Source organism: Castanea sativa, chromosome 11 (genome assembly GCF_040712315.1).
Source record: "Castanea sativa cultivar Marrone di Chiusa Pesio chromosome 11, ASM4071231v1".
Taxonomy (NCBI): Eukaryota; Viridiplantae; Streptophyta; class Magnoliopsida; order Fagales; family Fagaceae; genus Castanea; species Castanea sativa.
This window is the reverse complement of record NC_134023.1, coordinates 61,486,793-61,558,607: the sequence shown is the minus strand read 5'-3', so window position 1 is coordinate 61,558,607 and position 71,815 is coordinate 61,486,793. Positions and strand designations below refer to the sequence as shown.

At 35.0% G+C, this 71,815-nt stretch overlaps 6 protein-coding genes and 1 non-coding gene across 9 annotated transcripts in view; 4 read left to right on the top strand and 3 right to left on the bottom strand.

Moving 5' to 3' along the window:
- The first annotated feature begins 20,148 nt into the window (after window positions 1-20,148).
- On the top strand, window positions 20,149-24,064 carry LOC142614843 (putative wall-associated receptor kinase-like 16). 2 transcript variants are annotated; one of them, XM_075787485.1, is made up of 3 exons: window positions 20,151-20,637; window positions 20,758-21,162; window positions 21,611-24,064. In XM_075787485.1, exons 1-3 carry the CDS (start codon window positions 20,340-20,342, stop codon window positions 22,807-22,809), a joined length of 1,902 nt encoding a protein of 633 aa, XP_075643600.1. In that variant the 5' UTR covers window positions 20,151-20,339; the 3' UTR covers window positions 22,810-24,064. The 2 variants fall into 2 exon arrangements, with proteins under 2 accessions (XP_075643599.1, XP_075643600.1); XM_075787484.1 differs by having other exon boundaries at window positions 20,149-21,162.
- A 2,837-nt stretch (window positions 24,065-26,901) lies between these two features.
- LOC142614841 (wall-associated receptor kinase-like 2) lies at window positions 26,902-29,737 on the top strand. Its single transcript, XM_075787483.1, has 2 exons — window positions 26,902-27,847; window positions 28,359-29,737. The coding sequence occupies exons 1-2, from the start codon at window positions 27,025-27,027 to the stop codon at window positions 29,555-29,557; spliced, it is 2,022 nt and encodes a 673-aa protein (XP_075643598.1). The 5' UTR covers window positions 26,902-27,024; the 3' UTR covers window positions 29,558-29,737.
- Window positions 29,738-30,764: 1,027 nt separating this feature from the next.
- Window positions 30,765-35,347, bottom strand: LOC142614840 (F-box protein SKIP5). The gene is made up of 5 exons (XM_075787482.1): window positions 34,980-35,347; window positions 32,809-32,953; window positions 32,657-32,735; window positions 31,565-31,623; window positions 30,765-31,214 (listed from the first exon to the last, which is right to left on the bottom strand). Exons 1-5 carry the CDS (start codon window positions 35,128-35,130, stop codon window positions 30,863-30,865), a joined length of 786 nt encoding a protein of 261 aa, XP_075643597.1. The 5' UTR covers window positions 35,131-35,347; the 3' UTR covers window positions 30,765-30,862.
- Window positions 35,348-42,788: 7,441 nt separating this feature from the next.
- LOC142614719 (DNA-directed RNA polymerase V subunit 5A-like) lies at window positions 42,789-47,634 on the top strand. The gene is made up of 4 exons (XM_075787270.1): window positions 42,789-43,073; window positions 45,277-45,453; window positions 46,590-46,703; window positions 47,340-47,634. The coding sequence occupies exons 1-4, from the start codon at window positions 42,789-42,791 to the stop codon at window positions 47,463-47,465; spliced, it is 702 nt and encodes a 233-aa protein (XP_075643385.1). The 3' UTR covers window positions 47,466-47,634.
- Window positions 47,635-48,661: 1,027 nt separating this feature from the next.
- Window positions 48,662-58,513, bottom strand: LOC142615815 (protein LNK2). 2 transcript variants are annotated; one of them, XM_075788661.1, is made up of 9 exons: window positions 58,216-58,513; window positions 54,215-54,554; window positions 53,944-54,070; window positions 52,976-53,294; window positions 52,784-52,873; window positions 50,636-51,358; window positions 50,394-50,551; window positions 49,077-49,473; window positions 48,662-48,996 (listed from the first exon to the last, which is right to left on the bottom strand). In XM_075788661.1, the coding sequence occupies exons 1-8, from the start codon at window positions 58,237-58,239 to the stop codon at window positions 49,110-49,112; spliced, it is 2,145 nt and encodes a 714-aa protein (XP_075644776.1). In that variant the 5' UTR covers window positions 58,240-58,513; the 3' UTR covers window positions 48,662-48,996; window positions 49,077-49,109. The 2 variants fall into 2 exon arrangements, with proteins under 2 accessions (XP_075644776.1, XP_075644775.1); XM_075788660.1 differs by having other exon boundaries at window positions 48,662-48,978.
- Window positions 58,514-61,401: 2,888 nt separating this feature from the next.
- Window positions 61,402-61,474, bottom strand: TRNAR-ACG (transfer RNA arginine (anticodon ACG)). Its single transcript has one exon. It is a non-coding gene; the product is annotated as a tRNA-Arg (tRNA).
- Window positions 61,475-68,698: 7,224 nt separating this feature from the next.
- The window catches only part of LOC142617419 (annexin-like protein RJ4), an 8,605-nt gene continuing 5,488 nt past the window's right edge, over window positions 68,699-71,815 (top strand). The window contains exon 1 of the mRNA XM_075790292.1: window positions 68,699-68,812. Coding sequence (XP_075646407.1) covers window positions 68,740-68,812 — 73 coding nt within the window. The 5' untranslated portion in view covers window positions 68,699-68,739. The remainder of the gene's footprint in view (window positions 68,813-71,815) is intronic.

Here is a 71,815-nt window from a genome sequence, read left to right as displayed (position 1 = left end):
AATTTTTCACTTAAATACAGGGCATCTAATTGCTAAATTACAAGCAAATTTGGTATGGAATAAAGCCAACACATAATTAAATAAATTCAACCTTACATAATCCAATGGTAGATTCGTCGAAATTCGCATCCAATTAAAAAAATTGAGTGGTGTAACATTGCTTAAAATTACACCAGGTGTAACTTGAACCTTACCCTATATATATATATATATATATATATATATATATATATATATATATATATATATATATGTAGAGAGAGAGAGAGAGAAACACACATTATCTTTATATATGACTAGTAATGGGCCCGCACGATGCGTTGATAATGTTGTAAACTCCTATATGAGATGGTTACATAGAATATTCAAAATATTTTAAAGTAATAACATCAATTAATGTTGCAATAACATGAAGAGGTTTTTGTTAAATTAATGATGTATGTAATACAAAATTAAGGGAATGAAGAATTTACACTATAGAGTAAATTATAATTAGTTATTATGTGGTGTAATAAATTGATTGTTTATTTAATCATAATTTCTTATGTGATGTAGCACCTCTCTCTTTCCTTTTTATTTTATTTTTTCTTTTGTGATTCATGGTTTCGTATTTTGCAACAATTTAGGAATACATCAGTCGTTTACTTCGGGTCATACACTTAAAATAGAATATTGATAAGTTCCCTCTTTTATCTGATTCATTTTAGGGAAAAGAAAATCTCATTCATATTTAATAAATAAAATTACTGGCATGCTTTAATTTGTTTATAACATGGTATAACTTAAGATCAATTTTTTGACATGGTGGAAAAGAAGACATTTTTACTGATATGTTATTAGTTTGTTTAATACATAAAAGCATAATGTTATTTTAATTTGTGAGTATTTTAACAACTAATTTTCAATAATAATACCAAAAATTAATATTTTTCCCCTTCTTTTTTCTTTCTTTTCGGTGTTTTAACTGAAATCTTCTCTCTCTCTCTCTCTCTCTCTCTCTCTCTCTCTCTCTTCCAGGTTATCTTATTCACAATATTTTTGTTGGATTGCATAAAAGCCAATTTGGAAGACTTCGGTGAGAGACACTAATACTTAACTGTATGACTTCGAGAACAACTTGAAGTGATTATTATTTATGTATTTTACTTCATTGTATGACTGGGAAGAAAATTTAAAGTGATTTTCATTAATGTATTTGTTGCTAAAAAAGTAGCTCAATAAAAGAAAGACCCTAATTATGTTTGTATCTAACAATACATGTAATATTTATATTCTCTTAATAATTGCCATATTGGTATTAAATTTCTTTCAAGATATAACTTTCTACATTTAAAAAAGAAAAAAGAAAAAAAAAAAAGAAGATAGATCTTGCAAAATGAATCGACTGAAAAAAGAAAAGAATTATTTACACCTTAAAAGATATATTTTGCAAGGTAAAATAAAACAAAGAAAGAAAGTTATTCTACGAAAAATAAAATAAAATAAAATAAAATTGACCCCATGCATTGCCATTGAAAAATGCAAACACAGTTTAAAAAAAACGTGTAATTATTAAAACAAATTAGCTATATCTTGAACTATATGTCACATTGTTGTTCCTAATGGCTACACAATAATTAGTTATGGTTTGATGTAAATAGTGATCTAAATATCAAATAATCACAACTCAAAGACCTTTCCTTCTTTTTCCGTGTGTGTTAAAAATATTTAGTTTTTTTTTTTTTTTTAAGTTAGCTTGAGTATATGCCTTGCTAGTGGTCAATGAATAAAACAAAAATAATAAATATTTATATATCATAAAATTAACCTAATATTTAATCTGTGTAATTGCTTAAATATTGGCCATATTGATTAATACTTTATAACTAAAAATCTAAAATATCTGTTCCAAACATCTAACAAAAATAATAATTAAATAATTAATCATAAAAAACGCCAACAACCATGACTTGCAAGCTGCGTCGTTTGCCATATACATATAACTTATAAAGAAAGAGTTTCTTGGCAAAACTAACGAGTTTTACACGTAATTTTCACCTAAAAATTAGCTTAAGGTCTTACATTTTAATTATGCCCTCTTTCTTATTAGGGAATGTGCTCTGTGCTTGCTCTATATGCATCTCCAACTAGCACTTCAAATTTTATCTATTTTTATGTAGGAATGAGTTCTAAACATACACTGGCACATCATATCAATGAGATCGAACACCAATGAGAATGATCGAGAAATTATGAATGGCTTAGAGCCCATTTGTTTGCTATAATGTATAATAATTGACTTCAATGTGATATTTTTATTTGGTCTTTGTTTTATAGTAAGTGTTATTCGTTTTCATCAAAGAGAAATTGTTATTGTTCTCTTTTTCTAGTTGTCTTATATGCTGAACTAAATTTTATTTTTATCTTTGTTTCGTTTGTCAATTTCTCGACAGATGTCAATGATCAAGAGTCAAGACTCACAATCACTGGAGACCTTTTAATCTATTGAAGGTCATACTAAATTACTAATCAATTGGTAACCATTCTTTTCTTAGAACCTTTTGAAGAAAAGAGGAATAAATCTGTTGCTTTTCTTGGGTGGTGCTTGATAATTTTCTTTTTATGGTTCTATACACATCAACTATATTAGATTTTCATTTCCTTATACTAATAATTTGTGGTTTACTGTTTAATTTGATTGTTTATTGTCCCGGAAATTGTGGGAAAATGGAAGAGAAAAGAGAGTAGAGTTTGAATATTAAATTTTTTTTGTGTATGGAACTTGGGATGTAACAGTTTAAATTTTTTTTTTTATCTTAATTTTTAAAAGGAAACTCTAATTCTTCAAAGTACATTAGCTTAAGTAGATTGTTGTGTTGTGGCTAGAATTTTGTGTTTGGGACTTTAGTTGGCCTGTTTGGTTGACGAATAACTTTGGAATTGTTTAGCTTATGAAAAAGTTTTTGGTATTTTAGAAGTGAGAAAATTCAAAGAATTATTTTTAAATTCCATTAGTACCTAGCTTTATGCTAATTGTTGTGTGGATAGAAAAACTAATTGGTTCTTGATTTTTGAATACCTATCTATAATACTGTGTACATGAACAATAATTGGGTTTTTAATTTTAGATTTTGAACTAGTCGCAGACCCATGCGATGCATGGGAATAGAAAAGTATTTTGTAATTATGATATAATATATAATTTGTTCTCCTAAATTTGTTGAAGATAATTTTTTCTCCCTAAAAATTAAACAATTTTTAAAAATATTTCCCATCTTTCTATCTCTACAAATAAATCATTCTATTATTTTTGGGTTTATTCAATTGATATTTATCCATTTTTTAAGTTGTTCGTATTCTTCTAAATTATGTTATAGTGCATTATGTTTTCCCAATTTTTTTTATTTACAACTAAACTTTTTAAGTTTCAAATATATTATTCTAATTTCTCATTCTCTTAAAGGATATTAATATTGTGGGGGGTAAAAGTGCTTGAATATGCGTTTGGGCTTTGGGTCTGATTAGTTGGTACAAATCTGTTCAATCAGGGTCTCTAGGCCCACAGGTCAGTCCGCACTATAGTGATCCGAAGAGGTGTCCGAGGAGGAGTATCTCCTCGGACGGGCCCAGCAAAGGCCTTGGAACTTGCTAAACGGTTTAAAGGCAGAGTTCTGGAAGATCTATTGGGTAAAGGTGTGATCCAAGCACTCTTTAGAAGCAAGAACGTATGAGAAATATCTGAGGAAAAAGCTGCTACCACCGCATTAAAGGCCCTGCATCTACCTCCCTGGCCGCATTAATGGAGAAATGACCTCTGAACAGTAAAATTCAGTCTTCCAACTATTACTTGAAGACTTTAAAAAGGTGGTGGATGGGACAAGTATCTGGGAGAAAGATTGGTGTTACACGTGGATGAAACAAGGAAGAAGAAGAAGGATATAAGAAGACAAGAGAGGAAAGAAGTGGGGGATCTCTTCTTGGTTAAAACCAAAAAGTTGTAATCTTTTGCTTAAGAAAAAGAAATACTATACAAATTGTCCTCGGCTTACGTCTGAGGAGGTTTTTTTCGTTACGTCCAACTATTACTTGCATAGACAGCGGCATTTTAGCCTGTTGATCAACCTTCCAACATCCCAAACCTAGGTTTCAAACTCACACTCTACAAATTTCATTGTATAAGGCTCTTTGGGCCTAAGCCCATCACTTGATTTTGGGTCCGGGTACAAATTGTGCACTTACAATTGGCGCCATCTGTGGGAATCTAGCGTTGAAGGAATTGGAACATCATGGCAGGCTTAGGTTCGCATCATGCAGAATCTCAGGGATTCCAACGCGAAGATCTTTTTGAGCGTCGGAGGGATCGAGAGGGAAGTGTGCATACCGTATATCCTAACGCAAGCCATTCGCGTGGTGGAAGCAGTACCACCCATGAGGATGATGCCAAGGCCATGCAGAGGGAGATTGACCACCTCAAGAAAAAGTCACGCCATGTCAGACGAAGGCGGGCTTCACCCCCATCTAATCCTTCCTCAGGGGGGTCCCGAGGAAGCAGTTACAGTCCAAGGTCCAAGACTCCCCCTAGCGAAACCTTCTCTTATGAAGGGGATGAACTACCAAGTCGTAAGCATAGGAAGCTTCCCTCCAGGGGCTTGGGGAACGATGCTATGAGCCGAGCGTTACACCAACTCTCTGAATCGCCCTTCTCACGCAGGATCGAGAAGGAAAGGCTCCCTAAACGGTTCACCCAGCCCACCTTCACCATTTATAATGGCAGGGCAGACCCGGTTGAACATGTGAGCCATTTTAATCAGAGGATGGTGGTGCATTCTCAGAACGAAACCTTGATGTGCAAAGTCCTTCCTTCAAGCCTGTGACCTGTTGCTATGAGATGGTTTAATGGACTAAAGTCGGGGTCTGTCGATTCTTTCATGGAACTTACCAGGGCATTCGCGTCTCGATTCATTACATGCAGTAGAGTCCCTCGACCTTTGGACTCACTATTATCTATGGCCATGAGGGAGGGTGAGACATTAAAAGCATACTCCGACAGGTACTAGGAGATGTTTAATGAGATCAATGGAGATTTTGACAAAGTGGCGATTAATACTTTCAAAGTGGGCCTCCCCACTGATCATGATTTAAGGAAATCCCTGACCAAAAAGCCCGTATGGAGTGTACGTCACCTCATGGACCGCATCGATGAGAACAAAAGGGTTGAGGAAGATCAACAACAAGGTAAGGGTAAGGCAAAGGTTATCCCGCAGGAGAGAAGGGATTTCAGGTCGGACAGGTACCATAAAAATAAGCCAATGAGAGATTACTCTGGGCAATCTGGCTCAGCCACTCCTCAAGTAGTTAATACTGTATTCCGAGAACCAGTGCACCAATTGCTGGAGAAAGTCCGTAAGGAACCCTACTTCAAGTGGCCCAGTAAGATGGTGGGGGACCCTACGAAACAGAATTAGAACCTTTTTTGTCAGTACCATCAGGATGTGGGTCATACCACCGAGAATTGTCGGACCCTTTGGAACCACTTAGAGCAGCTCGTTAGCGAGGGAAAATTGAAGCAGCACTTGTATCAACCCAACGGACAAGGAAATCGTTTTGGTTCAAATAATTAGAAGAACAACTCATCTTGGCTGCCCTTGTGGACGATTAATGTCATCTTCACTGCACCTGGCAGGACCGGTTCCTATCCTACCAGGGTGATGGCAGTGTCACATTCCCAGGCCGAGGAGTCAGGCTCGAGGCTGAAGAGGATCAAGGGGACTACGCCTATTTTAGGATTCTCTGATGAAGATAAGGTTGGGACCATTCAACCCCATGACGACGCCTTAATGGTCACATTGAGGATAGGAAATTATGACGTAAAGAAGGTGATGGTCGATCAAGGCAGCGGTGCGGATATTATGTACCCTGACTTATTCAAGGGTCTTAAGTTAAGGCTGGACGATCTCACTCCTTATGACTCGCCGTTAATAAGTTTTGAAGGGAAGGTTGTTATACCAAAGGGACAGATCCGATTACCCGTACAGTCCAGCTCGGAAACAGTCGATGTGGATTTCATTGTGGTTGACGCATATTCTCCATACACGGCCATCCTCGACAGGCCTTGGCTGCATGCTTTGGGTGCTGTCTCCTCAACTTTGCATGTTAAAGTAAAATTTCCTTCGGGTGAAATCATTGAAGAAATTCTTGGTAACCAAACAGTTGCAAGGCAATGCATATCGGCAGCAGTACTGCATCAGGCCAAGACAGAGTCCTCGGCCTTGGCTGTGGCGGACTTATAGCAATTAACGACTCTGGATGCGCCCGGTGCGGTGACAATAGAGGATGCCATGTGTGAAGATTTGGAGAGATTTCTCATAACCGATGATCCCAAAAGGTTCTTCCAAGTTGGGATACGGTTACCACACCAAGAGAAGATGGAATTGGTGAAGTTTTTGAAAAACAATATCGATGTCTTTGCTTGGGATCCCTATGAGGCTCCGGGGGTTGACCCAAGCTTCATTTGCCATCATTTGAACGTCAACCCTGCCATTGTTCCTAGGAGGCAACCACTTCGGCGTTCGTCGAAAAAGCATTCCGAGACTGTCAAGGAAGAAGTGCTCAAGCTCAAAAGGGCTGAGGTTATTAAAGAAGTTTTCTACCCGAAATGGTTGGCGCACACAGTCGTAGTGAAAAAGAAAAGTGAAAAGTGGAGAGTATGTGTGGACTTTAGACCTGAACAAAGCTTGCCCAAAGAACTCGTTTCCAATGCCTCGCATCGATCAACTTGTGGATGCTACGGTCGGGCATCCTCGGATGAGTTTTTAGATGCCTTCCAAGGTTATCACCAAATACCATTGGCGTTGGGTGATCAAGAGAAGACTGCCTTCATTACTCCTACGGGGAATTATCACTATAAAGTAATGTCGTTCGGGTTGAAAAATGCAGGGGCTACTTACCAAAGGATGATGACCAGGATGTTTGAATCGCAACTTGGAAAGACCATTGAGGTATATGTGGATGATATGGTAGTGAAGAGTAAGACAGTACCTATGCATGTGAAAGATCTGGACGACACCTTTCAAATACTTAGGAAGTACAAGCTGCGCCTTAACGCCTCAAAGTGTTCTTTTGGGGTGGGTTCTGAAAAGTTCCTAGGCTACATGGTGACTCATAGAGGAATAGAGGTGAACCCGGCATAGGTCAGAGCCATTCAGGGCCTGCGACCACCTCGGAATCCAAAGGAAGTTCAGAAATTGACCGGGATGACTGCTGCTCTCAGCAGATTTATCTTTCGGTCCGCAGACAGGTGTAGACCTTTTTCCAACTGTTAAATAAATGGAAAGGATTCCAATGGTCAGAAGAGTGTACTTTAGCCTTCCAGCAACTTAAGGAATATCTTTCCTGACCACCCATCATGTCCCGGCCGGAGGTCGATGAAATCCTGTTTGCATACCTAGCTGTAGCTATCCATGCAGTCAGCCTGGTTCTTATAAGGGATGACGACTAGGTACAAAGACCGGTTTATTTTGTCAGCAAATCTTTGAATGAAGCTGAGGTACGTTATTTGCCTTTAGAGAAGGCAATTCTGGCTGTAGTCCATGCCATACAGAAGCTTCCTCACTATTTCCAGTCCCACACCGTCGTGGTTTTGACTCAACTGCCTCTCAAGTCAGTGTTACGAAGTGCTGACTACTTGAGGAAGGTAGCCAAGTGGGGAACTATTCTGGGAGCTTTTGATATCAAATATATGCCACGCACCTCGGTGAAGGGCCAGGTTCTCGCGGATTTGGTGGCAGAATTCGCCGAACCATCGTTAGAAGAAACTACGAAGGAATCACACATGAATGAAAAATCAGTTGGCATGATCATGGGCAAAGGACCTCCGATTTGGAAAGTGTATGTTGATGGGGCGGCCAACCAGAGGGGGTCTGGCGTTGGACTTGTTTTGGTATCTCCTAAGGGAATTATCTTTAAGAAATCATTGAGATTGGCGTTCTCAGCCACTAATAACGAGACTGAGTATGAAGCTGTCTTGGTCGGTATGAATATGGTACAGAGAATAGGGGGAAATGCAATTCATATGTCCTCAGATTCTCAATTAGTTGTGGGCCAAGTGACGGGGACCATGGAGGCTAGGGATCCAAGAATGCAAGAGTATCTGACCCAGGTCAAATGTTCACAATCCGAGTTTGATTTTTTCATTCTTTCGCACGTTTCTAGAAGTGGAAACATGCATGCGGACTCGTTGGCCACTTTGGCGACGTCCTCGGCTCAGTGTTTGCCAAGGATTATCCTCGTCGAAGACTTGTTGAAACCAACTCTAGCCACTGCAAGTGTCGTCTATATCCATCTGATAAGGCCTGGACCTAGCTAGATTGACCCTGTGGTTTCTTTTCTAAAAAACGATATTCTGCCTGAGGAGAAGTCTGAAGCAGATAAGATTCGTCGAAAGGCGCCTCGGTTCTGGTTGTCAAAGGATCAGAAGTTGTATAAACGCTCCTTTTTCGGACCATACCTGCTGTGTGTACATCTTGAAGCAACGAAGGCACTTTTGGAAGAATTGCATGAGGGAATTTGTGGAAGTCATACTGGGGGAAGATCCTTAACCTATAGGGCTCTAACTCAGGGATATTGGTGGCCCAATATGCAGAGGGAAGCTTCAGACTACGCAAGAAAGTGTAACCAATGCCAAAGGTTTGCTCCCAATATTCATCAGCCTGGGGGAGTCCTTAATCCTTTGTCTAGTCCTTGGTCATTCGCTCAATGGGGACTGGATATAGTTGGGCCTTTTTTGAGGGCTGTGGGAAACAAAAAGTGGCTGCTCGTGGGAACCGATTACTTCACCAAGTGGGTCGAAGCCGAGCCTTTATCAAATATTAGGGATGTCGACTCCAAGAAATTTATCTGGAAGAATATTATCACTAGATTTGGGGTACCTCACACACTTATCTCAAATAATGGAGTGCAATTTGATAGAAAGCTTTCAGGCAATATTGTAATGACTTAGGCATCACAAATAGATACTCCACCCCAGCTAATCCTCAGGGAAATGGGCAGGCCGAGGCCATTAACAAAGTTATAGTCAGTGGACTTAAGAAGAGGTTGGATGATGCGAAGGGTAGATGGGTAGAGGAGTTGCCACATGTTCTGTGGACGTATCGGACTACGCCACGAAGATCCACTGGAGAAACACCTTTCTCCATGACTTACGGGGCCGAGGCAGTGATACCTTTAGAATCTGGGTTTCCCACATTAAGGACGAGTTCCTTCGACTCGGGGAATAATGATGGCCTCCTAGGAAAAAGCCTGGATCTGGTCGAGGAACGACGAGAGGCCGCCATGGTCCAAATGGCTTATTATCAGCAGAAGCTTAAACGAGGATATGATGCTCATGTGAAGTTGAGGCCACTAGCGCCTGGGGATTTGGTGTTGAGGAAAGTCGTGGGTACTGCCAAAAATCCAGCATGAGGAAAGCTAGCACCAAATTGGGAAGAACCATATCGGATCATCTCCGTAGCGGGTATAGGGTCATATCGATTAGCTGATCTAGATGAAAAAATTGTAAAATGCCCTTGGAATGTAAACAACCTACAAAGGTATTATTATTAATAAAAAGTATTTTTGTCATTCGTTGTTCAAATTATCATTATGCAGTTTGGTTTATTTATCGCTGCTCATAAGTATCAAACAGAAACTTGGTCATGCATGGTCCTCGGACCACATGCCTTGTGAAAATTGATATCTTATTGTTTGTTAAACAGAACCTTAGTTATGTCGAGTCTTCAGACCTTCTACTTTGGGGAAATTAACATTTTAAGTTACTACTTCTAAGTATCAAACAGAAATTTGGTCATGCATGGTCCTCGGGCCACATGCCTTGTGGAAATTGATATCTTATTGTTTGTTAAACAGAACCTTAGTTATGTCGAGTCCTCAGACCTTCTGCTTTGGGGAAATTAACATTTCAAGTTACTACTTCTAAGTATCAAACAGAAACTTGGTCATGCATGGTCCTCGGACCACATGCCTTGTGAAAATTGATATCTTATTGTTCGTTAAACAGAACCTTAGTTATGTCGGGTCCTTAGACCTTCTACTTTGGGAAAATTAACATTTCAAGTTACTACTTCTAAGTATCAAACAAAAACTTGGTCATACATGGTCCTCGGACCACATGCCTTGTGGAAATTGATATCTTATTGTTTGTTAAACGGAACCTTAGTTATGTCAGGTCCTCAGACTTTCTTCTACTTTGGAAAAATTAACATTTCAAGTTACTACTTCTAATGTACATTTCAAGTTACTACTTTTAATGTACATTCAAAGCAAAAACCTTAATATAGAATTTGTTACATAACAAAAAGGGAAGAAGTCCTAACTAGCCTAAGCCTTAAGCCTTAGAAGAGGGGTCCTGCTCGGAAGTGCTGGCAGCCTCTGTTCGTTTCAGCTCTGCTTCAAATGAGGTCTGGACTTGTTTCCCTTTATCTCTTACAACCGGTGGAGGGACATTGGGCTGGGCATTTTGGCTCGTAGGCTTTTCGGCGACATCGCCCTGTTCCTTCTCTTTGTTAGAACCCTCAGGTTCTTTAGGAGTTGAAATGGGCTCTGGAATCATGGATGGGAGCGTGGAAGACGCCGTCTCGGAGGCAGGTGCGACAGGGGGAAGTTCTTCGAGCACCTGGATGTCTTGGGGGAGCCAAATGTTTTCAGGCTTCCTCAACTCAGAGGTTGTGGGACTCCCTGCCACATTTAAAGCTTCCTCCCACACTTGTTGACAATATTCCTGGCACAGCTCGACGAACTCCTCAGTCAGTTGGTTTTCTGTCGCCTCCACCCCTTCCTTGTAAGCGGTCTTCTTCGCGGCCTCCATGGAGTCCTTGAAGGTACGAGCCTCATCCCTCATCTTAGCAAGCTCCTTCTTCAGGTCGGAGTTTTCTTGTTGAGCTCTAGATAAGTCTTCATCCTTCTGACGAAGAAGCTTGCGTTGCCCCTCCACCTGGGTCCTCATTGTCTTCAGGCTAGCCTCGGCACCGTCCCTCTCCCTTTTCTGCTCTGCCAGCTATGTGGTTAGTTTCTCGTTCTGCGCAAGAGCTTGGCCTAGGGACTTCTTGGTCTCCTGCCTAATCTCCAGTTCAGCTGCAGCTTTCTTCCGAGAGTCTTCCACCCACTTCTCGGCAACAAAGACTTCCTAAATGACCTGTGGTGAAATATTAAAATAAATGCATTATTAGTAACGCAAATTTAAAGTACATAAGAATGGTTCTTTCGTTAAGGTGTAACGAAAGCAATAAAGTGAGGATAAGACTTAGATACTCACCAAAGCTAAGTCCCTTTTTAGCGAGAGGAACAGATGCGGTTGGTTCATCTTGTCCAGGGCGTCCATGTCCTTGGGCAGAAGAAGAGGACATTCCAAAGCATTGGCCAGGTGGTGAGCGTGACCTTGTTGGAACGCCCTAATGCTGGATTGGAAAGAGATTGGTGCCCCGTCCAGTTTCAGCTCGGGAGACCAGTTAGCCGGTGTACGGCGTACCTCGGCAAGGTCCCGGTTCTCCCTACTTTCCACTGAAGAGGCACGTCCCTTGCCTTTGCTAGTTTTCTGTTGTTGTTGTTATTGTTGTTTTAGCTTCTTCTGCCTCTCTGCATCTGCCACCTCGGCCTCGTTCTTCCTCTTCTTCTTAGGCTCTGGAACGGGAGGCTTAGGATCGGAGGGAGGAGGGGGTGGTGGCAAGGACGGAGGGACCTAGAACCCACCCATTTCCTTGTTAAAGACTTTCGAGCCCCTCTTATTCATCAGCCTCCGTAGAGTGGCCATATCTTCTTCTTCGGAGCTGGAATCAGGCTGTGCAATTACTAGACCTTGTATGCCCGAAGTTTTGGCGGGCGCGTGCTCTTCGTTCGAGAGAATGACGAGTGGATCTTCTCGAGGTCTCTCAGCTTCCTTGAGTCGAAACTAGGGATGGCAATTTAAATCCGACCCGCGGATACCCGGTCTAGCCCGACCCTAATGGGCCGGGTTTTACCCAGTCCGATAAAGAATAGGGTCGAGTATGGATTTTAAAAAAAAAAACCCGAAGCGGGTCCGGGTTTTATCAAAAAAAATCCAGACCCGACCCAGAACCCGACCCGGATAAATACCCGAAACCCGACCCGGATAAATACCCGGTATATGAAATTACTAAAATACCCCTTATATATATATTTTCTGATTTTGTATGGGAAACCCTAATCTCTACTCTCTACTCTCTACTCTCTCACACTCACACCAGCCGCCTCTCACACTCAGCCCTGCGCCCCTGCCCTCTCGCCTCTCTCACACTCACAGCCAGCCGCCCTCTTGCCTCAGCACACAGCCCTCTCGCCTCAGCCTGCAGCCCTCGCCTCGCGGCCTCGCGTCGCCCCGCTTCGCCTCGCGGCCTCGCGTGGCCTCGCTTCACCTCGCGGCCTCGCCTCGCCTCGCCTCGCCTCACCTCAGCACAGATTTGAGGCAATGATTGTTTTTGCCTTTTGAAAAGCTCAGCTGGGTTTGATTTGGTTTTGTTCAATTTTGTCATGTTTTGGTTTGTGATTATTGTTTATGATCTGGGTTGTGGTTGTTGAGGAAATTTTTTCAGAACAAGGAAAAAAGATTGGTTGGGCTAAATTTGGTTGGCCTCGCGGCTTTTTTTTTTTTTTTTTTGGTTGGGCTAAATTTGGGCCCAATAAGTTAAACGGGGCCCGCTGGGCGGGTCTGGGCCCCGAGAAAAAAACCCGATTATTATTCGGGCCGGGTCCGGGTTTCGGGTATTGGCCCGCGGGTCGGGTTCGGGTATGCAAAAACACGGCCCGAACCCGACCCGTTGCCATTCCTAGTCGAAACTGGTCCATCTCCTCGTCTAACGTTTGTTGCGAGGATGCTGGCTCTTCTCGGACGGCGGTTGTTTGGGAATGTGCCGAAAGAGGAATCGCGCGATAGGGCGGGAGTATAGTATGATGGAGAGGTCGTCTGGGAGTTCGCGGTTAGAAAGGAAGCATGGTCGTGACACGTCTATCCTTTTATGTCGTTTGTCTCCTACAGTGATCGCGTTGTCAATTTCTTGAAAATCCACAAATAAAGGATCGTATCCTAGTATCAGGTGGGCAGCTCTCACTTGTAGGTCTTCACTGACAAAGACTTCGGAGCGAAGGACGCGATTCAAGTCTGCGACGTTGCAAAGGCTTAGATGCGGATGTACGTGTTGTTTATCTGTGAAAAGAAACATCCGAGAAGACGAGCATGGTTGGATTAGTGATAAATATCAAGGGAAAAGGCAATAAATGTGCAATATAATTAAAAATGGCAAAAGCAACGGGATTGAGTCATGGGTTAGGAAATCTAACTCCTATGGAGTCACACTTGGCTCTCCCCATTTGACTGGGCAGTAAGGACCGTCAAACCAGTTTCCCGAGGCGATGAGATAGTCGTCCTTCATGCCTTTGTTGGATTTAGGAAGACAGGATATCAGCCTAACGATGCTAGACCTGGATTTAATGTAGTATCCTACACTTTTGAGTTTATGGCACTCATACATATAGGCAACATCGTGCCATGTGACGTTCAGACCCATTTGCTCGTTTAAAGCATCGACACAACCTAAGACCCTAAATACGTTTGGTGTGCACTGGTCTGGGCATAACCTATGGTTACGTAGGTATTCGCTGGTTACATTTTTCATGGGGAGGGTCATCCCACCTTCTATGAAGGCAATCATGGGAATGATAACTTCTCCCTCTCTCCTAGTGCCACCTATGGCTTCTACTGGGCAATATTTCAAGCCTACGTCGTGAGGAATATGATATTTGGCCCTAAAACCCTCCATACTGGCGTCGGTATCTACTAGACACTTAAATCTACCATTTGGTGGGAATGAAAACGAAAGTTTAAAGAAGGAAAGGGATCTAGATGGTGGCCGAGGATAGAAGCTGAGAAGGAATGAGTAAAGAAACTGGAGAACTTACGGGAGTTGATTAGGCGATTCTTCACAAGCTTCTTGAGAGCAAAGATGATGATTAGCACTTAGATGTGATTGATTTTTGAAAGAATGGATGGAGATACAGGTTCCCAGGCGTTTTGACGTTTGGGAGGCGGCTTCGAATCAAAATTATCCTGCCTAATTTTTTAGAACAAACTTGGGCCGTTGGATGCGTATCTCACCGTTGAACGTGGGGAACAGGATGTAACTTGCAGTCATAAATGCGCGCGTTCCGGGTTTCGAAGCGTCAAAGACGTTTTAAGGGAACGAAAGGACCCCTACACGTGTGGCGGTTTGCAAAGTGTGTGGAGGGTGCTCTATTTGGTTCAAAACTCTATTTCTCTCCTCGGATGGGAGGGAAAAATAAAGTTTTGAGGGGCTATTGTGGGGGGTAAAAGTGCTTGAATATGCGTTTGGGCTTTGGGCCTGATTAGTTGGTACAAATCTGTTCAATCAGGGTCTCTAGGCCCACAGGTCAGTTCGCACTATAGTGATCCGATGAGGTGTCCGAGGAGGAGTATCTCCTCAGACGGGCCCAGCAAAGGTCCTGGGACTTGCTAAACAGTTTAAAGGCAGAGTTCTGGAAGATCTATTGGGTAAAGGTGTGATCCAAGCACCCTTTAGAAGCAGGAACGTGTGAGAAATATATGAGGAAAAAGCTGCTACCACCACATTAAAGGCCCTGCATCTACCTCCCTGGCCGCATTAATGGAGAAATGACCTCTAAACAGTAAAATTCAGCCTTCCAACTATTACTTGAAGACTCTAAGAAGGTGGTGGATGGGATAAGTATCTGGGAGAAAGATTGGTGTTACACGTGGATGAAACAGGGAAGAAGAAGAAGGATATAAGAAGACGAGAGAGAAAAGAAATGGGGGATCTCTTCTTGGTTAAAACCAAAAAGTTATAATCTTTTGCTTAAGAAAAAGGAATACTATACAAATTGTCATCGGCTTACGTTCGAGGAGGTTTTTTTCATTACGTCCATCTATTACTTGCATAGATACCGGCATTCTAGCCTGTTGATCAACCTTCCAACATCCCAAACCTAGGTTTCAAACCCATACTCTACAAATTTCATTGTATAAGGCTCTTTGGGCCTGTGCCCATCACTTGTTTTTGCGTCCGGGTACAAATTGTGCACTTACAAACATTATCATGCTAATTAAAACTCATCATAAAATTACACTTGATACTCCTCAAATAACCAATAGACACATTCAAATACATAGCCAAGATTGTATTTTGATATAAATTCAAATTCTCACTTTCAAAATGACTAAGTAGTAACTCAAACAAAAATTAAATCACACTACAACAAAATGTATTTTCAATGAGGAAAAAATTCGTCACTCAAAGTCCAGTTTTTCGTCACTAAGAACCTTTAGCGACGAAATCAGACTTTTAGCGACGAAACTCATTTTGTTGCTGAAACCCCGTCGCTAAAAGTCCTAGCGACAAAAAATTTCGTTACTAAAAGTCTGATTTGTTTTAAAAAGAAAAAACTTTTAGCAACGAAAACATTTCGTCGCTAAAAACACTATTCAGTGACGAAAATATTTCGTCACTAAAAATACTTCAGTTTATTAAATCAAATTTAGTGACGAAAACATTCGTCACTAAAACTATTTTCGGGTACATATAGTGACGAAAAAAGTCGTCACTAAAACTATTTTTAAGAAAATCCAGGCACATATAATAATGAAAATTTTCGTCACTAAAACCATTTTTTACAAAATTTTGCTACATTTAGCTACAAAATATTTCGTCACTAAAACAATTTTTTGTTGCTACATTTGTGACAAAAAAATTCGTCGCTAAAACTTATTTTCTGTTTTTATTTTTTTTCATGGCTTTGATATTAACATGTAACCTGTCATTACATTATTAAAACCTCACATTTGAATAACACATTTATTTCAACAACACATTTATAAATAATCGATCCATACATTCCACAAGTAAAAATTAAAACAAGTATCCAATTCAAACTCCTTCCAATATAATAATTGTTTGCAACACATACAATAACTCAAGATGTTTTATAACAATATAAAAAATGTAGCATAATATAATTAGAACCAACGAAAGATGTCCTCATATATCTTCAAGTAATGCCAAAAGTAAATCTCCTAAAAGCCACCAATAAGAAATCTGCACAAATATAAAAACAATACTACATTAAAATCGTAAAATAAAAACATTAACTATGTTATAAGAAACAATTCTAACAATGCATTAAGAGTAGCTACACCAATGAATTAAAATCACAACTCCTAATGTATAAGTTGCAGAAAGCAAATATAGATTTTCAAGTGTAATATAATAAAATTAGTTTTAAATAATACAACAAAAAAAAAGTAGTCACACCATGTAGTGCGGGTCAATTGCTAAAATAAAGTACTAACCAATAAGTGTTTTAACTTAAAGATGAACCACCCCATAGGTAAGAACATCATCATAACCCTTACTCCTCAAAAAGTTAAGAATATTCTTTTGAACCTCTTTTGGATCTGTTCTTGCTAAAATAAAGTACTACAATTGCAAGGTGAATGTTAATTTAGCAAAATAAGGACAACTCATGCATAATGTATTCTAACATCTAAGTCTATAAGCTACTTAGATCAAGTTCTATCCCATTCAGGAATGCACAAGTCTATATTAATACTTAAACAAATATACATTACATAATCAAACACTCCCAATATGAATTTAGACCACCTTATAACACCATGCAAGCCACCCGCTTGCTCCAACACATTAACTCACCACAAAACCAATCACAAACATCACAAGTATAGAGTGTTTACAAGTATTAAAATCAAATAAAGCATTATTCATCACATCTAATCAACAAGATCCATTGACATTTGCAAGAAATTAAAAACACTCCAATATGAATTTAAAGTACCTTATAACACCATGCAAGCCACCCACTTACTCCAACACAACAACCCACCACAAAACCAATCACAAACATCACAAGTACAATGCTTACAAGTATTGAAATCGAATAATCTAATTGGTTCTTTACCTAACTATAATACTTTAAGCTTTTGATAATCTTAATTTTTTTATTATTAAAGAAAGATAATCTAATTGGTTCCAAGAACTATCACTTCATTCAAAGTGACCTTTATTTAGGCCCCACTTGGGATAATATGTGTTTATTTTTGCCCCAAAGTCCACACCATATAACGTGATTATACATGCCAGCCCGGACAATGTTGCAGGGTAATTATACATGCTAGTTCAGCTATAAAAAAAAAATAAAAAAAATAAAAAATAAAAAAGGACAATGTTTTAGTTCAGCCACTGAACAACAAAAGGAAAGTCAGTGATACTATGATACTCAAAAGCCAGGACAGTGTTGCTGGGTAATAGTGTTCTTACTTAAACTTTTAGCGATGAATTATTTCGTCGCTGTAGATGAATTTAGTCCAGCACCAACATTTTTCACTTGGCACCTTGGTTCAGCACAACATATATTTATGATTTTATTTTTAGTGACGATTTATTTTTGTCACTATTTGTCACATTCAGCGATGAAATGGTTTTCTGCACTGTAGATGAATTTAGTTTGGCACCAACATTTTTCGCTTGGCGCCTTGGTTCAACACAACATATATTTATGATTTTATTTTAGCGACGACTTATTTTCGTCACTATTTGTCACATTCAGCGACGAAATGGTTTTCGTCACTAATAGTGTTCTTACTAACACCTTTAGCGACGAAATTTTTTGTCACAAAAAACTTAAACTTTTAGCGGCGAATTATTTCGTCACTGTAGATGAATTTTGTTTGGTGCCAACATTTTTTGCATGGTGCCTTGGTTCAGCACAACATATAGCGACAAAATCTAATTTTCGTCGCTAAATATTACTAATTTTTTTTATAAATAGCGACGAAATTTATATTTCGTCGCTATATAGTACTTTTTTGTGAGGAAAAAATTTTCCTCACTAAAATTCGTCACTAAAAATACATTTTGTTGTAGTGTCAAAACAATAAGTGGGAGAGAGAGGATTTATGATAGGGAACTCAATTCAATTCAATTGGTCTTCTTCATATTTTATCCAAATTCAATTTCTTCAGATAGCTAGCCAAGCATACATCTTCTTGGATTTTCTCAAATCCAATTGATCTTCATGGATTTTGAGGCAAAGTCTTCCAACAAAGGCATCCCGTACTAATATCTAAATTTGTTACAATACAAAACCAAAAAAAGAGTAACATATTTTGTATCAAGTTATGCATCAATATTCATGTTACAACTAATATGTATGTACAGAAAAACTGGTTTATGCTATGCATATGCAAAGGGAATACTTTATCCATAATGGTGAATACATCTACAATTTACTCGAAAATTGAATATACATTTCTATCTAAGCCACAACTTTCTAAACATTGGTTAACGACCACATAAACTATATAGTAGTCAAGCCCCACTGCAATTCTTCTACTATATATTTCACCATAGCTTTGAGATTTTTTTTTGGTTGGTCTATGGGAACCAATGTTATTGGCACTTGAGATCTTCGATGGCACATCACAAACAAAATCGGGAAAACCTAAAGAATATGGGGGAGAAAAAAAAAACTCACTTTAGAGGGACTTCTCAAATTTGTAGAAGTAGGCTAGAGTAATTGCAATATATATATATATATATATATATATATATATATATATATATATATTCACACACAACAAATCAATAGTTTTTTTTTTAATACTAATTAGGTGGCAATTGAACGGTTTTCATAGTTGCTTGATTGGGGAGAAGGAGAGTCATAGACTTGAAGGGAGTTTGAACTATTATCAGATTCGTTTTGATGGAATAGTAAATGGAAAGTTGAAAAGTTAGGAAACGTTAACTGAGTGAGAGAGAGAGAGAGAGAGTGAGAGAGAGAGAGAATAGAAAATTGAAATAGATTTAGCTTGATGGAGTAAAAAGATGGGAAGTTGAAAAATTGTATAAAAAAAGTATGTACTAAGAAACTATCAATAGGACATTTATCCCTACAAAATCACTTTTACCATCAGATGTGGAGCTATCCATAGCAGATACAAAGGTTGCACCTCAAAATTTAGAAGAATTAAAATATGATACAATCTCATTATGGGAAGAAAAATAAGAAATCGAATGTTGTGTTGGCTTGTCCCTCCATTATTGGGCTACAAATATCATATCTAAAAAAAAATACTCAGAATAATATAATGATATATTTGTAGAGATAGAGAGTTTGAAAATACTTTTAGAAATAGTTCAATTTTTTAGGAGAAAACTATCTTCAATAAATTTTAGAAAATAAATTATAGATTATATCATATTACAAAATAATTATATATTCCCACGCATTACATGAGTTTGCGACTAGTTCAAATAATTAGCTTGAGCATATGCGCTTTGCCAGTGGTCAATGAATAAAACAAAAATAATAAATATTTATATTTCATAAAATTGACCTAATATTTAACCTGTGGAATTGCTTAAATATTTGCCCATATTGATTAATACTTTACAACCTAAAATCTAAAATATCTTTTCCAAACATCTAACAAAAATAATAATTAAATAATCATTAAAGAAAACGTCAACAACCATGACTTTTTTTTTTTTTTTTGAAGGGGTCAACAACCATGACTTGCAAGCTACATTGTTTGCCATATACATAACTTATAAAGAAAGAGTATCTTGACAAAACTAACGAATTTTACACGTGATCTGCAAGTGGTTTGCGCCTAAAAATTAGCTTAAGTTCTTACATTTTAATTATGCCCTCTATCTTATTAGGGAATGTGCTCTGTGCTTACTCTATATCTCTAATTAACACTTTAATAGTCCATTTAGATTGAGGAGAAGTAGAATAGAGTAAAATTAGTTAATTTTTAGTCAAATTCACGACGAGAAGACAGTGCAACTAGAGAAGCTCGCTTCGCAAGACAAGATGAAGGCAACGAATTTTGTCTGGTGAAAACAATTTAGATCAACATGTTTTTAATACATTCTCCCAGTAAGCTCCCACACAAGGTCTCTGCTCTCCCATTAAGTCACCTCATCATGTGTTGAAATACACATTATTTGACATGATTGTAAAAATATATATATATATATATATATATATATATATATATATATATGTATGTATGTATGTATATATTATGTTTATATATGATCGGTTACAACTCACCTAATGTGTTGAAACAGAAATACACATGTCTTGCTTTATAAAAAAATAAGTAAAAAAGAAATACACGTCTCTAACATTGACTTATAATCGCAAAGAAATCTTGAAAACTGCTCTATGGACACCTCGCAAAGAAATAAGAAAAGCAAGCCAAACTCATTTGAACTGTCTGGAAACTCAAATGATCAATGGAGAGCTTTTCATTCTACACCCTCTCAATAGTCCTGTTTCTATGTTTGTCTTGTGAAACAACACATTGCCAACAAGCTTACCTGAACAATTTACAGCTCAACTGCACTGGCAACCCTTCTATATCAAAAGGGTACCTATGCAATGGTCCTCTGCAGTCATGCAAATCCTATGTAACTTTCAGGTCCCAACCACCCTATGACACTGCCAAAAGCATTGCCGATTTGCTTGGATCCGAAGCCTCCTTCATTGCTTCAATAAACAATGTCTCAAATATTTTTGACAGCATTCCAGCTGGTAAGTTGACTACAGTTCCAATTACATGCTCATGTTCTGGCTCTATCTACCAGTACTATGCTCATTACACAGCCAAAAAATCAGATACATATTTTCATATAGCGAATGATACTTTCCAAGGCCTTTCCACTTGCCAGGCACTGATTGGTCAAAACTACTATAATAGTGAAGATATTCCGGTGGGCACAGAGCTGACGGTTCCAGTGAGATGTGCATGCCCAACTGAGAATCAGACGGTGAATGGAGTCATCTCCTTGCTCGATTATATGGTGACAATAAATGATACGGTTTCATCAATTGCAAAGGCTTTTGGGGTGAGTGTGCAGAGCATATTAGAGGCAAACATGTTGTCACAGGAAAGCATTATCTATCCATTTACACCTATTCTGGTTCCTCTACAAAGCAAAACTTGCACTACAAATCCGAGTAGTTTCTTTTGCGACTGTCCTAATGGCTATGCCGCAGATGGTGTCAGCTGCAAGACTGATCCTAGAAAGTTTCCTGTCAAATGGATTGCTCTATTAGGTATCTCTCTCACTCTCTCTCCCTCTCTCTCTCTCTCTCTCTCTCTTGTGTTTGAGCTAGCCGTTGTCTTGAAGGAACAAAATCGTTTGGTTGGAGTAATTAAGTAGTCAAATCCCATATCGAGTATTAGCAACCAATAATGAGTGATTAATATCCTTGTATCTAGTATCAAAATCTCACAGAAAGAAAGGAAAATTGAGTTCTCTGTATGTCTGAGCATGCACACATAATCCTGAAATTGTCTTCGACATAGGTTTTTAATTAAAATAAAATTTGGCTATCTGAAAATTCTCCCTGGACAACCAGAATCACAAACACATTTACTAGTTAAATTTTATAGATATGAGCGATGAAGGTCTAATTTAGGTTAATCTGTCAACTAAAGCACTAATAAAAGAATTGCCACTGATTTCATATAGTTTGATCAATTTTTTATTCTTTACTTCAGGTATTGGCATTGGCATCGGATTCTTGGGTCTATTTCTTTTAGGCTACAAGTTATATCAGTACCTAAAGAAAAGAAAACAAAGAATTCATAAGGAAAAATTGTTCAAGCAAAATGGTGGCTTCTTGTTACAAGAAAAATTCTCATCTTATGGAAGTAGTGAGAAAGCAAAGATATTCACTGCAGAGGAACTGCAAAGGGCAACAGACAACTACAACAGAAGCAGATTTCTTGGTCAAGGAGGCTATGGCACAGTTTATAAAGGAATGTTACCTGATGGCAACATAGTTGCAGTCAAGAAGTCGAAAGGAATCGATAAAAGCCAAATTGAGCAATTCATTAATGAAGTTGTCATTCTTTCCCAAATCAATCATAGAAACATAGTCAAATTATTGGGTTGTTGTTTGGAGACCGACTATCCATTACTTGTTTATGAATTCATTCCTAATGGAACCCTTTCCCAACATATCCATCGGCGAGACCTTGAATTATCACTTTCATGGGAGAACCGCATTAGAATTGCATGTGAAGTTGCTGGAGCAGTAGCATATATGCATTGTGCAGCTTCAATCCCCATCCTTCATCGAGACATCAAATCTTCCAACATTCTCTTGGATGATAAGTATGCTGCCAAAGTGTCAGACTTTGGTACATCAAGAGCAGTCCCGGATGATAAAACTCACTTCACCACAGAAGTAAAAGGAACTTTGGGGTACTTGGACCCAGAGTACTTCCAATCAAGTCAATTCACAGAAAAAAGTGATGTATATAGCTTTGGAGTTGTGCTTGTAGAGCTTCTAACTGGGGAAAAACCAATTTCTTTTGCGAGAGATGAAGAAGAAAGAAATCTTGTTTCGCACTTCATTGCATTGACAAAGGAGGATAGACTGCATCAGATTTTACAACCTCGAGTTGCTAGAGAAGCAAGTAGAGAGGATACTCATGCTATTGCAAACCTGGCAATGAGATGTTTGAGATTGAATGGAAAAAAGCGGCCTACAATGAAAGAGGTTTCAATGGAGCTGGAAGCTTTGAGAAAATCTCAAAAATGCTTAGAGAATTTCCAAGAGCCTCATTTATTGAGAGATGAAGTATCATCCATATCCATAGAAAGCACAAGGGAGAGCCAAGAATATACGGAGGAAACGATCATCTCTTCCCTAGAAATGGAGTTTGCATCATCAATCTTGAAATCAGATTGATAAAGGAACTTTTTTCTTTCTTTTGTAGTCTTAACATAGAGTTTGCATTGATCTTGAAATCTGCTTGATAGAGGAACATTTTTCTTTCTTCTGTAGTCTTAACAGAGTTTGCATCAATCTTGAAAACTTTTTGTGATGAAAGTAGTCGAGATGCAGCAACAATTTCAATTTCTGGTCCTCCGAGAAGCTTCTGCACTACTCTGTGGAAGCTTTGAGTCCCAGCCAAAGTGAAGACCTTTTTATGAAGAGCATGTACTGATTCCCTCCCTACTAAAACCAACCTGTGTAAGAAAAAAATCCTTCAAGATCCTACCTGCAGTTTATGCTCTAAGGAACCCGAATCCATTGTCCATGCTTTGTGGGGCTGTGAAGAACTTCGGATTGTGTGGCAAAAAAATTTCCAGGGCCTGCATGATGCTGGTTTCCCTCTGAACTCGTTTTACGACCTGGTTGTTCTTATCCAGGAGAAGCATCGTAACATCTGTTTGTTTGCTATGACCTGTTTGGCGGTGTGGTGTTGCCGCTGGAGAAGCTATACGATCACGCATCCTCTTTGCTAAGTGAATTTCAGACAGCTCGGCAACTTCCTCCAAAAACTGTTTGGGCAACTCGAACTGCGTGGAAACCTCCAGACCATGATAATTTGAAGACGAACTTCGATGGGGCTGTGTTTGAGAATCTGAAGGAAGCATATATTAGTGTAGTAGTGCGAAACTCTCAAGAGGAAGTTATGGCGGCTTTGTCTGAAAAGATCCCCATGCCATCTTCAGTAGCTTTATTGGAGACGTTGGCAGCTAGAAGAGATGTACTATTTGTTCATGAACTTGGCTTTCGCAGGTCCAGTTTTGAGGGTGACTCGGAAACCTCCATCAATGCTTTACAGCATCATAATTGGCTGCAGGCCTTGTTTGGTCATATTATTAAAGACACCTCATGCCTTAGCCTAGAGAGCGAGAAATTCTTTTCTTATTTTGGTTTGGATGAAGTCTGTTCCTTCTAACCTTACTAACTGTGTTTCTAAAGATATTATTGCTATGAAATAAAAGCAGTGAATCAGTTTTTCTTCCTAAAAAAAAAATCAGAGGTATTCACCCGTCAAAGAATTGTGAAGTGTAATGATTTTTAAAGTAGATGAACTTATAAGTTCATTTCCTCCTAAGCATCAACTTTCACATCCCAAACCCAAAAAGGTCCAAAGCATAAGTCAAAGCTCTTTAACATATTTACAACGATACAACAACAAATCATATGCCTCCAAAAAACATAAAGTCACGGTGTTCTCTAGAATATGCAACCCCAGCAACAAATCTTGGTCTAACAAACCCAAGGCTAACAAACCTCAAGAGCCTAGCCTCCATTAAAATTAATTTTTCTTCTCTCTCTCTCATTATTTCATTTTAGTCTCTCTCTCTTCTTTCTCTCTTTTGTTCTGCACTCTCCCTTTCAAACCCAAAACCCATGGTGGAACACCATCACCAAGCCACCATGGTCAGACCACTGTCACAGGCCACTACAGCCCACCACCATCACACGCCAAACCTCCGTTTTCTCTACGTGGGTGGATCTGTCGTTGGTCTCTCAACTCCGGCTCTCTTCTCTAACTTGTGGGTCTCTCAAGTCCGCTTGGTAGGGGCAGAACTACCCCTGGACCAGGGCCAATGCCCCCTAAATTTTTTATAAAAAAAATATTATTATATATATGTGTATTAATTTTAGCAATTTTGTTCTATAAAATTATATTTTATTTTCCTTTAACAATATAATTGATTTTTTTAAAAGTAATGTTATACTCATAAACTTTTTTATAACTTTTTTAAAAACCTTTTTGGCAGCAAATTCTTGTTGATTCGCATATGGACACACCACTCACATCATATTTTTACTTATCAATAACCACTCATTTTAGTGACCATAAAAAAATTCATAGACCTAAAATCTAAAACAAAATATACAAGTCCTAAAAAAAAAATCAACAACAAAAATTACGAGTAAAATTAAAAACAAAATTAAGCTCAATTAACTAATTTTATCTAAAATAAATAACCCTGCCCTTTAAAAAAAGTTCTAAAAAAAAATAATTTTGTTCTTACCTACAAAAAAAATATCTCAACAGCCAAGTATCCATTTGGATTGCAGCCATGTCCAGCATTTTTGCACATCTAGCATTTTTTGTGGGTCCTGTGCACTGTTCACGAGACCTGCAAACTACTTTTTTTAAAAAAAACAACTTTAAAACTGGGTCTTAAGGCACTATTCACACATTTAAAAATTATTTTACTATAGTGTTTTCAGTTTTTAGCAATAAGCGGTATCCAAACACACCCTAAGTAGCAAAATCAGAGGTTGAATCATTACACACAACCAACAGTAAAACCGTCCCCTCTAATCCAAAGTTCTGGCTCCATCCTTGCTGCTTAGTTCGGTTATGGTTCATGGGTTGTGACTCTCTCAGTGATGGATTTTGGCTGTGGGTTTTGGTGATGTTTTAGCCATGAATTTTGCCGATGTTTGGTTTTTTTTTTTTTCCTAGTAGTGGTGGGTTTGATGAGTGTGGGTGTGGTTGGGTTTGTGACTAATGTGGTGGTGGTGGGGGGGGGGGTTGCCGTGGTGGTGGAGGTGGTGATTGATATTGGTGGTGATGGGTTTGATGAGTGTCGGTATGGTTGGATTTGTGACTGATGTGGTGGGGGTTGTCGTGGTTGGAGCTGGGTCTGTGGCGGCATGAGAGGTCTGAAAGTTGTGAGAGAGAGTTGAGAGATTGTGAGAGTTTTGAAAATAAAAGAAAAATAATAATATTTTAATCATGGCTATGAATTTTTTTTTTTTTAAACTCTCAGCTACAATACACATTTTTCTATAGATGTGCAATGTAGCAATGAAGGTAAAAAAAAAATACCTTTAGCGCGTTTTGGTGGAGCTAAAATAACTATATAGCTATTTAGCTCCACTATTGTGAGTGCTCTTATAACCTATAGAACAAAAGTAGTTTATAATCAATAACAAATTTAAAAGTAAAATTAAATATATATGAAAAAACTTTATTTTATATATATATATATATATATATATATAATGAATTAACTACATAAACAAGACCTTGTGAAATAAGGGATTAGGAATTCAAATGCTTGAGTCCCTATCAGGTAAGGTGGAAATGGCTAAATAGCCTTAACTTTTAACTATGTAGTCAAATAACTCTCTTCTTAGACTATTTAGTAAAATAGGACTAGTTTGGAACTCGACATCGTTAATGTCAAATTCGAACTAAAACTCAACATTAGCAATATTGAGTTCTATACATATTTTTAAGTGGAACTCAGCATTTATAATGTATATATAGGTGAAGCATGGCATGTCAAGTGTTCCAACAGAAGAGAACCTTGCAAGATTTCTATCAAAGAAGTCAATATATTCGGCCATGAGTCATTGTAACATTAAGGTGCGGTTTGGATGCAGCGTCCACGTTTTGCGTCCAAGTTTTGCCTTTTTTTTTTTTTTTTTTTTTTTTTTCCTCCAGCCGCAAGTGTTGACCCAATCTTCTGTGAACAGTGCATTCGTGCACTGTTCACGGACCCACAAATTTCACTTTTCAGCAACTTTTTCATTAAAAATGGGTCCCGCGGTACTATTCACATATTTTAAAATTATTTTGCTACAGTATTTTCAGTTTTCAATTTTCAATTTTCAGCAATAAGTTCTATCCAAACGGACCCTAAATGCAACTTCTTGCATTTCTTCACGCATGAAATACTTCCTGATGTATTGGCTAATGCATTTAATGATTTGTTGGCTAATGTCAAGCCACCAAATTTGACAATTCAAGCCATTCTAACAGGTGACATCTCACCTCATGTGTTGTAACAGATACACTAGTCTCTAGCATGAGTACATGACTGATTCGCAAAGAAAATTTTGAAAACTGCTCTATGGACACCTCACAAAGATAAGCAACGTTTGACCCAATCAACTACAAACTATAAGCCAACTGAAACACGCAAGTCATCCCATTATACAATTCCTCAACGTCATCAATTAGCATTTGAAAATTGGCACTTGTTTGACTATATATGTCCCTTGAAATCCATACCAAGCAATTCAAAGAAGTTATCTAACCTATAATGAGTCTTACAATTAGACAAATTGATTCCGCATTGTAATAAGAAATAGGCAAAGCAAGCCAAACTCATTTGAACTGTCTGGAAACTCAAATAATCAATGGAGAGCTTGTCATTCTATACTCTCTCAATAGTCCTGTTTCTATGTTTGTTTTGTGATACTACATATTGCCAACAAGCTTACCTGAACAATTCACAGCTCAACTGCACTGGCAACCCATCTATATCAAAAGGGTACCTATGCAATCGTCCTCTGCAGTCATGCAAATCCTATGTAACTTTCAGGTCCCAACCACCCTATGACACTGCCAAAAGCATCGCCGATTTGCTTGGATCCGAAGCCTCCCTCATTGCTTCAATAAACAATGTCTCAAATATTTTCGACAGCATTCCAGCTGATAAGTTGACTATAGTTCCAATTACATGCTCATGTTCTGGCACTATCTACCAGTACTATGCTCATTACACAGCCAAAAAATCAGATACATATTTTCATATAGCGAATGATACTTTCCAAGGCCTTACCACTTGCCAGGCACTGATTGGTCAAAACTACTATAATAGTGAAGATATTCCGGTGGGCACAGAGCTGACAATTCCAGTGAGATGTGCATGCCCAACTGAGAATCAGACGGTGAATGGAGTCATCTCCTTGCTCAATTATATGGTGACAATAAATGATACGGTTTCATCAATTGCAAAGGCTTTTGGGGTGAGTGTGCAGAGCATATTAGAGGCAAACATGTTGTCACAGGAAAGCATTATCTATCCATTTACACCTATTCTGGTTCCTCTACAAAGCAAAACTTGCACTACAAATCCGAGTAGTTTCTTTTGCGACTGTCCTAATGGCTATGCTGCAGATGGCGTCAGCTGCAAGACTGATCCTAGAAAGTTTCCTGTCAAATGGATTGCTCTATTAGGTATCTCTCTCTCTCTCTCTCTCTCTCTCTCTCTCTCTGTATGTATGTGTTTGTTTGTGTGTGTGTGTGTGTGTGTGTGTGAGCTAGCCGTTGTCTTGAAGAACAAACTTTTGGTTGGAATAATTAAGTAGCCACATCCCAAATCTCCTAGTAGTAACCAACAATTAGTAATTAATATCCTTATATCAAGTATCAAAACCTCACAGAAAGAAAGGAAAATTGAGTTCTCTGTATGTCGTCTGAGCATGCACACAGAATCTAGCAATTTTGCACTCATTGGAATCAAGACATACAATCCCAAAATTGTCTTGGAGATAGGATTTTAATCAAAATCAAATTAGGCTATCTGCAAATTCTCCCTGGACAACCAGAATCACACACACATTAACTTGTTAAATTTCTAGATATGATCAATGAAGGTCTAATTTAGATTAGTCTGTCAACTAAAGTACTAATGAAAGAATTACACAGATTTCATATAGTTTGATCAATTTTTTATTCTTTACTTCAGGTATTGGCATTGGCATGGTATTCTTGTGTCTATTTCTTTTAGGCTACAAGTTATATCAGTTCCTAAAGAAAAGAAAACACAGAATTCATAAGGAAAAATTGTTCAAGCAAAACGGTGGCTTCTTGTTACAAGAAAAATTATCAACTTATGGAAGTAGTGAGAAAGCAAAGATATTCACTGCAGAGGAAATGCAAAGGGCAACAGACAACTACAACAAAAGCAGATTTCTTGGTCAAGGAGGCTATGGTACAGTTTATAAAGGAATGTTACCTGATGGCAACATAGTTGCAGTTAAAAAGTCGAAAGGAATCAATAAAAGCCAAATTGAGCAATTCATTAATGAAGTTGTCATTCTCTCCCAAATCAATCATAGAAACATAGTCAAATTATTGGGTTGTTGTTTGGACACCGACTATCCGTTACTTGTTTATGAATTTATTCCTAGTGGAACCCTTTCCCAACATATCCATCGGCGAGACCTTGAATTATCACTTTCATGGGAGAACCGCATTAGAATTGCATGTGAAGTTGCTGGAGCAGTAGCATATATGCATTGTGCAGCTTCAATCCCCATCCTTCATCGAGACATCAAATCTTCCAACATTCTCTTGGATGATAAGTTTGCTGCCAAAGTGTCTGACTTTGGTACATCAAGAGCAGTCCCGGATGATAAAACTCACTTCACCACAGAAGTGAAAGGAACTTTGGGATACTTGGATCCAGAGTACTTCCAATCAAGTCAATTCACAGAAAAAAGTGATGTATATAGCTTTGGAGTTGTGCTTGTAGAGCTTCTAACTGGGGAAAAACCAATTTCTTTTGCGAGAGATGAAGAAGAGAGAAATCTTGTTTCACACTTCATTGCATTGACAAAGGAGGATAGACTGCATCAGATTTTACAACCTCGAGTTGCTAGAGAAGCAAGTAGAGAGGATATTCATGCTATTGCAAACCTGGCAGTGAGATGTTTGAGATTGAATGGAAAAAAGCGGCCTACAATGAAAGAGGTTTCCATGGAGCTGGAAGCTATGAGAAAATCTCAAAAATGCTTAGAGAATTTCCAAGAGCCTCATTTATTGAGAGATGAAGTATCATTCATACCCATAGACAGCACAAGGGAAAGCCAAGAATCTACAGAGGAAACGATCATCTCCTCCCTGGAAATGGAGTCTGCATCAATAATCTTGAAATCAGCTTGATAGAGGAACTTTTTTCTTTCTTTCGTAGTCTTAACACAGAGTGTGCATCAATCTTGTAATCAGCTTGAAAAAGGAACTTTTTTCTTTCTTCTGTAGTCTTTAACAGAGGTATTTACCCATCAAAGAATTGTGAAAGGTAATGGTTTTTTTAAGTAAATGACCTTATTAAGTTCATGTCCTCCTAAGCATCAATTGTCAAGCCCCAAACCTAAAAAGGTCCAAGGCATGAGAAAATGAACCATCGAAAGATAAAGAGTTTTTTTTTTTTTTTTTTTTCCTTTCCCGAATAAGTAATATATCTATATGACAAAATATTCACAAGCCAAAATCTCCACAACACAAGTCAGAGCTCTATAACATATTTACGATGACACAACTACAAATCATATGCCTTGTAAATACATGAATATAATCCAAACACCAAATGGTTTAACATAAAGTCACAGTGCTCTCTAGAATATGCAACCCCAACAAAAAATCTTGGTCTAACAAACCCAAGGCTGACAAACCTCAAGAGCCCAACCTCCAATAAAATTAACTATTGCCTCCAAAATTTAGCAAGACTAGATTACCAACAATTTATAATGTGAATCTCCCAGAAAGCATAGTAGTCCAATCACAATCAGTAAAGGAGTACCCAGAAAGCATAGTAGTCCAATCACAATCAGTAAAGGATAGTACTCCGTTCCCGTATAATAGGGGTGTTACTACTCACAAGCCCATAATCTTTAGGGGATTAGCATACTGTTTCCAAGAAAATGCCATCATGAGTAACATAACCCGGCTGGTCTCCATACATTTATCATAAAGTAAATTTATCAAAATTTCAAGATCAATATTCCTAGGACAAAAAAAAAATGGTTCCAACTCACACACAAGCACAAATCACCACAAAAAAAATAAAAATAAAAAACTCAAACAAAATTCAAACTTATATATATTCTCATGAACTAGGTGAAGGAATACATTTTCCAGGTATTCAAGGCCACCAAATTCTGCCAATCTCAACATTCTAGTAATGAAAAATAATGGATCATGTTTAACATGCCAATTAATTTACTGCACATAACAGATTCAGGTGTCCCTCACGCCAAGGTAGTGATAGATTTCAGTTTCCAGAGCCTCTAGGTAATGTAAAATGACCTCAAACCCAAGTACCAGGTAAAATGTGAATTGGTCAAGTCTAAGTAAATTTCAGACAGAAATCTAAAAAATCACAAATTGATAATTGATTGAATGCTAAAATAAATAGCATACATGTTTAAACAGTTGAATAATGTTACAGACAATACAGGATGATAATGATCATCGCTGATGCTCTATGTCAAACCAGAATAAGAGAGATGTTCGAGCATAAATGACTCGTACTCGCTGCAATTCCAGGTCCCCACTTGTTAAAACAGCCTTTGCACCTCCTTCAATGCGAGTTTGAGAGACAAAAACACCATCACTATGGCTATTCAATGAGGAAGAGAGCTGCTGAGCAGCACTGGCTGTACTCACAATCGGGCATGACAGATAGTCCAAGGGGTTCGACTCACATTGAAGAACACATCCATCTATAGTTAGCCTTCCCTTTCTATGAAGCAAGCAGCAACCAAGCTCTGCCTTCACTGTTAGGTTTGCCAGTTTGCAGGTGGACATGAACTCCAATGCACTGGCCCAAAAAAAATGAACAGAACATACCAAAATTTGTTGCTTATGATGAACATGTACAGAAAAGAGGTGGTTTTCACCAGCAGTACTTTCCAAACTGCTAGATAAATTTAATGGGTAGCTATCAACACTAACATATATAATATTGCAGAATATCTATTGTGACAGACACAATTTTGAATCCATGCTTATGGCATATGGCTCAAACACATTTCTTTTTATTTCTAGATCTCTGCCACTAAATGCAACAGCATGGAGGTGGACCCTCAAATATATAGTTGTAGAAAGAAAACTCCCATAAAACCACCACATAACAAAATAAGGTGAAACATAAATGTAAACTTTGCAAACCTGTCTGAACCTCGAGAACAAATGAGTGTTGTCTCATCGGGAAGCTCACCTCCACCAATCTGAACAAAGTAAGCTTAAATTGAAAGTAGCAAAAATGAAAGAGGACAAATTCAGTAAAAGTTTGTTTTTCTTTCTACTAGAATAAGATCAGCACGAGGAAATCACACACCCCTTGTTTAAAATAGGCATTTTATTATAGTAATGTATGGTACTGTAAAGGTGACCAGAAAACAGAAAAGCAACGAGTAAATTTGTCCATTCTCATGAGAAAGCTGAAAGCAATTTTGTTACATCTGCAGTGATAGTTCAATGCAAACCTGTTTGTCACAAAGCATGGTATTCATGGAAATGAATTCCTTGCCACAAAATGACTAGAATGCAACACATCATCTAAACTTATAATGAAATCAAGCTATAAAATTCTCTAGGATGATGTCAATTAGAATTCAAAGATGAGATTAAACGCAGCCTGAATATTGATGCAGCAGAACCAGCCTTAGAATCAGCAATATCACAATACTTACAGGAAAATAATTAAGCAATGATTGGGGATTGCTATGGTGGTTAGGACGTTTTAACTCATCAGGTGAAAGAGAGTAAAATATAACCAATATAGGGGCTGCAAATGATGCAGTAGGTTGGGTCAAAGGCTGCCCCTCACCAAAACCTAAAAGTGGAACGAATTTCCTGTAATCCAAGACAACCCTACCTCACATTAGGGTTACTCAACACAATTTCTGCTATCACAAGCTAATCATAAAGGTCAAATTGCTTCATTTAGAGGTACAATACTTTTAATCCCCAAAGAACTTGTTTTCCCTCTTTGCAAGTAACAATATCAGGTAAGACTAAGGAAATTTTTCTTACAAATTTCATGTTTTTCAAGGTAATAACCACAATATTATTAAGCAAAACAATTAGAATAAAAGCTTCTTCTCTCTAAATGTCAAGATGCATTCAAATCCAACAATGTAAATAGTGTACCCATTAACCAGTTAAGAGCGAGACCAAACACCTACATTCAAATAAATACAAATGGAACCATGTGTGATACTTAAGCAATTTCTAATTTGAAAGAGACTTTGGAAATACCAGGCAAAGTGGTTTTTTTATTTGAATATTAGAGGCACGATGACTCCCTCCTGCTGCAATTAAAATAGTATCGCCAGGCCTGTAATGGAAAAAGTTAGTGTCAAGTGCCATCTAGACCAAGAATGACATATATGCAGACGTATCTTACAAACCTTGCGGCTGCAACAGCAGTCTCAATGTTGGGGAAAACCCCAGGCTCAGATAAATCTTTGACAGATCGGTCCACTCGCAGCCACAAACGAGGGTGACATGCCAGGTAACACCATCTGTTGCAAACGAGGGCGGTGTTATACCGATCTGCAAACTCAATAGCAATTTGTGACAGAAATTGTACATAATTGTGTTATACCATTTTTTTTTATAAGTCCATAATTGTGTTATACATGCATAGTAGCATTGTCTACTAGGCCAATGTAACTCAACTGTGTTATAGCTATCTTAAAGACTCAAACTCCCACCTTATTTGTCATAAATCGCCACATTTAGAAAAGCTACATAATGTAGTTCAAGACGGTTAACCATCAAAAAAGAAAAGAAGTACATTAACAAAAATTTCTACATTCAAATGATTGATCTTGTTTCTTACTCCCAGACCTTACTAAACTAGATTCCTCTTCCATGACAGGAACCACATATCCAACCAGGTTCCTCCTATACAAGAAAAATCATCTTCCTTGATGATTTTCTGAATCTGTTATGGCTTTGATACATTAAGAAAATTAAAATGATAGCTTAGATGATTTGGTAAGCATGGCAGTTCTGTTGTATGGAATATGGTTCCTCTATGTTTGATGTGGTCACATATTCAATAGCACGGAGGACTCTGTTATTGGGTAGAAATCTTTGTTTTAAGAACCTTATTTGAGTGGTCTTGCACTCTTGGATGTAGTAACATGAATTCACTTGTTCAAAGTTCATAAATTCTCTGTCAAATGTAATCCATGTATATTGTAATTCTATAGGAGAGCTTCATGTATACACCCTATGTACATAAAGTTTCTTCATTTTTTCTATAAGTTACTACATATATAAATATATATATATAATATATAAAAAAGGTTATTAACATCTAGGATATTATACAATATATGCAGCAATTGGATCTACGAAGTACAGCATGCCATATTGTTTTATTTTCTTCTCTTCTTTTTCTTTTTTTCTTTTTTTTTTTTATCCCCTTTGACATACGGATATTAAAGTGGATGCAGATATTTTGCAACTTTTGGGTAAATATCGGGTTTGGCTGATCAATATGAGGTTGCATATCCCCTCGACTCCTTCTGTTGTAATCTTTGAACAATTATGGTGGATTAACTCTCTTTTTTTCAATTTTACAATAATAGGGGATTGTCTCTCTCATTCTTTTATATTCTTTCTAGAATTATACTGGATTGTCTCACTCACAGGTAAGACTAAATAACGTTCACCAAGCTAAGTAGTAAAAATTTATGCTCAGGTTCACACAGTATTATTTTTTGTTTAATATCAATGTGGGCGCCTTTCTGCCAGTCCTACACATAACCCAATAGAAAAGCTAATTCCAATTTTATTATAGATTAGATAATAGGTTAAACAAATTGTATCAACTTCTGAGCAAATCTTCTAAGCACATTTATTGCCTAATATATATCTCTCATAATCTGCATTACAAACTCCAAAAAGTCAAGAAGAAGAAAAAACCACCACCCAATTTCAGTAGGGCACAAACTGGAACTCAGGATCATCTAAATTTTACACTAAGAGTCCATTTGGTTAGGTGTTTTGAGAGCCTTAAAGACCTTTTTAAAACCCCAAAACTCTGTTTTGCAACCACAACTCCTCAATCCTCATAGCTATTTTACAAATGTTCGTTTTAAACTCAAAACACCGTTTTCCAACAGCTTATACAAATGCACCCTAAGGTATCAATATGAACTCCAATCAGACTTGTTAAAGCTTGTAACTTTCATAGTATTACATACTTTTAAACCCCATAACTTCTCTAATTTTATCAATATTGTTAAAATCAACAAAAACTGAATTGGGCAGATAGTCAATCACAAACCCTTATGCATATATTCTAGAATATCAGTGGTAGTTTGACTAAAATACTACATTTACCATCATAGTCAGCAAAAACCACACCCAAATGAATGAAAATGAATCGTCCCCCCCCCCCCCCCCAAAAAAAAAAGTGATCTTGATTGAAATTAAAGATGGGGTTTTTACTGTTTACAATAACATACAAAATCAATTGGGAGATACCCATTAAAGGAAACATAATGGTTTTGAATTGAAATGAGTAGTAAGAGAGAAATTGAGACAGAGGGATGAAAAGGGGTACCTGGAATTGGAGAAAGGAAGCTAAAGATGTGCATAAGACAGCCATCATCAAGACTATTTATTGGACAGAATGAAGCTTCTGTGCTCTTTTTCCTTTTCCATTTTCTCTTGTTTGCTTCTTCTTCTCCTTCTCCTTCAATCTTCGCCTCCATCTCTATGCCTCTCTCTCTCTCTCTCTCTCTCTCTCACTGAGACACGGCCCCTTCTTTCTTTGTGGATTTTTGGAAAGATTTTTTTTAAGGTTTTTGACTCTGACGAGAAGTAACCAACGACAAACGCTTCTCCTCGGATTTTGGTGAACAATTTTTATAATTTTTTTTCTTTTTTTATTGTTGTTTCTATTGCTTTGTTGGATTTGTGAGCTGAGTTGTCATCCGGTCCTGTCCTGTCCTAAATTTTAGTAAACTTCAATTTTCGGGTGCCGTAACGAAAGAGTGGTAGAGTGTAAATTGCATCTTCTAACTTCAGTATTTTCATTTTATTTTTGTTCAATTGAGTGATGTGAGTTTCAAATTTATTCCATTCAAACATTTGACTAATTTTGTTAAAAAAATTATCATTAAAAAAATATTATTTTTACATTAAAAAAATCTATAAAATTAATAAAAATAGTTTATAGATTTTTTATGAAAGATTTTTTTTTTCAAAATTTTTTTTTATTAGTTTATTTTATACTTAACAACAATATTTTTTAATGGGTTAAGAGCTCCTTAAAATCAACAATTTTTATAGATACTTAGAGCACTCAGCACTGCTTATATATAGAAAAAGGAACACATTTTAGCCAACAAAATTCAAAATTCACTCAATATTTATATTAGTTGTTATACATAAAAGACTAGAACTATCTATGTTCAGACAGCTGCTTCTTCTCTCTCTCTCTCTTTCTCCTTGCTTTATAAGTCAATAATAATATGAGCATGGTTTTAAAAACCAAAAAGGTCAAAAAACCAAAAAATAGGTCCGGTTCTCAGTTGTTATTAGACCAAATTTTGGGTCTGATTCTCAGTTGTACTGGCCAGTTTAATTCGATTTTTAAAACCATGGGTATGATTTCCATTGATTTAATGGTATAATCATGTTCTCAAGTTTTGGAAGGTAACCATCGCCTAGAATATCCATCATTCTAGTATTGAGATTCTTTTGGGCTTCTGTCTCAAGGTTTGTCACTATCTCACTGTGCATGTAGCTAATGAACCAAGGAAGATATACCAGTCTATGATCATCCCAACTGTTGAAGCAGGAATGTGCTCAAAATGAACTATTCAACATTTTAATTGTTTATAGACCAGGGTGGTCGATACTGTACCGGTACCGGCTGTACGGGCTGGTACGTACCGTACCGGTCAGTGCACCGGTACCAGTACACTTCTATTTTGTACCGGAAAAAATACCGGCCGTATCGGTCGCGTACCGGCCATACCAGCCAATTTCGGGAAATACCGGCCAATACCAAGCGTACAATCCGGTACAGAAAAAAAAAAAAAATTTTTTTTAGTTTTGTAATTTTTGTATTTTTGTAAGGACATAATGGTAACTTATTTACACTAACTTACTAATATTATTTGTTTTCTTAGTATGCAATGAACAACTAAGCTTTCTATTTTTTATATTGTGTTTTTTTTTTTTTCCTTTTAATTGATACTAAAGTCTAAAACTATGAATAATTTGTTCTGAATTGAGGTAATGTTTTATGATAAACTTTTATATTTACTATAATATAAGTGAAATATTATATGCTAATAACCATGGTTCTAGAGATTTTGGTGTGTGTAATATATATATAAAATAGCGGTAAACCCGAAACGGTACACCGGTATTGATCGGTATCCGAAATATATCGTACCGGTGGCCAAACCGGTATAGCCTCCGGTACGGTATTGACTTCCTTGTTATGGACAGAAATAAACCCTCTTAAAAAATATTAAGAATAAGAATGATAATAGAACTTGAGTCATATTTTAAAGATATATGAAAAGAATATTTTATCTTATATTTAACGTTCCATTTAATGCTCGAGATCAAGCAATGCAACACTAGCAACAAGCAGATGACAGCACTGGGTGCCATTTGGTTGCTATTGCAGAGGCTGCTCCTTGCATAGAAATCTTGAGCTGACAAAAACTGAGAAGGTGACAATTGCATAGGCAATACTAGCAAAAAGACTTGAATCAATGTGCTTGTTTGTGCCATCACAATGCTCTCAATTTGCAGTTTCATACTTTGCTCTTTTTTCATACTTTGCTCTTATTAGGCAAATCTTTTAAACAGAAACAACTTTACTTGAAGGCCAAATTGTATTATTACCAAGTTTAGTTGCATTTTATCTAATCTAACAAGTTAGAATCTAGTATTTACAAAAAATTTCATTTTACCATCTCAAAATCTGTTTTATCTATTATATCATACTATTTTACAACACACTTAACAAAAATTATTTTCACCAACTCTTTCTCTCTTTTCGTCTTCATAAAAAATAATTAAAATAATGAAAAGGAAGTGAGGACAAGACAGATAGGAGAGAGAGTCAGAATAAAATAATAATATTTAGTTTTGCAATCCGTGAATAGTAGAATCTATAGAAGTATACTGTAGCACTATTGTAAAAAATTTTGCAATCAGAGCATTAGCAATGGGGCTTGTAAAAGCCCCAAAATAGTATTTTATAATCCACAAACACTAAAATGATGCTTTATCCGGTTTCTATATCCTTAAAAATTTACAATACTGCTACAATATGCTCTTATATATGCAACTTAATGTAGCCGCTTGTATTTATTTTTTTATTCTTTTTTATTCGTTGAGTCTCTTTCTTCTAATCATTTTGTCTCCTTTTTTACTGACTTTGGGTTTTATATTATTTTTTGTATAGATATATTATTTTAATGTATTGTATGATAAAATAAAAGTTTGGATGTTTGATATATTATAAAATAGTATAGTATAATAAATAAAATAACTTTTAAGATGGTAAATATGATATTTTATTATTTTATACTTTGATGCAAAAAATCCTCCAACATATACCATTTACAATACCCAATGCCAATGTTTAACGTTAAATTATGGTCAATAAATTAATCATGAAACTGTAGTTAGATTAGATATGATGCATTTTGGACAGGTTACGAATGAGCCCAATATATCCCAACTAAGGGCGGCCCAATCTTAGCTTACCAAAGCAGCATGTTTTATAACTTGAGCCCAATCATAAATAGATATAAAGTATAGACTCATAAAACATTCGTCCATTATTCTATTTCAATTAAATAATTGACCAAGAAAAAAAGATATCACAATAAATTTAAAACTAGAGACTTTGGGATTTGGTAATAGGCATGCTCATGAGTCAAGTCAGATCAAGTTTTTATCAAAAAAAAAAAAAAAAAATCAGATCAAGGTTGGTGTTATGGCACGACACGACTATATCAGGTGAGCATTTAGCACACTTACGCTCTGTTTGTTTCAGCATCAACATTTTCTAGAAAATTGTTTATTTTTCAAAAAACATTTTCTAGAAAACTATATCATTTTCCAATGTTTGGTAATGACCTTGAAAATGAGCTTGAAAATGTTTTCTGGTGTTTGGTATGCAAATTTTTATTTTTATTTTTTATATTTCTTGTGTAATTTAAAACATGCGTATTATGTAAATTAACTAATGTAATCAATATTAAAAAAAAACCAAGGATGAATTTGGTTTTCATACTAAAATTTTGACAATAGATACAATAAAAATTAGTTGTCAAATTTTCATGATCTCTACCACTCATTTTACTTATATATATATGGACATAAACGTCCACACACACACACACATTTATATATATATATATATATATATATATATATATATATATATATTAACTATTTGTCTATATATATAAAATTGACAGGAGAATACATCTTTAATAAGTACAAAATAACAATAACTTTTCATTGTCTACTCTTTTTGCTAGTACACTAATTGTCTACTATGGTCAACTAGAAATCTTTAATATTACTCAAAATTATGTATTTATATAAGGTATCTACATAATATATCATCATTACATAATATATAATGTATCTATCAACAAAAAAGATTATGCTATGTAAAAGTAATTTAGAATCATATAGACACTATGTTTAAAATTTTCGTCTTTTACTTCATTCATTCATTCTTTCTTCTTTTTTATTTTTTATATATATTTTTTAGCACTTTTATGTGCAAAAAAAAAAAAACTTATACATGGAATCCTGGAATCCATCAAACCAAAAATTTCTTAGAGAAAAAAATAAAATCAAGTTTGAATTTCAAAGTAAAGAATTGAGATTTTGGTAGAGAGGAATGAATAATTACCGCTGCAAATATGTTCTCTTTTGCAAGTTGGTAGAGAGGAATGAAATAATTACTAAGCAATGAGGGAAAAAAAATCTACTCAAAGAATTGTGTTATAAAGGGGAAGAGAAATATGGAGAGAGAGTGAGGGAGAGAGATCTATGGAAGAGGAGAGACCAGAGTGAGTGATAGTGAGGGTGTGAGAAAAGAAAAAGAAAAGGGAAAAGAGAAAGAGTGAGAGTGAGAGAGCGTACTGTGAGATAGAGATTGTTTTCCAAAATTTTTTTTTGGAAAACAAGCTATAAAAAACAAGCCTTATTTTTATTAGGATTTTCCATTGACTAAAGATAGTTTTCCGTTGACCAGTTTTTTTTGTGCTACCAAGCACTGGAAAATGTAAAAAACTATCTTTACAGAAAGTTTTCCAGCAAAACAAACAGAGCGTTATTATTGACTAGTAAATTGTTTCTCCAAAAAAAAAAATTTATTGACTAGTAAATCGGTCATAATCATCCTCCACTTTCTTCTGATGTGGTGGTCGAGTGTCAAGCGTGTGGTAGTTAATCGGAATTATAATTATAAAAAAAAATTAAAATCTTAAATCTCATCACATTGCAAAAAATCTAAGCCTCATTATGACCAAGCCAATTATTACACTCTTCTATCCGACTTCATATAATGTAATCCTTAAATTGAACTATTATGTGTTGTTATAAAGTGTGCAAGTCAAGTAAACAACAAAATCATCAAATTAATTGAAATTATAATTTTATAAATGAATTCAGCATTTTCCCATCCCATCTTTAGATAGATTTCACCTTTAAATTGGATTGGAAGAAAATTCTTCTAACACACTACATGACAATATAAACACAACTACACACAGTATATTTTTAGTCATATAATATATTTAATGAGTCATATGATTTTCTTTTTTCTAAATAAATTAATCTATTTTAACAAAATGTGTTTTAGCTTCAGTCTTTTTCAAAAGAGGCTCTTAATGACATTCCAAGACATTACTTGGCTCTAATGACATTCAAAGAATATACATTTTTAATGTATATGGACTTTTACAACTGTGCTTGAAAAATAAATTGTAAATTAACTCTCTTATCATAACATATTGATTATTATAGTCAACATTGAGAACATATATATTTAATTTCAATAATTTTGTTTTCTTGTTAAGATTTGTTAGGTCAATGAAAAACGCATTAAAATGAATACTGATCGCCAAACATCAACTAGTGTGAACCCGCTGTACACTAATTTTGTTTAATAAGTTATGGAACGATTCTCGAAAAAACTACCTCTTTTGGAATAAATTTTGTTTTTTTCAGAACAACTTCTGGTATCCAAATCCCTGGTTCAAACACATGGTTGCTACTCGCTTCTCCTTATGCACACTTGCTACACGTTGCAATTCGGAAAAGATATACCAAAAGACATACATACTATAAAGAAAAGACATACATACTATAAAAAAAATAATAATAAGAAGAAGAAAAAAAGAAGAGATTTAAAGACATTGCATAAGTCCTATCAATTACAATCTTTTTTAATCAAAAAATAACAATCACACTCTATAACTCTTTGCTATAATTTTTTTTTACTAGGTGAAAGTCTAATATGAAAATAAATATATTAAAAATAAAGATCATTTGAAATTATTAGAATTTTTTTTTACAAGTATTTTTTTATCTCAATAATAGAAGGAAAATGATGATGAGGTACCTCTCATATATATACTTCTCACTGTTATACAGATTTAGTTAAAAAAAAATATTTACAAAAAATTCTACACCAAATAAATTACTTTACTTTTAGGAAAAAAAAATATTAAAAATCTAAAGAAATATGATATGATATAAACCTTATATTATTACTTATTACAACAAGTGGGGTGGTGAATCACTGAATTTGATCCTAAATTCTCACCATGAAAGAAAAAAAAAAAAAACTAAAGAATACCACCCAATCATAAGCCCCTAACTATTTTTCTAATTCAATAATTGGAGAATAAGAAGATTTAATCCTTGGACATCACTATTAAAAACATACAAAAAATATATTTTATTGAATTATAAGTAAAATTTTCTCATTAAAAATATTTAACATTGAAGCAAACACAATTTTAATTTCTCAAGAATAAAAAATATTTCCAACTCAACAACCTAATCATCCTTAGAAAAATCACTAACAAAATGAAATAAAACATTTCTTATACTATATTCCTACTTCATTATACTTACTTCCCAAATTCAGTAGATTTTAGTTAGTTCAATTGGTAAAGTCTCTGATAGTTGAATAAAAAATTTGAGATTCAATTTTCGCCTATACTGAAAACCGATTAGTATCTAGATTTGATAATTAAAAAAGAATTCACAAATTTAATAATAAACTTTAAGGCTGCGTTTGTTTTGGCTGAAAAAGATTTCAGGAAATCATTTTACACCAACCTATGTGTTTGGTAAGCACAGAAAATTGGGTCAAACGGAAATCAATTTCCACATTGACTGTAAAATAACCCTCCCTAGCCAGAAATGAATTTCAGTTTCTATTTTACCTTAAAATGATTTCCACCCTAGGAAAATAGAAGAGAGAGAGAGAGAGAGAGAGAGAGAAATAGCAAGAAGAGATCGCACCAAGAAAAAAAAAAGAATCGAACCAAGAGAGAGAGAGAGAGCCCAGTCACCTGAACCTGAGATCGACTCCACCGCCGTCGAGGTCGTGCCTCTCACTATTGATCAAGCAAAGATTGACTCCAACGCTGCGCGATCTCGAACCTAGTCGCCCTCGATCGCGCGATCTCTCCTCCGCCGCGCGATCTCTCCTTCACCGTCGATCGCGCTATCGAAGCCTTTGCCGTCGATCTCGCCTCTCTCTCTTCCTTCTTCTCTCTCGGATTTGATGATTTTTTTTTTGGGTTTTTTTTCTTTTGTGTTTCTCTGTTGAGAAATCATGTAATATATTTGTTTGGAAGCTGAGAAAATGTGAGCAACAAATAGAAAATATGTTTTCTATAATATTTTTAAGAACACAACCAAACACTGAAAAATATTTTTCAAAGTATTTTTTTAAATAACACCAAACACCTAAAAATATTTTCTTTTCCGAAAAATATTTTACACTTGAAAAACATTTTACATCCAACCAAACGCAGCCTAAGATTCAAATCTCTCTCTCTCTCTCTCTCTCTCTCTCTTCTTTTGTTTTTTTCCTAGATGAAAAAGTAAATATATATATATATATATATACACACACTAAATTATACTATACATTTTCACCTAGGAAAAAAACAAAAGAAAATATTCCTTCATTCCAAACAAGCAGGGAAAGAGTTGTGAAAGGTGAGGCCCACAAAGTCCAGCTGTCAAGAAACCCAAGCGAGTCTCAAAATTTAACCAGTTGTACCTTTCACTCGCTCCTCTCTTCTTCTATTCCCTCCAACAAACACACACAAACAGAGAGAGAGAGAGAGAGAATATGGCTGAGAATGGTGCCAACGGCGATTGCGGCGTCGTTGGCGGCGGCGGCGGCGGAGGAGGAGGAGATTGCATAACGAGCCACGTGGAGGAAGGGAGCGCGGAGAGCCACAGGTACTACCTATCGCGGCGCACCGTTTTGGAAATGCTGAGAGACCGAGGCTACGTGGTGCCTGACTCGGAGCTGACTCGCTCGCTCGCCGAGTTCCGCTCCGTCTTCGGCTACAAACCTGACCTCCTCAGCCTCCGCATTACTGTCCCTCACTCCTCCAATCCCTACAATCGGGTATTCATTCACAAACTCTCTCTCTCTCTCTCTCTCGCTATATATATACGTATGTATGAATGTATGTGTATTGATGAAGATGTTGTTGGTTAAGTTTTGTTTGGTTGCGGAGATAATACAGAGAGGGAGAGAGAGAAAGGAAGCATTTTTCTGTTTTGTTTTTCGATTTTGGGAACTAATGCTGCATTTTTTTGTTTTGCTCGGCTAAGTTTTGTTTGGTTTTCGGAAAAACAGAGATGAGAGAAAGTAGAAAATTTGATGAAGATGTTGTTGGTTAAGTTTTGTTTGGTTGCGGAGATAACAGAGAGAGAGAGAGAGAGAGAGAGAGAGAGGGGAAGCGTTTCTCTGTTTTGTTTTTGGATTTTGGGAGCTAATGCTGCATTTTTTTTTTTTTTTTGCTTGGTTAAGTTTTGTTTGGTTTTCGGGAAAACAGAGATGAGAAAAAGTAGAAAATTTGATGCAAATGTTGTTGGTTAAGTTTTGTTTGGTTGCGGAGATAACACAAAGAGGGAGAGAGAAAGGAAGCGTTTTTCTGTTTTGTTTTTGGATTTGGGAGCTAATGCTGCATTTTTTTTTTTTTTGGTTGCTTGGCTAAGTTTTGTTTGGCTGTCAGGAAAACAGAGATGAGAAAAAAAAATGAGACTTTAATGAAGATGTTGTTGGTTAAGTTTTGTTTGGATGTGGAGAGAACATGGAGAGAGAAAAGGATGCATTTTTCTTTTGTTTAACCATTGTTTGGTTGTGGAGAGAACAGAGGATGAGTAAAAAAGATAATTTTTTGTGGATTTTATTCTGATTTCTTGTTTTGTCCAAGCTCTTTGTGATTAAATTGATATTTATGCTCTTTTTTCTTTGGTTTTAGTCTTGTTTGGTCGTCGAGAAAAAAGGAATTCTTATTTTGTTTATGCATTGTTTGTTTATCGAGAAAACAGAGAAGTGAAGAAATGAAACGTTTTTATTTCTTTATTTGGATTATATTTCTGCCTTCTTTTGCTTAATCTCTGTTTAGTTTTCGGGAAAACAGAGAAGATTTAAAATAAAATAAAATAAAAAAAGCATTTTTGTTTGCTTTGGATGATATTTGTATGATTTTTCTCCTTTTGGTTAAGCTTTGTTTGTTTACAGGGAAAACAGAGATGAAATAAAGGGGAAACTTTTACTACTACTACTACTAGTTTGAAATCCCAAAGTAGTGGATTTTGTTCCTATGATACCCCAGAACACAAAACTTCTCTTGAAATTTATACAATCAAATGATTGGAAGTTTTTTTTTTTTTGATAATATTTGTGTGTTTTTCTCCCTTTTTGGTTAATTTTTGTTTGCTTACCAGGAAAACAAAGATGAAAAAAGAAAAGGAAACTTTTACTACTACTAGTAGTAGTTTGAAATTCCAAAGTAGTGGATTTTGTTCCTGTGATACCCCCAGAACACAAAGCTCCTCTAATTATACAATCAAAAGCTTAGAAAATTTTTTATTGTGAATGTGACAATATCAGAACAGAAGATATTGTATTGAAATGGTGCTTTTGTTAATCTGTAATTACATCATCAAATAACCAAAAAATTATCAATCTGTAATTACATCATCAAATAACCAAAAAATTATCAATCTGCCAATAATTTAGATCACTTCATGTAATTCAAGAACTTTTGAGTAATATTAATATCTAAATCTTTCATAAAAAGTTTTTTCTTCCTCGTTTTGTTGTATTGTATGCTTCCCATTTTGAAAGATCTCATGTTTCGTTCTATTGTATGATTCCCATTTTGAAAGATCTCATTTTGTGTACTGCCTACCATTCCCATCAAAGCTTTTAAAAATTTTAGCATTTATCATCTTAAAAAGCCACTTTATCAATTTTAACAATTCATTTTACAATACATTCGACATTTTTATTTTTATTTTTTTACCATTTCATTTAAAATAATATAAACTACTCAAATTTTATAATAAAAAACAACCACACAAAACCACCTTTTCCACCCCAAGCATTAGAATAATAATTTTTTTTTTAAAGATTGGAGCTCAGTTGCTATATTTTGTAAGTTAGTATGTTTGTTGTAACTTGCTTTCTGGTGCTTTTTACAAACTTGATATTAAAATTTAGCATTCTTAATGAGAATGCTCTAAGATAAAGTTTACTATGGAAGTCCTTGATGAGACTCATTTTGCAGTAGCGTAACTTAATATTTGCTTTGTAGATGATGGTTATCTTCTATGGAACTGAGGAAATCAGAACAGCATCAGTTCGTAACCTTTATGCTCAGATCATGAGCATAGAACATCTGAAGGGGCTAATTCTTATTCATGAGAGTAAGATTAACCATTTTGCTCGAAAAGGACTGGAAAAATATCCGTACAAAGTTGAGATTTTCCAAGTAAGTTCCAAATTTTAACATTTCATGCTCTACTTTTGCTCAAGAGGTTTCATTCTTTACTTGTTTGCCAGCAAATAACAAGCAAATTGTTGACAGGATTTCATTCTTTACTGCTATGGTTATACCTGCTCTTGAGTGTTATTCTGCATGAATATGTCCTTTCTCTTGAGGTCGTTCAGTAGTTGCATATCAAAATAATATTGCAGCATTCTAGGTCATAGATTGGATATGCAGATAATAGTCATTTTGAGAAGATAGAGCTTAATGAGTATGATTGTACAAGCGGTTTGTATAACAGATAATAGTTTATTTATTAAAAAAAACTAGTAATATACTTTATTAAAGGAAAAGACTTCCTCGTATATGTAGGTTTTTTTAACAAGTAGTTTAATTTATTAAAGACTACCTTATATATACGTGTGTGTGTGTGATACACAAGATAGCCTAAAGAATTATTTAAAAGAATTACGAGCAAATGAGAGAGATTCTATGAACTCTCCAATGGATTTATAGGTTGTAGAATCAAAGCTGTAGAGAGAATATGAATGACCTCTTTCAGCACTCTGTCAGCTACTATGATAGCTAATCTGCTAGAGATATGTATATAGTTAATAGTTTAATTGTTTTAGATAGGAAAAAAAAAAATAATAGTTTAATTGTGTCTGAATGATAACCACAAAAACAGCATAAATTGTTTCAACTATAGCCGGTGGTGTTAGGGATGACTGATTGGCTGATTGATCCGAGTGTTTTAAAGAGAGCAGGGAAAATGTAATGAGATTATTTAGATTGATAGAAGTGATAAGGGGGTCCATGATCAAGATTATTATGTAGCGTAAAATGGAGGTCCTAAGATAATTTTTTCATCACCATTACTAAAATGTAGTGTGTATATTTTATATTTTCATATTCCATTGATTTGACTATGAAAGAAGGATACTTTGAAATTGCTTTCTACTAGCATCGATATGGGTCCTTTGAGAGTATAGAAAAAAGGTACGAGTACAAATCTGGTAGTTGTAACGGATTCCTCACCTGTGTTGTTCATACAAATTTGAACTCTGATATAATGACATGTAATCTATCTCTTGTTTCGTTTTGTTTTTAACACCACACTATGACTTGTTTGCCTTCAGATCACTGACTTGTTGGTTAATATTACAAAGCACATTTTGGTGCCAAAACATGAGATACTGAATGCTGAAGGAAAACAAAGGCTGTTAAGTCAGTACAAAGTGAAAGATACACAGGTAATTATGTGTTTCGAATGCTACCCTTAACAAGGATAGTGATTGACAAGAAGAGAGACTGTTTCTCTTTTATCAGTTAATTAATATATACATCTTTATGGTGCATATTGCCATCATATTACCGTTATGATTGCATATGTTGATGTCACATGTGTTGATCTTCACATATATGGTATTTTATTCAGGTCAATTAGGACATGCTTGATCTTCATTTTTAATTTATCCAAGTCTGCACCTAATCAATGGTCACCATTTATTGAAGGAACTTCGGAGTTCCAATTAATCCATTAATTTATGAGGTATTTCATTGGGAGGGAAAAGTAGGATAGTGATTTAAGATTCTAAGGTATGGAAAAGAGTTTTGTTTTGTCTAATAAATTTAGAATCATGCTATGCTATGCTATGCTAATGCAATCAATATGCCAATGCAATCAATATACCAAATGCTGCTTGAGTGTTGAATAAAAGCCAAAATGGACCTATCTTTTTCATGACGAATTACAAATTCGATTTCTTCTTCTTGTATTCTTCATGAAAGTGGGTCTAATCTTCATTCTTTCTCCATGTAATAACTTTAAATGATTGATCAAATTAAATTGTTTCACATTAAGTAACTCAATCTTAATTGTTTTCCAGCTACCTCGGATGCTAGAAACTGACCCTGTTGCACGATACTATGGGCTGGAAAAGGGGCAAGTGGTGAAAGTTACTTATAGTGGCGAAATGATTGATTCACTCGAAACTTACCGTGCTGTTCAGTGATTCTTTACCAGAAGATTGTGCCTCCTGCATTGATAACATTCTAAAGCAATTAGGATTGCATTTCATTAGGCCTGCATTTATTTTGTCAACAGTTTACAATGGCACCATCACATGGAAATGAGTTGTATAGTTGACTAGTTTGCATATTACAGGTTTAAAATGGCATAGGAATTTTTTAACTTGACTGAACCAAAATAGAAAAAAAGAAATCATTGAATTGATGTCTTGTGATGAGGTTTTGTGTGGCACCGTGCTTATTTGCTCATATCTGTTATGAAATTTTGAACCTTGCTTAGCTGAAAATTGAAAAAGCATGATTACCAGTGTTTTTGCAAGTGAGTTCTAAAGTATGCTATTGCTGTTATTGGGTTTGTCTTGCAGATCAATGTTGTGTATAGGGGATGTGGGGAACTAAATTTTCACGAACTTAGAATGATTTAACAAAAAATGTGGTTAGATGGTAGAGAATATTTTTAGGATTTGCATTTCCTGTGCAATTTTACAGGATTTCTACCCACGTAAGTGCATTATCCAGTGTCTAAAGGCATCTGAGAGAGCAAGTGATGTTTCACTGGCACAAGCCTCCATGAAAGGAATTTCCAGGCACCCTTGCATTGAAGCCAAGAAAACTCACAAATTCAATGACAAATGTCACACCATGAAGGAACTATATAAACTGGAAGTCTGGGAAGATGATAGTTACAATCGGCTGCAAATTCCAGTCCTAAATGGTTTACCTTACTCAAATTTACAACTCAAATCATTCAACTTGCTCCTCAGTTGGACAAAGTACACACGAACACAGTGCCTTGCATTACCATCCTTTGATAATATGATTCATCACCCACATTCAGAGATCAAGAATCGGGTAAACACCTCAGGTGATGCGAATGCCTCTTGGGATGAATTTATAGATGTGGCAGCACAAGCAATGGTTGGGGGTTCTTAATGCAAGAAAGAGGAGGATTGGTGTTAAATAAGCAAAGATAGAGATAAATGTTTCATCACTGAAATTTACTCTGTTACATATGAACTTTCGTCCCAGTTGTTAACTCTTTGGTGAGCAATGATAATGCCAAGAACAGTTGCCAAGTTGCTCAAAGAACAATACTATGATCATCTAATCCGAATTTGTATAATATAAATGGTAATTGATATCAAGATCTCATTACTAGAGTCTCTTCAACATGCTAGACTGAGCTTCATAATGAAGTGCATCTGTTATAATTCAGAATAATGTAATTACCAGCCAATCTCAGACTTGGCATATACGTATCTGCCATGACTTATTGGCATTAAGTAGCTTCAATTTTCACACTTCAGACATTGCATATTGAAACATATATCACCATGAGTGTTATAATGGATACAGAATAATCAATCTTCAGACAATAGATAAATAGCTATATGTTAAACATAATACTTGAAGCATGCATCCATGTAGCTTTCTTGGATCTTCCACACTACCTATGCTTGAGGCTCCTTGATCCACTCTTGATAAAGATCCAGTAGGCTGACAATATAAGAAAAACTACCACTACCAGTAAATCCATATAATTATGTGTGGAAAGCATATAAAAAGGCATGGAAGAGATAAAAGGAATGAATTACCCTTATATAATTCTGGAAAAAAAATAACCCCATTCATTTAGAGGCTTCAACATCCCTAGCTCCATCTGCAGGCTCATTGTTTGAAGCGTTCTCTGAACTGTCCATGCAAGGACTGTTTTTAAACTGATCAACATTTTGGGGCTCGGGCAGCGGGTAAGAATTCTTAGGTCCTTGGTGAGGAAAGTTTTGTTTACTTTTTGTACTCTCTGGCAAGCATCCCATTGTCAAGTTCAATGAACCTACTACTTTGTGTTCACATGGGAGCTTTGTAGAAATAGGTGATTCAGGAGTATCAGAAAGTTTTCCTGGTAACTCCAGAGGCCTATGAAAGAGCAAATGAGCCACAGTTCGGTCTATGGGATTGGTCTCTGCTTCTATATCAGGCATCCCTGGATTCCTGCAATACCATATGGTTCAAGTAAGAAAACTAATTGAAAGTAGATCATCCAACACAGAGAGGTTGCAACTGCACCATGACTTAAAACATGATGATACTGTTAAAGCATCCAATCCAAAAGCTAAACTTGTAGGCGGGGAGACCCAAATAGTAACTGAATTCATATGAAGGTCCAACCTAAGCAATATGGGATTTTTTGTCTAACACTATTTCCCATGTACAGACCTAAAAAATTTAGAAGAAATCCAAAATAGCAAAATGCTCTCAAGCAAATCAACAGAAAAAATATACATAAGAAATCTAACCAAAGATGCAAATAGGCCAAGCACAAGGAGTCCAACAACAAACACAGCACTCTGAACTGTTTTATTGCATCCAATTCAAAAACTTAGGTTAATAGGTGGAGAGACTCAACTAGTGCATAAGCCTATACAAGGTCCACATGTGACCAACATGGGACTTTTTCTATAAAAATACTTTGTCTGCACTCACATCACATACTCACACACATGACATGAATTCTCAACTGTAAATAAATAATGTGACTATGAAAAGATATGAAAAGGTGTACGGGTGAAGAACCACAGGATGCAAATCATAGAACCGATTATTGAATTCATTAAATAATTTGTTTCAGAAGATTCGTTATATACAGTTTCTCTCATTCAACTGCAACATATAGATTTTTCAAAGCCAAGTCACTGTTTACATCTGCCAATTTTTTGCAGCAGGAATTTTCACTAAATTAAGTTGTTACATTAGTAATATGTAATTTGTAAGCAATCAATTATCTAGTTTCAACAAAAATTTTGAGATAGAAATTAATGAAAGTTACATGACCTATTTCCATGTGTGGCAAAAGAGAGAAGAGGTGTCCAATTTGAAGATATAGACTCTGATAAATGTATTGGTGTACTAACCTATTACGGCTATTGATTTCATCTTGACCCACAACTTCACGTTCATCCCTGCTACTTTTGTTGGTACTGAATGTATCACCAGCATATTGCCTTTGCATTGAGCTTTGAGCCAAACGGAACAAGCTATCCCGTATACAGAGTCTTAATTTCATGTCCAACTGTAGCAAAATGTTGGCATTGTAAGTTTATAACTAGTCAACTTACTTTATGAGGAAACTAATCCACACAAAAGTCAAGCATACCTTTGAAATAACATCTTGAAGCCTAAAAAGTACTGTTTCCTCCGCTGAATAATCATCAACTGCCACAGAGACTGTATTGGAATCATCTTGTTCTAAAGGAGAGTTTGGATCCAGAGCAGGAAAATTGCTTATATCTTCAACTTCAAGATCAGCTCCCTCAAAGTGCAGAGTTTGACTTTCTTGAGTAGACTTTTGGGTGATAGAATGATTTACAGAAGGGACTTGATGATTGAATTGTTGCTGCTGTTTCTGAATGGCAAGCATTGCCTGCATTTGTTGCCGCCTCCTTAGTTTTTCAATTTTTTCCTGAGGTGTCATGATCAGAGGTTTCGCACAGGTATTCACTGACTTGCTTATGGGGTTTGCTCCCCTTGGAGAACCTTCATAACCAGGAAGCAAAGGTTGATGCTTACACTCGGCAGACTGAACATGGGAAAGCACAGGCATGGCAGGATATGGATTTGTGAGATTCCCATAGGCTGATGGAGCCACAAATAGATTGGTCATGTGCTGGTATTGCAAAGACTCAGGTCCTGGAAGCTGCCTCTGATGACTGAGCATTGAAGAGGGAGGAGACTGTAGCATGGAGGGAGCCAATTGGTTCTCAAATTGTCTAGATGGATTTCCTGATGGAGACCAACTACCATACAAATGTGGCAATGCCTTGCCCTCGCTCTTCTCTGGCTTTCTCCGAGATTTCAACAGTTTTTTTTGCCTAGTAGCCTGTACATATGAACAAGAAACTAATGGTTGGTGGACATTTTTGGAGATTAAAGGAATACAAATTGGAAAATTTCTCTGAGTAATGTGATTGTGCAGACACTTATAGTCATCATAATATAATAATGGCACGCACAATAGAGAAAAACACAAAATACATGCACGTTAGAGCAAACACAATTGTTGTACATTAGGAATATAGCTACCACCGATGGAAAGAATTAGTTTGAGCCAACAAAAAACATATCCTGTATGGGGAGATTACACAGTAAACAGCACCAGATGTTCCTTCAATACTCATCAATAGCTTTTCCAGTTGTAACAAGTAACCAAATGATGACTTCAGGTACTTCACACTGTGAACATCTTGCACTTAGCAGCCAAGTCTTGGTGGTTTTACATCAGAATTAGTTGTCTACCTGCAACTTTATTTACGCAAATATCTAAGTCCTCCCACAGAACTAATCAGGTAACAATTCTTTTTCCAATGTTTAAGATCATTATATGACACACATGGCTGAAGCTATATAAGATGCACATATTCCAACTAAATAGGCACTCTGAGCCTATAGTCATCATAAAAGAACTCCATTTAGTATCAGCACAATATTGGATAATACATCAGTATAAAATTGTAGCACAAAGGATACGATTATTTTCAGTTAGAAGCATAAGTTTCAATAAATCATAAGCCTGACTGCTATACATTGCCAAGTGTAGATTCTCTCTGGAACAATTGAAGGCATTGCAGCGCTTTTGTTATTTTATTTTAAATTATCAATAAGTTATATATGCATCTGGTGGGTCTTGAACTCTTGACCTCACCTTCCCCCTTGTACTTATATGGCGAGGAGCTGCCATTTGAGCTGAAGGTTTTGAGGACACTGCTGCACCCTAAATTCTTAGAGACATGAAACTGCACAGGTAATTAATGCTGGGAGTGTCTAACAAGTCAGACTGCCATCTAACAGACTGGTTCCTAAAATTTTACCGCTTCAGGTTTCCAGGCAATTCTGGCATGAGATGAGCCTACCGGCCCTACTTGAGCTACCCCAATCCTATATTTCACTTTGCTTAAGCTTTTGGTTCCAGCCAATTATTATTCACACAAAGAAAAAGGTACATATGAGCAAAAAACTAACAAAATATCCACAAATGAAAAAATAAGTAATGGTATTTTGTCATCCATTGCAGGTCTGTGTTTTATGTTTGGTGTTTTCAACTTGAAAATATTAAAGTTTGACAACAAAATGGTTCTAATTAAAGGAATACTGTTTGTCTATCATCAGCTGGCACTGTTTTTGTAGACCACCCTATGAGAATATTATTTGAGCTGTAATCTTCAATGCAGATTGCAGACACCATAAATGAGGGACGAGTCACTATTATACTATTATGAAGTTGAATGGAGAGTGTAACAGAATGTACCTTATCTGTAAATGCATTGGTGGTCACAACATTTTCAGCAGCTGGGTGAAAGGTCACCGCAGAGGTTTTCCCCACCATGTCCATATCTGTCTGCAAGAGAAACAAATATGATGTGATTTTTGTGTTCCACTTGTTTAAGTGAAAACCATAATGCTATTGGGACAGATTGCACTGCAAATTATCTCGTAATACCTGTTCCTTCACCATAGTATTGATTTTGTCTCCAGCACATTCTACGTGATCTAAGATTGCATGCGCATTCGGGATACCATGAAGTGCAGGATCTTTGAGTTTCCCATAGCCAATGCTAAATGGCTGGTCATCATCTTGTTGCACATATTCTGTTTTGATTTCCATTTTCTCGGATGCATTTCTTAGTTCTCCTGACCCCAAATTTGGTGAGTCCACAGATATTGGAAATGTTTTTACTGGGCTGTTAACATCTTTAGAAGAAGGCCATAGCTCATCATCATTACCAAGACTTGCATGGCCAAAAATTGGGTCATCATTGCTGTATGATCATCACTTGTGAGGATATTGAGTCAGATGGATACCATAATATTGAGAGAAAGGGGGAGAAAACAAGGAAAATTAGGTAAGGAATATTACATTAATAAAGGGACACAGAGACTCTTCAGAGTTGATTAAGCTCACCATGCTCTTCTATCAAATTTTTAATTGACCCATTTCACTTTTAGCATAAGACATTATGTTAAAAACTCCAAAAAAACAGATAACAACAATTCTAAAAAGGCAAAAGGCAAAAGGCTAATCAATCAAACAAATTCCTAACACCACGTCCAATTATGAAAGAAAAACATAAAAGCAAAGCTCAAATAATTGCCAAATCAGTTCCTAAATTTAAATTTTATTGTCTCATTTGTAAGGGTAAAGAACTTGGACAATTTAAGGGAAAATGGTGGGCCCATGATATTTGGAAGAAAATCATGTTTTGGAAGAAATTATCAGGTATCTCAAGTAGCATAAGTTCTCTGCAGCATGCATATTTGTCAAATTCTGAAAAGGAGAAAAGAGAATAAAAGGATTTTTTTATTTATTTAATTATATGAGCGCATGGCTACCAAGAATATATTTCAGGATGTTGTCAAGACTAAGCTTCATTACTATATAGAGAGAAAGATACAGCTATCTTCAAGTACCTGAAAATTCGGTCAAGATCATCAAAGCTTCCAATGTTAGCCCAGCCATAGTCAACCAAATTGCCTTGCTCTTTACCTTCATCAGTATTTTCAAAAATTTCAGCATCTTTTTCCAGTTGATCTGTCCCTGCTTTCAATAAATATCACATAAAAATGAGTAAATCAAATAAGAATTCATGCCCCTTCTATCAGTCAGTGCACGCACATACAACACAAAAACATGCACATATATAGACATGCAATTCATTCCAATGACTGGTATGTTCAGCACCTCTTGTTGAATTATATGTGCTAATTTCAGTTAAATTATTAGATACTCCAGTACCCATGGAATCCTGTTCAGCTTTAACAGTATTAGATAAAGACAAATCAGGCCATGAGTCCACGCCAAATCCAGAAGTAGAAATCTCTCCATTGGTTTCAAGGTTGGATCTGCTCTCTAGCTTTATGCCATGCAAATCAGCTTTAGCCCCTGCTGTCCTCTGCTCAGTAGGCTTGTTGGTAGCAGCTTCTTGGGTCCATTCCTTCTTGCGATACTCTTCACTAGCCTCAGGATAAGGCACAATATGGTCACCACTCTCATCAGCCTCACCCCATATTATGTTCGCAAGCTGAAATTTTAAGTGTAAAGCATCAGCATGACAAGTGAGAATAGCAATGTTATCTAATCAGATAAAATATCTTTGAGCAGTTGATGGTATAAATGCTTGAAAAGTAAACAAAAACTTATAACAACCCAGTAAAACTTACTGATGTGTTTGTGAAAGCAAAAAAGTATGAATTAAAACCAGAGCATAGGTATCCAGTAGGACACATAGTATAGAAACAATAATACACGTGTTTGTATGTACACATAATACTGGGAGAGAGAGAGAGAGAGAGAGATTCAGTAAGGGGAAATCTCTGAAAAGGTTTCAACACCAAAATCAACGAAATCTAAATCTAACCCTTCACTACCAGGGAGGTCTTCAAGTTACCTTTTCCTCTGCTATTCTCCTTCTCTCGAAGCCCAAATACAAATAGATCCAACTAGATCCTCTTCCTTCTTTTGCATCTTTATGTATTGAAACTATTGATAAAAATGAGAGTCTTGAGTAATTGAAAACCGTATCAACCTTATTTCTTGTCCCAGATGTTTTCAGATCTTGTCAAGAAGCATTGAAAAAAAGGGTGTAAATTAATCCAACCTCCCTCAACATTTTACAAGATGATACCCCCCCCACCTCCCCCCCCTTCCCCCCCAAACTTTCGACCTCCCCCTATGAGGTTTGTATAAATGCAACAAATAAGTTTACATTCGACTTTCCTAACCAAAAAAAAAATCCATTTAAAAAAATTCTATTAATCTTACAAACCTCAGGGGGGATATTGTCAATTTTTCCTACTTTGAGACTATAATAACATTTTTTCCCTTGAATTGTGTAACCCCTACTTGCTTGACTTTCTCACTTTCTCCAACACTTCGGGTCCTGCCGCTAGACCGTAAAGCTGCAAGTAGAAAGAATGAGCCACACCACTGGGCCCTTTCAGTCTAGCGTATGCCTTTGTTTGAAGTCTGTTCTCCCGGCCTTGACACTTGATCAAGAAGGCCTGGGCGATTTTTTATTCCAATCTTTTAGCTCTCTTTCTACTCGCCTGCCTACTATACTATACTCCTCTTGTAATATCCCCCAAAATACCCGTCTCGCATCTCCGCGTGGAATCTCTCAACACAATATACATTGTCTCGCTGTCTTCGGCGGAATGGGCATAATAGCATCGTCAATCTCGCGATCCATCGCCTTATCGAATTAAGATCGGGCCAAGCTCTCCGGCTTACCCTGAATCGTATCTATTCTTTTGGGTTCATAATACATACCTCAAGGAGGAAAGTGTCATTTTTTCCATAATTACGCTAGGATATTAAGTGTCATAACTTAATGGAATATTAAGTTAGGATAATCACAGTATTAGAAGGAATGGGCTTATCTTTTGTATATATAGAAACCTCAAGGGGGAATATCATTTATACAAATGTTTGGGGGGATATTTTCATTTTGATAAACCTTTTGATAATTCGATAATTGAGGGAGGAGAGATTTGAACCTAGGATGTCTCCTTTGGAAAGACCAAGAGGTGCCAACCAATTGATCTACAAGGCTCTCGGCAGTCATTTCAATAAACCTCAAGGGAGGTTGGTGTAATTTACCCAAAAAAAAAAAAAAAATGATTCTTTAAATACAATAATAACTTAGAAGACCATCCTTGGCCTTCCTTCCCTTCAAAACCTAATCATGAATCTTTTTTTTTTTTTGGGGGGGGGGGGGGGGGGGAGGGGGATTGCAGAACAGTAATGATGATGTATCTGATCTGATTAACATAGAACAGGAAAAAAGGGTCCTTGTACAAAATCTATGAGGTACTAACAAGAAGTGGTGCAAAACAGATACATAGTTACCACTTGTACAATCACTTCCATTCCTATAAAAAAAGAATTCCATTACAGATCAACTACAACAAAGCCAAAAGGTTTTGTTTCCACTAAATCCCTCTGTTGGGATGATCCCCTGCCTCAATAACAGGCATTCAAAATCCGACAAAGGGAAGATGGAAAATCCATAAAATCAGCTATTGTGCTACAACAGAGAAAAAAACCTGAACTGAAAGCATGGTTAAAAAAAAAAAAAAAAAGTTGGTGATCAACCGATTCCTCTTGCCTTCTGCGTATCAAACATCTCTTATTAATAATCCCAAGAATATGTTATGAATGGTCAAAACCTTATCCAATTCCTTTGATTATCAAAAAGTCAACCTTCAAAAAACAGAAGCACACTCTAAATCAAACAAGCCAAAAAGGATGCACCAACATGACTCACAAGTGCAACGAGAAAAGTTTTAATGGTGGAAACTCAATATATCCCATATCTATATTAACCAAAACCCTCATTCAGGTCATAATCTGACACCTCAGGAAACACTATCTTGATATATTCTCTGAAACCAAGATGACTAAACAACTCTAGTCACCCCCTTCAACATATAGCCACTTGATGATTACTACTTATTCACTGTTAAACCGTAAGGATCTAGCAATTAAAAACGTAGTGCGGTTGACCCATGCAATACATTTTCTTGAAAAGACAACATAAACAGGGTCCCCTTCATCCCATCTTCCTTTTACTTTACAGGACAATGGGCCACCAATGAAACTCATATCCTGATGAAGGTGGGATCTGATGCCAAGCCTCTGCTTGAAGAAGCTGCGGACTTCACTAGCAAGCTACCCAGCACCTTGTCAGTCTCATATTTTGCACATTTCTTTCTAAACCTTAACCAAAATATTAATCTTTCAGCTAAATCATAAAAATCCAAAGCTCAAAATCTCCTATATGACTCCACTTAGAGCAATATTTCATATTGGAATATCACTTTCAGAAATTCGCCCAATTCTTGTTTCTTCATTCATGTTGCTTTCACTCCATGAAAAGAACACTTCCCTGCACCATACAAACTAACTTCAACCCCTATTCTTTTCATATTGAAATACCATTTAAACCTAAAACAAACTCATGGCCACTTCAAACTCAAGTGAAATTGCGATTCAATTTCCAATAGGGAAACACTACTTTAGCTTCAAGTTTTCCATGATTGCCTATAACTTTGAAATGTAACCCACATTCAGTCTGTTCTAAAATCTATAGACTATGACACTATTCTCTCCCTATTTATATTGTCCTTGATAAGTAAAAAAATTTGGTGAACATCCAAGTGGATTTTTTAGTTAAAAATAAACAACTATATATAAAGAAAATTTTAAAAAATGATACAACCATACCAAAGAAGGTATTCAAATTATATGGAACATTTTTCTACTCATCTAAGTCTCTTCGGCAAAAAGCGAACTTCAAAGTAGTACATACTACATACTACACAGCCATGTGCCTTTGAGCTAACAAAATTAAAAAAATATTTCTGCATTATATTCCCATATCAAAGATCCTTCAAAACACCATGAAAATTCACAAATTAAGCTGGGAAAAAAAAAAAAAAAAAAAAAGGGAAGAAAGAAAACACACCACAATAACAACACAGCAATCTCAACAGTACCCAGAAAGCAAGTTCACATCTTAACCTCAAATCCATATAATCATTCTGACAACTACAACCCACCAAACTAAGACTACCAAACTTCCATCATATACATAAACAAACATATTCAATTCAACATAAATTAGAGTACAAATTTTCAAACTTTTCCATTCAAAAAAAAAAAAAAAAAAAGGGGTTACATACCTCTTCTTCGTTCCAATCAAACATTGCTGAAAACCCCAGAAAAACTCTCTAAGTCAAAACCCAATTCATAGCCACTCAAGTAGATTGTCTTGCACATCGCCAAAAAAAAACCACCCACAATTTTTTTTTTTTTTTTTTCACAGATAAAGCTTAAAACTTTAGTACAAAAACAACATGGAAATCCAACAGGAACCTCACAGTTAAAAAAAGAAAAACAAAAACTTGGTTTTTTTTTTTTTTTTGGGTTCTCTTTTCTTCTTTTGGTTTGTACTTTAGTTTTTCTGTTAACGTTGTAGTTGATGTTTCACAGTAAAACCGAGTTTTCCAGAGTTGGGTGGTGGGGTTGGTGGGGTCCATATCAAGTGATGTTCACGTGGGTCAAGTGGATTGGATTGTCGGAGTGACACGTGTCTAGGCGTATCTTAGTTTGTGGCCAGGAGAGAATGATCTAATGCTTCAATATCATTGGCTGGGTGCCTGATTTTATTTAGTATTATATTTCCTTCCATTTTACTTTTTTTTTGTGTGTTTTCAATTGTGTTGAATTTTTGGGTTTTGGGTGTGGGGCCCACCTTGAATGGATCTTGTGGTTGGTGATTGAGCTCATTTTGGTGGTCACTTTCGATTTTGAGGTGGGACCCATAGTGTTTGCCTACTTGCCTTTTTCTTTTTTCTTTTTTTTCTTTTTTTTTTTTTTTTTTTTTTTTTTTTTTTTTTTTTTTTTGTGTTTATCATTTCATTTTCTTTACAGTCAGATTTTTTTTTATGGGTGGGATTGGAAGTTTAGAAGGTTTTTGGTGTTAATTGATTACAGGTAGGAAAAAAAATTATGGTCACGAGGATCAAGCTTTGGTATATAGTTGACTCTTGGCTTAAAAGTATGAAGGGTGACTATCCACTTATGTTTTGTTTTAATAATTAGTTTTGACTAGTTTACTGGTGATATGTCACATAACTTAGTAAGACAATTCATGTAACTATCCACTTGTGTTTTAATTACAGGTACATGTTGGTTAGCCTAGTGGAAAGGGCTCAGGCCAACATTTAGGGTATAAGTTTGAGTCCTTCCATTAACAGTGTACTGCGGCTTCTTATACATACTTATAGGCACTCAGTTCATCAACGATTGTAGTGTTAGGGTCTTAGCTTTGGAGTGGTTTCCATTAGCTCTTCTAAAAATTCCCGACTATTTTATAAAATAAATTTTTTTTTATTTTTTTATTTTATACCATCACTTTTATAAAATACAAATATTAATTTATTTATTCTAAACAATTTATTTCAAAAAATATTCATTCTATTGTGTTTTTTATTATTTCCTTCCCACGCTCTCCTTCTCTCTAAAACGCTCTCACTCCCTCCCTCTCCCTCTCCCTCTCCCTCTCTCTCTCTTAGTGACCCAACACAACCCAAAATCACCAACAACCAGTTGCCATCAACAGAACAACACACACCGACGATCAATCCACCCAGCCACCATCAACAAATCAAACACATTAACGAATCAGTCACCATTATCAACCCACCATCAACAGACCACCCCTATTAATGTATCAACCACAACCAACCCATCCATCATCAAGTAATTAACTATCATCAACCCACCATTATCAAGTAACTAGCCACCATTAGCCCACCCAAGCCACCATCAATGGCTCAACCCCACACCCATCATCAACTCACCCTTCATCAAGCAACCAACCTCCATCAACCCACCCTTGATTGACTAAGTGACCCATTTGTTTGGGTTTTTTTGGCTATCAAGTGGTACAAGAGGTTGGGTCAAGCAGTGGGTTTTTTGTTTGGTTTAGGGTGGTGATTAGGAATGAAGAAACAAGGAAGGAAAAAAAACAGTTTGAGGAAAAAAAATTAAAGGAGAAGAGGAATCTTATGTGAAGAGAGAAAAAAAAAATTAGAAACCAAGGAGAAGGGATTATATCTTGTATGCAGAGAAAGAGAGAAGAAGAAAGAGAGCAAGAGATATGATTATGGCAAGAAGAGAGAGAAGAAAAGGAAATTAATAATTAAATCGATACAAAGCTACAGTATCTGCATATATTTACACTATTACCATGGCTCCTTTGTATATTTGCACAATTATAAACAAGTTGATGTGGGTGCTTTTCATGCCATATTGTGTAAATTCTATCACTTTTTGTATTTTAGCAGGACTGGTGCAATTGCTTTAAGGGTATTACTATGATCATGCTTAGATAGAAAATTCACATTGGCCGCCTATTTTTATTGATTTTTTTTTTCTAACAAAAAAAAATCTCTAAGTAACATATTGGAGCCATTCCAAACAAACTTTTTCTTGTAATTATATGATGTGTGTAGGATAGAGGACTACAAACATGGAAGAATAATTAGGCTATCAAAGAACTTTGAAAGTATCTTAGGTTTAACGGGCTCCAAGAAAGTGAAAATTGAAAAAAATGAAATTCAATCTAGTCTATATATGAAATTAAGTTTGACCCTAAAAAATAGTACTAATTTGTTTTAAGAAGAAAATACTACTAAAAAGAGTCCCAAGTGTCAATATGATTAAAATTATTGATGTTTAATGTAAATAATGTCATAGATTGTACATTATAGTTAATCGCATGATTTTTTTTTTTTTTTACATAGGTAAATAACACAGTTTTTTTAAAAAAAAAAAATTTTAAGACAGGCAATGACACGATATTTGATTATATTCATGCTTTAATTACTAAAAAATTATGAGGATATGTCCTCAATTTTTTTTTTTACATAAAGAAAAAAATAACCTCTAGGCTAACACCATCATAGCATTTCACAGAAAATCATTACATCACTTATCTCATCCAACAATCTAAACATAAAAAGGGGTTAAAACTTAAAAGCACTTGAAGAAATTGGAAATATAATGACCACAGTGGGTCAAACCTTACAACTTTACTTCTAACACCTTTTCTTTTTACCCTTGAGGATTAGATAAGTTTGTTTTTGATGGAAAAAAAAAAGTTCAATGAATGGGTAAATTGTTTATGTAATTTTATTGTGTCTTAAAATGGGTTTGGAGTGACAAGTTATATATGAAAAATGGTTTTTCTTTTGGGCCTCTCAGCTCACTATTTATTTATGGGCCTCTTAAGTCTTTGGATTCGCAAAGAAGGAAACGTCAAAAAAGAAACGCAGAAAAATGAGATAAAAAGGAGAAAGAAACGACTCCACTGGGGATCGAACCCAGAATCTCTGGTTCCGTAGACCAGCGCCTTATCCATTGGGCCATGGAGTCTCTGTTGATACCAAATTTTGTAAAATTTTATATAATTTAAGATCTAATTATTTTCATATTATGGATATTAATATGTTTACAAATTACAACATTCTCGAGGGAATTCAAAAGGACCTTTTAGGATTAAAAGGGGTTTTGTGAATTTGCAATGATATGTTTTGTTGCTAAGTGAATGAGTCATGAAATGAAATTCATATTCATACTATACCAACCTTTGACCTACCAATATTAATTTTTTGGCTAAAAACAAACAAAACCACTCAGCAAAAAATCAAATACAATGGTTCTCCTTTGATTACATCAAACTAGCATACGTGTCCATTCTTTCTACAACCAAAAAATAAAAAATGGGAAAAAAATTCCCATTTTTTTTAATTCACATGGAACACCCCCCCCCCCCCCCCTCCCCCCCAACCTCACTTTTAGTGAGACAAAAGGATATTTTTAAGTATTCTATGAACTAATATGCTGTTCACCTTTAGATACTACCATGTGGCAATATAAGCTTTCTCAAAAAAAGAAAGAAAAAAGTAGCAATATTAGTTTAATTAGTGAAGACATATGATATTTGAACTTTATATTTGAACTTCGTTTTTTAGCTGGTTTTTTGTTTGAACTTGAAATGCAAGAAAGAAAGAGATTCTCTAGGAAAGGTTTAATTTATTTTAGGTTAAGGCATGAAACATTGATTATAGTAACTTTATCTCTGCTCTTTAATTTTGGGAGGATCAATGGATTATACCATTAGAAAGAAAGAAGAGGTGCTTGTTGTATGTGTAAAGAGTTTTTCTTGCCAATAATTATATTATGCATTTATTATATATATATATATATATATATATATATATATATATATCATTTCTCTCATAATATTTGGATCGCAGATTAATTTGTGCAGAATCCAGGTGCTATGAAAGAAAAGTTAATGAAATAACCTCTTGTTTTGTTTTGTTTTTGTTTTTGTTTTTTTTTTTTTTTTTTGTTTTTGTTTTTTTTTTGTGTGGAGAGAAAGGGGAGGGTTGGTAGCTGTTAAGGGGTCTTAGGCTTAGCACATAGTCTTGCACTCTTGCTTTTGCATATTAAGGTATTGGGCTAAAAATATCAATATATATAGTGTTAATTGTATTCTCAACACAAATTTATTGAACCTTTGGAAATCAATTTCCAAGTGATGATATTTAAAGAGCCATTTTTAGGTGTTAATTAATATTTATGTTCATAGGTAAGTACGAAAACTTAATAAGAAAGTTTCCTTGTTATTGATTTCCAACCAAACCTATATAGTACTAATGTCTCCTTGTCCTTTTTGTGGCGAGCATAAGATGCCAGAGAGGTCAGTATCTTTGTTACTTATATTATAACATATATATGGTGTTGCGATGACTCAGCATTAGACAATTGTTATGTTATGAAAACCCTATAGACCTTCGAAAGAGAGGGAAGCAGCTGTCCATATACGACCTTTGGGCCATTTTGAGACATCTGCCCTAGTCATAGGGATACGTGTCAATCCTAATAAGTTTAATGATATTAATTTTTTCCTATAAAAAAAAATGATATTGATTTTTTTTACAATTTTTTTAAAATATTGACATAATTATGACTAGGCTGTTAGGAATGTATTAGTTGGGAATTTATTGAGAGGAAATTGCAGTAAATATTTTTTTAGGGAGTTTTTATAAATTAAAAAAAAAACTGTAATTTTTTAAATAAAAAACTGCAATTCTGATATAGTTTTTTGTTTTTAAATTTTGTTGAATTATAGTTCTATCCTCATTTTTTATTTTTTAAGAGTAAGAATATCTAATTAAATTGAGATATTTTAATAATTTGAAAAAGTCTAGCTTTCTTAATTTTCTTAATATATAGAGACGAAAGTGATATATATGGTAAATCTATGTAATAGTGATATCATTTTAGTTATAACTTACCACCTTAATTTTATGATTACCTGCATGGGAGAAAATTTAAATCCCCCTCATTTGTTGTAAATAGAAAACATAATCATTTAATAAATTGTGAAAAAAGATGTGGGAAAAAAAAAATTTCTGACATTATAATATTGCTCGTGCCAATCCTCTCAACTCAAACACCTTAGAGAGAGAGAGAGAAAAAATATATATATATCTATATATTTAAACTATCAATCATCCATTAAATTTTCTCATATACAAATTGTATCAACATTAATATTGTCAATCTTCTCAAGAACCTTAAGAAAACAAAGGTACTGAAAAAATTATCCCATTACCAATCCTCTCAAAACTATGGGTTATTTCTTATATTTAAAATTTAAATGCTTATAGACAGCAACCTTAGCTCATTAAATTTTTTTCACTGGTGGTGTAAAACACAATGCTTTGATAGACGTAAATAAATGTAATTAGCTAATCTTGCTGTCACAACAAGGACCGGTGTGACTAGATTATTGTGTGACAAGTATATAGTATAGTACTATATAGTAGTATATATATTGGAAATGATGAAATGTGACTACATATTTAATTAATAGTGGTGGCAAAATTGGACACAACTCATGAGCCCAACATGATACGACATGAAATTAGCAGGTTATGAGTTGAGGCTTAATGGGTTCGTGTTATATTCGGGTTGACACAACTGACCCTTTTAATAAATGGGTTGGGTTAGTATTCAACCCATGAAACCTGTTTGATTTGTCTGACCTGTTTAATTAAATGATATTTTACCAATATACATTTCAAACCGTAAGTATATAAATTTATTAGTTGTTATAATTTATTTTCTTTGACGTATTGTGATTAATTATATGTGATATTTAGATATGTTTTAATTTTGAATGATTATTTGTGATGTTATTACTCGTTAGCTTTGAATTTTATATTAGAAATATTTATTTGTTTTGTTTTTCATAAGTTTTTTTTTTCTTTTTGATAAAATCTGATAAATAGTTTGACACGACTAATCCGTTTAATAAATGGGTTTTATATATATATATTTTGAGGAACTAAATGAGTCATATTAAAATTAAAGAATTTTGACCCGTTTAATAAATATATCGAGTTAGTATTGAATCATATAATCAGATATTCATGAGTTGATATGACATGAATTCAACACACTAACACGAATTGTCACCCTTAATCCTACTCCAATATTTTACTCTAGGGCCAAGACACCTGAACACGAGGTGATATATAGGGCATCATTATGTGAGGTGGAGATATGTGAAACTGTCATGCACAGTTTCAAATTATGGTTTTCTGCTTATCATATATCACATATTTATGAGGTTGAAGGTAATTTTTTAAAATTAGATTTCTAGAAAAGCAAATATCTGAGCTCACACATTCGCGAATGGTCTTTATTGAACAATGTATATGGTAATTTTGATTTGGGCAATGATCCTCTTTATGCTGTATCTGTAATCAGATTGAAGACAGGTTTGTCCTCTTCATAATTATTTTTGCTTTTGGATACAAATTTTCTAGTTCATTAAACAAAATAAAAGGTAATATTTTTTGTCTATGGTGATGATAATGTCATGCGACTAGCTTATATAATAAATTCTTTCCCCCGTCTCACGGTGTGAACTCATAGATCACATTGGGTTTTGAGCAACATAAAATAAAAGAGTTCAAACTTTAACGTAGCCATGAAGATAAAGATAATAATAAAAAGTCTCGTGGGGCCTATATAATAATTTCTTTTCCTTTGTTTATCAGAAAAAATAATTTAGTTTCCTTTATCCCTAGTGTGAACACATAGATTGCATTGGGCTTTGAGCATTGTAAAATAATTAAATAAAAGAGGTGATATAATAATACCAACCTTCCTCGTACCATGTTGATTCGTTGGAAATTGTCACTATGTTAAAGATCGTTTGGGTCGAGGGTTGAATAAATAGGAGGATAGAATATGGTAAAAGAATGAAGAATTTGAGAATAGAAAAAATTTTAATTTTTTTTATTTTGAAAAATAAAAGGATGAAAAAAGTAAGTTTGTATAAATTTACGCATATATCTTAGTTAAAAAATAATGCCCAATTAAAAGCAAAAAAATGATAAAAAAAAAAAAAAAATCAATCATCTAAATTTATTAAAAAATAAAAATTATGTTCATAAAAAAAATCACATCTAAAAAAAACACAAAAGAAAGCAAAAAAAAAAAAAAAAAAAAAAAATATATATATATATATATATATATATATATATATATATATATATATATATATATATATATATATATATATATATATATACTGGACAAGCCTGCCTAGTAAATCAAAAGAAAAAGGGGGAAAAAAAAAAAGAAGAAGAAGAAGAAGAGAGGCAGGCAGCACCTGCCTAGTAAATCAAAAGTAAAATTAAAAAAAAGAAAAAGAAAAGAGGCAGGTAATGCCTGCCTAGTTAAAAAAAAAGGCAGAGAAAAATGAAAGTGTGAAGAAAAAGCAACGTGGTTGAAGGTGCGATTGTATTGGGCATATTCGTTTAAAAATGATGTCCAATTTCTTCTTTCAGTTTTTTCTTTATTTTGAAGAGAAAACTTTTTCGTGAGCCCGAGGAGAAAACATATGGGCTCTATCATTTATTTTATTTCCTCCCCACCAACCAAATACACTTCAAAAAAGTTTTCATTCTCATTTTCTCTCTAAAGTTTTCTATTCACCTTATTTCACTTTCAAACAAGCATATCCTAAAGCTAAAAGGTAGATAGAAAATAAGAGAAATAAGTAGTTGTAGTGGTTTTTTTTTTCTAATAATTAAGATACACTTTCTTTATAGTTTTTTAGATTTCTTAGGTGTAGGACATTAATTAAAATTCAACACATGATTGCATCAAAATTAATAATTGTCTTTAAAAATGATAATATTATTTGTTATCTGAAAAAAAAAAAAAAAGTTAACGAAAAGTAACTAAAGTTGTAAGGATCCTCGTGTAGGAAATATTTTTAAAAATTTTTTATAAGAAAAGGGAAAAGTAACTAAAATTTTTACATACCTTTGTATTTTTCATTAAAGTTGTATCAAAATTTTCTTAAAATGGTCTATTAGCTAATACTCTTAAGGGCACTCATTAACTAAACCTTTTTGTGTTTTCTTAGTGAATACAATTATGCATTAAAATTTAATTAGAAAAACTCAATGTATAACACTTAAACGAAACTGTTTTTAAATTTTCTCTCGTGGCACTAGTTATTCCCTCTTCTGAAAAAAACTTTAGTGGGAAAGAAAGAAATAAAAATTAAGCTTTGGTAGTACCGAATAATATATAGCAGCAATTTCCAAGAGATTCCATATATTGTACCATAAGGCTATGCCAAAAACGATTGTCTATGAAAATAGAAGTACAACATATTTTTTAATTTGTTTTACGATTGCATTTTTGTCGTCATAGCTGTAAACAAATCAAGCCAGGTTGAGCATTAAGATGTTGAAGTTTGGATTGTTTATTTTATCATCAAATTTGAATCAAGATCCATTTTTTTTTTCAAATTTTATGTTAAACTTAATTAGATAGTTACTTGAATGAACTTGAATTAGTTTGATTAGAACTTTTATTGAATTAGTTTGGTAAACTAACTTAATATAAACCTCTTTTTTTTAAACCCTAAAAATTTTTAACTTTGTTAGACATATTAACTACCAAACTATATTATGTCAAAAAAAAAAAAAAATACCAAACTATATTGTAAAAATTTTCTAATTGATTCATTTATTCTGGTAGTTTTATTTTATAAATCATGAAATAAAACTGCACTTTTATGAATTTTATTTTTTTTAAAGGTTATAGCATATTAATTAGAGAAAGTATTGTTTAAAGTTTTCATGAATATATAGAGTTGAGCTGGGGGTTGTTTAGACTTGTAATCTAGTTTTAAACTTGAGCTAAAACTTAGCCAGTTTTTTAAATTAACAAATGTGATTGAACGAGTATTTAAACGAGACAAATTCGAATCATATTTGCAAGTAACATGATTCGTTTTATAAACCCGAACTACACAAAATGAATTTTGAACCTATCATGAACTATATCCTTCACTTTGTTGCAATGGAAGAAAGTGTCGTTTGAGTTCTTATTTTTCTTTTAATTAATTATTGGTGGAATAAATGATTATCGAACGAATGTCTATTAATTTTTTATTTTATTATTATATATATATATATATATATATATATATATATATTAATATAGAACCAATGTCTATTCTCCATGTATGTTTTTAGATTTCTGTAAAAACTAGATTGTTTAACCTAATTAATTAACCAAGTGAATACTTAGGTTTATTATTTAAATCTAAGTTAAAACAATAACAATCATATCATGTAAAGTAGCGAAAAATATAAATAACACAAAGATTTGATGATCCAAAAAAACCAAACCGGTAAAAAACCTGAGGAGGATTTAATCTAGCTATCCTCAAGGTAAAAAGCAAATCTACTATGAAAGAATTGAAGTTTGTACAATAGAACTTAGACCACTAACATTCTATTGCTACCTCGAGTAGAAAACTTACTACCACGACCCTATGATAACTTCGAGTCCATTGACTACTTCTTTCCTTGATCTGCAGCAACCACAAGTTTTTCTACTTGTGAATCTTGATCTTCTTGAATATTCTTTATGCAGCAATTGAAACAACCATCAAGTTCTTGATGTAAATCTTGATCTTGATAGTTCAAAGTGTGTGTATTAAGGTCTAGATGTCACAAAAGATTCAATACACAACTTATTAAAAACTCTAAAGGGTTTTTGGGTACAAAATCCTAAATTTACAAAAGAGGCACACTCTTCTCTCTCTAAAAAGCCCTTTTAAAAATGTGCTTAGAGTTTCCTTTATATACTAGAAGAAGTAGATCTGAAACCCTAATTCTTAATGGGCTTGAACTACTGTTTGGGCCAACTTAATATTCTACAGATGTGTTTCGATCGGTTGAGTTGTCTTTTGATCGATCGAACCAGGCAGTTTCTGAACTCTTCTTTCTGCAGCTTGTATGTTTTTAAATCTTGACTTGTATCACTTTGAGCATTGTCTAATAATACTTATAAACTCTAAGATCTATATCTAGACAAGTTTGTGTTTATGATTTGCCAATTGTTCTAAACTTTTAAAACCTAACACTCCACGTGTAAAGTAAAGTCCAAACATGATCATCGTGAGGTGGCGTTAATTTTAATTTTTAAGGCATAGTATATTATTATAAATAGGAGGCTCATGGTCATGTCTCCTTCACAGTTTTATCATTTCCCTAGAGAGAAAAAAACAATTCTCAAACTGCTCAACAATGGCTACCCTCATTGCTCCTGAACACTTTTCTCCTGTTGAAGATGCTGAAGCTCTCAGAAAAGCCTGCAAAGGTAATCTTTAAACACATGCATACACATGTCTTTGCTTGTATTAGTTTGCATAGATCATTTAAATCAATACATGTAAATATACTTACATACATTTGCATACAATTTCATTTCACTTCTTGACTGTAAGTGTGCCTTCAACTTCAAATTGGTTTAAGCAGTTTTTTTCTTCTTCTTAACTTTTTTCATTGTGATGATCTTTATATATATATATATATATATATATATATATATATATATATATATAGTGTAAAGGAATACATGCACTACCAAAAAAAAAAAAAAAAAACCGGTCTAGGCGATTCAAAAACACCGCTATAGCTCTTGAAAGCGCCGGCACATGCAATAGAAAATGCCTTCTTGTTTGATGTTGATTACATCAAAAAGAAAGACTACTCAGTTCTTTAATCAATGAAGGGCCGGTGATACTGCTTAACAAATGAGATCATGACTAGTTCCTTGTTCTAGCTAAAAAGAAGACATCTGTGATTTGTGCTTGTCACTTCTCTCGTGTCTTTTCTAAACTCTCTTATAGTTTATTATCACCCTCTAGCTTAAAAAGATAATGATTCATAAGAGAAAAATATAAAAATACTATAAAAATTTTGTGGATCTGTTACCTTATATATTAATGTTATTACATTATTTTTTTTTTTGCTATTTATTATATTTTTTTTATTGCCTACACCGGAAATACCTTGGACCATGGCCGTCTTATATAATATCATAGATTACCATATTTATTTGGTAATATTCACCATTAAAGTATTAATGTTGTTGAGTTACTATTAGGCCCATTATATTACTAAATAATAATATATCCTTCAATTAATGTATATAATTAAGATTGTTAAATATTAAAGATCTTTGCTCAAGATTTTCTTGTTAATATTTTCTTATATTTTTACATGATAATAGATCGAGCTATTAGAGTTCTAAAATTTAGAACTATTTTTCTTTTCTTTTATCCATACTTGCCGTTCTTTCTCATAGTATCTAACTCTGTGTTTTATTTGGACAAAATTTATCTTCCAAAATCAAGTTGTTTTCAAATTTCCACCTTAAGCTTTCAAGGGGATAAAAATAGACTGCAAACTAAATACAATTTTGTATAATGCCATGAACTACCATAGTCTTGTAATACTAGCTATTGTAACACAAGTAAAATATAAATAAGTCATTTAGATCATGAAATGGAATTATTTAAAAAATTTCACACCTCTTTTTTTTTTCTTTTTTTCTTTTCCAATATTGTTTTCTCACATCCAAAAGGTGAGACTACTGATGAGCCAACTTTTTGCATCACTAAATTTAAATCACACTCGACACACTGACATATTTAGAGAATCTCACTTACTCATACCTCCCTTTATATGATTAAAGAAAAATTATATATAAAGATTAGTGGAGATCACCTGTCTTTGTTCTGGATAATACCTACATTTGTTTTATCTTCCCATCGTGTATGTGTTTTTCACTAATACTACATTTGAAGTATTGAACTCTCTCTCCTGCCATTTTCTTATCAGAAAAATGAATTTTTTCTGTGGTTTGATAATGATTTTGTAGTTAGATATATTTTCTGACCATCCAATCAGCGCCTGTTTATTATTCACAATTATGACAACAAATTGTAGTAACCCTCCCTTAAAAGTTATTATGGATTTTGAGTGGAATTGTAGTATACTTTTGTGTTAGAACTCCTTTCTCTCTCCCTTGTGTGTGTGTGTGTGTTTGTTTCTCAAAAAAAAAAAAAACATTATGACAACAAATAATCAATGGTCCGCTGCATTATTATACGTAGGATTATCTTAACGGATGCCCTTATAAAAATTATTAATAAACCATATTAGGAAAGTTTTGACATTATTTTTATGGGAAATATATAAAAATGTCAACAAAATTTATTATTTTATTGTTTTTCCATAAAATGTTTTTAAAAATAATTTCTAAACCAATACTTTGATAATTCATTAACATTTTCTTTATAGGTATGAATAGCATGGACTCAACTTTTTAAATTGTAACACTTTTAAATTGATCCATGTTAGTCTCAATTTTTTTCACAAAATATTCTACAACTTATTAAGATGATAAATTGTAGTTAGAGTGATATCATTGTCACATGAGCTTCTTATTAACACTATTTTTATATACCACATATATATATATATATATATATATATATATATATATATGTGTGTGTGTGTGTGTGTGTGTGTGTGTGTGTGTGTGTGTGTGTGTGTGTGTGTGTGTGTTTTTGAAAGAATTTAGATCGATTCATAGAAAGACAAAAAATTATATATGAAGAAAGGTGAAGAAGAATCTCGAACTTTAGTTGAACAACCTAGAGCCATCTGTATATTTTAAAGCCATGCTTAAAAGTAGACTGTCGTTGAACAACCTAGAAACAAGAATATATTTTAAAAAGCATGTTAAGTAGGCTAAGTAGTAAAGTTGCAAAAGAAGTTAGGTGTTTGGGTGAGTTTGAAAGTTCACTTATATATATAGATCTCATCTTTTCTTTTTTCTTTTCTTTTTTCTCTGTCTCTTCTCAAATTATTTGTTTTTAAAAACAATATATATTGGGTGAGTTTGAGAGTTCGCCAATGAATCTCACCCTCTTTTTACCTTCTCAAATTACTGAGTAAAAACACGCAAAAGAAGCTGGGTGTCATCGTCCCAAGTTCATATCCAAGTTAGTTTTGGAATGGCAATAAAAGAATTAGGAAATTTGAGAAATAAATAAGTGGATGATTTGAATGTATTAGTACTTCGTATCAATTTACTTATAATGCTTCAAAAAAAAAAAAATCCAGCAAATTAATTATTGGGGAATTGCATAGAATGCTTAGAAATATTGGGGAACAAATAAAAAAAATTTCTAGCAAAATTAAGTTACAAGGCACTTCAAACCATGTTTCATTTAGTAGTATTGAGTTACAAGATTATTACAGATTGTATTCAATGCTTGAACTAAAGTAGCACAAAATATCAAAAGCACCT

Excerpts from the sequence above, each read along its gene's own strand:
- LOC142614843 (XM_075787484.1), top strand. The coding sequence starts at position 20,340 with ATGGAGAGCTTTTCATTCTACACCCTCTCAATAGTCCTGTTTCTATGT. Across the intron at positions 21,163-21,610 it reads CAAATGGATTGCTCTATTAG|GTATTGGCATTGGCATCGGA; the intron begins GTATCTCTCTCA and ends TCTTTACTTCAG.
- LOC142614841 (XM_075787483.1), top strand. The coding sequence starts at position 27,025 with ATGGAGAGCTTGTCATTCTATACTCTCTCAATAGTCCTGTTTCTATGT. Across the intron at positions 27,848-28,358 it reads CAAATGGATTGCTCTATTAG|GTATTGGCATTGGCATGGTA; the intron begins GTATCTCTCTCT and ends TCTTTACTTCAG.
- LOC142614840 (XM_075787482.1), bottom strand. The coding sequence starts at position 35,130 with ATGGAGGCGAAGATTGAAGGAGAAGGAGAAGAAGAAGCAAACAAGAGA. Across the intron at positions 32,954-34,979 it reads CTTCCTTTCTCCAATTCCAG|ATCGGTATAACACCGCCCTC; the intron begins GTACCCCTTTTC and ends TTGAGTTTGCAG. Across the intron at positions 31,624-32,656 it reads TAAAAAAACCACTTTGCCTG|ATTGGTGGAGGTGAGCTTCC; the intron begins GTATTTCCAAAG and ends TACTTTGTTCAG.
- LOC142614719 (XM_075787270.1), top strand. The coding sequence starts at position 42,789 with ATGGCTGAGAATGGTGCCAACGGCGATTGCGGCGTCGTTGGCGGCGGC. Across the intron at positions 45,454-46,589 it reads ACAAAGTTGAGATTTTCCAA|ATCACTGACTTGTTGGTTAA; the intron begins GTAAGTTCCAAA and ends GTTTGCCTTCAG. Across the intron at positions 46,704-47,339 it reads ACAAAGTGAAAGATACACAG|CTACCTCGGATGCTAGAAAC; the intron begins GTAATTATGTGT and ends ATTGTTTTCCAG.
- LOC142615815 (XM_075788661.1), bottom strand. The coding sequence starts at position 58,239 with ATGTTTGATTGGAACGAAGAAGAG. Across the intron at positions 53,295-53,943 it reads GATCTTGACCGAATTTTCAG|CAATGATGACCCAATTTTTG; the intron begins GTACTTGAAGAT and ends ATGATCATACAG. Across the intron at positions 49,474-50,393 it reads GAAATCAATAGCCGTAATAG|GAATCCAGGGATGCCTGATA; the intron begins GTTAGTACACCA and ends ATGGTATTGCAG.